The sequence below is a fragment of the Dipodomys merriami genome, unplaced genomic scaffold (genome assembly GCF_024711535.1).
Source record: "Dipodomys merriami isolate MVZ:Mamm:240054 unplaced genomic scaffold, mDipMer1.0.p SCAF_247, whole genome shotgun sequence".
Lineage (NCBI taxonomy): Eukaryota > Metazoa > Chordata > Mammalia > Rodentia > Heteromyidae > Dipodomys > Dipodomys merriami.
In genome coordinates, this window is record NW_027203904.1 from 125,414 (window position 1) to 197,502 (window position 72,089).

Here is a 72,089-nt window from a genome sequence, read left to right on the forward strand (position 1 = left end):
TTGAGATGGAAAAAGGTATGCTGGTGCAGTAGTCACCACAGACACTGAGATAGTGTGGGCAGAAGAACTCCTCCAGGGAATGTCTGCACAAAGAGAAGAACTAGTGGCACTAACAAAAGCCCTACAGATGGGAAAAGGGAAGAGACTAAACATTTACATGGACAGTCGGTATGCATTTGCCACTGTGTATGTCCATGGAGCCATTTACCAAGAGAGGGGGCTGTCGATAGCCGAGGGAAAGGCTATTAAAAATGAACAAGAAATTTTAAGGCTCATCCGGGCCTTATGGGAACCAGCAAATATTGCCATTATCTACTGTCCTGGCCATCAAAAGGTAACTGATTCAATAACCAAAGGAAATAACTTGGCCAATCAGGCAGCTAAGGAGGTGGATCTCCAGCCCAAAGCAGAAGTAGACCCAGGGCCCCAAGCTTTGCCTCCTGAGCCTCAGTACTTCCAAGAAGACCTGGAGTGGATAAAGAAAAGTTCAATGGCCTATAAACCCCCAAACAGAGAAAGAAATAAAGACTGGTGGAAAACTGGTGAGAGAAAACTTATCTTGCCACAAAGATTGGGCAAGAGGATTCTTATGAGAATCCATCTGGTCTCTCACATGGGAACCCGAAGAATGGAGGACTTGTTCCTACACACAGAAGTAAAAATCAGGCAAGGAAATCAACTCATTGAGGACATTGTTAAAAATTTTAAAGCCTGTAAGTTTACCAATGCCCCTAATCAACTGGTTACAAAAGGAGCTCGCCTCCATGAAGATAGGCCAGGTGTGTATTGGGAAGTAGACTTCACAGAAATTAAAACTGGAAAATTTGGATATAAATATTTGCTAATTTTTGTAGACACCTTTTCAGGATGGGTTAAAACCTACCCAACAAAGCATGAGACTGCACACGTCATATCTAAGAAGATCCTGGAAGAAATCCTACCCAGGTATGGCTTCCCATCCACCATCTGGTAAGACAATGAACCAGCCTTCATCTCAAAAGTAAGTCAGGGAATAGCCTCCGCACTGGGGAGGATTGGAAATTGCAGTGTACTTATAGACCCCAGAGTTCAGGGCAGGTAGAAAGAATGAATCAGACTATAAAAGTGACCTTAACTAAATTGGCCTTTGAGACTGGCGCAGACTGGGTATCACTACTTCCTTTTACCCTGTTTAGAGTAGGAAATTCACCCTATCAGCTTGGCTTTACTCCTTTTGAAATAATGTATGGACACCTTCAACCCATTATCCCTAGCCTTCAGACTGAAATGCTTGCTGATTTGGATGATATTGAATTTCTGTGTAAGCTTGTCTATTTACAGCTGGTGCATAAGAGGATGTGGCCCCAGCTTAGAGCATTATATGATTCTGCTTCTATTCCTACCCCCATTTGTTTAAACCAGGGCACTGGGTGTTTGTTCGAAGGCAAAATCTGAGATCTCTGGAGCCACAGTGGAAGGGACCTTACATGGTTCCACCCTTACATGGTGCTACTGGTGTGTAACCCTGCTGCTACTGTGGCATTGCTGCTTGGATCCACTGCTCCCACGCTAGACCGGCTGACCCGTTTGCCCTGGACAAGCATGGGGAAACATGGGAAGTCTTACCCAACCAGTCTGCATACACCTCAAGAAAAGAAAAATGAACTGATTGTTATTGGTATAGTTGTTTAATAATATGGCTAACCCGTTCAAGATCAAGAGCTGTTGGAGTTCAGTTTAAGGCTGGAGCCACAAGATTGTGTTCCAGGACCATAAGTCAAGGGGGGAATGAAGGGTTAAAGTTTTGAGGCAGTGACCACTTGTTGCTTATTTCTAGCAGAGCAACACATGGTGATAATACAAACACCTGGTTGGTTGTGTGACTTTATATATCCTGTAAATCTTTACCTTGGGGCGCTCCTCCTAGGTGCTACTGTGTAGGAGTGTAGGACAAGGCCTGAGATGCAGCACGTTTAAATAAAACGTTACAACAGCTGTAAAGTCTGACTCTCGGTGGTCTTTTTAGTGGGGGTCCTGCGACTGCGGTATAACAATGTTTCCTTTTTCTCTAGTACTCCTCGAAATTTAGACTAAGGGTTTGTGTGGAGAGGCTTCTTGGTGAATCCCTGAGGAAACCACTTGAAGCCTCCTCAGGAGAAAGCCATTCAAGCCAGCTTAGCAGGAGAGTCTCTGAGACTATTATCTCCAATAAACCACCAGAGAACCAGAAGTAGAGCAGTGGCCCAGAGGGTAGAGCTCCAGCTTTGAGAGAGAAAACTGAGCAGGAGATACAATCCAGACAGTCAGGAAAGCCTGGGAATTGCTTATGTCCAATTAACTACCAGCTGGCGGGAAGTGGAGTTGTGGTGGTGGTAGAGCCTCAGCCTTGAGCAAAGCAGCTCAGGAACACATCGGCGCCTGAGTTTAAGCCCTGGGATGGCCACAAAAATTTCAAAAAAAGAAGGCCAAGTTTATGTATCAGTGCCCTAAATACTTATGTGTGTATGTAAATTACCTCCCATAGTGCAAATTCTGCTTTTATTTACTGGTTTATTTTTCAGATATGCTAATTGTGCATACTGCATCATTCTCTTCATTTCAGACCCATTGCTTTTCTCTACCAGGGTTCTAGGCCTGTGTCTTTATATGAGACACACTGAAGCTTTCAGCAGCCTTTATTTACATTTTATCATGAGGGCAATGCAGGAACAATCACAAATCAGGCAGGGGAAGAGAAGATCAGGTCTCTTGGAAGTAACCGGTATTCAGAAAATTAAACTTGAGAAAATAAATGGTAGCATTCTTATGTAAAAACTACCATTAAGAAAAAAGTGAAGGGGCTAGGAATATGTATTAATGAGAGAGTGCTTGCCTAGCATGCAAGAAGGCCTGGGTTCGATTCTTCAGGCACCCGTACACAGACAAAACCAGAATATGTGTTGTGGCTCAAGTAGCAGAGTGCTAGAGACAGTGCCCAGGCCTTGAGTTCAACCCAACAACTGGCAAAGAGATAGCTACCTAGTCAGGAAGGTAGGTAGATAGATAGAAAGAAAAAAAGAGAAAGAGGGAGGGAGAGAGAGAGAGAGAAAGAAGGAAGGAAAGAAAGAAAGAAAAGAAAGAAAGAAAGAAAGAAGAAAGGAAGGAAGGAAGGAAAGAAGGAAGGAAGGAAGGAAGGAAGGAAGGAAGGAAGGAAGGAAGGAAGGAAGGAAGGAAGGAAAGAAGGAAGAAAAGAAGGAAGAAAGCTGATAGATGAATCTGTTTTTGACATCAGAAGGAAAGAAGGGACCACTTCCCAGTCACGAGTCTTTCTGCAGTGTTCCAGGACTCCAGCATCACCTTCACACAAACGCAGATCAGGATGACTGTCTCTGTCCCACTTCTCAGGCAGACAAGAGCCCCAGAATCCAGAGGGCAGAGCCAGGTTCTAACTCAGGTGCTTGGAGACAGAAGAGAAATTGCCCTGTTCCTCCTTGGACTGTGGATTTGCATTAATGATGTGGAGAATGTAGTAAGGAGAATGGACTAGCAGAGATAGAAGGGCCTTCAAACCTGAAAAATGGAGAGTCAAAAACCCACACCTTAAGACCAGAGAGCAGGGTTTTCTACTCTGTTCCTCTCCTCTTCCCCACTAAACTGGCTCTCTATAGGTAACCTAAAGATAGCATGAGGGTCCCTTCACCTGAGGAAGGAAATTTAATTAGTCATCCTTTGAAGAGACTGAGAGAAGCCTGACCCTTCTGTAACTCTAACAAATGTTTCAGGTTTCTCCCACTGCTGGCTGTGCCTGGAATGAATGAAGTGGTTTTGCAGCTCACTTCCCTGTTGAGTATGTACATTCTGCCTCCGAATCCTGCAGGCCTAGTTCTCTTCTCCTAGCCTGGCTTTTGAAACTCTTTTCTGTGCTTCAAATACAGTGTTACTCTGGAGTTCTTCCTGCTAACAGAGCTAGGGCTTGGATCCTGAGAAGTTCATTTGAACCCTGATTGGGTCAATAATATTTCTATCCTTCTTCTGTAGCTCAAGAACTCCAAAAACATTTAGAGTGCAAGTAACTTCTCATCACCAAGCGAAACACAGGAATTTCTTGAGCATCTGACCTTTCAGAACAGGAAGCCAGAATGTCCTAGATTTCACCCTGTGATAGAGACCTCAGCCTCCTGAGCTAGGGTGATGGGTGTAAGTTACTGGTTCTCTGCTAGGGTCAGAACTGTAATGACATTGACAATACAAGTCAACTGCTTATCACAAAGGGCTTGGGGAGCATATTAAGCCTTTCAACAATGTGCTTTTCAGAACCTTGTGGGATGCAAGTTTATAATGCTAGAATCTGAGAGGCTGGGATTATGGATGTGCTACACTTGAACCTTGAGGTCTGACTCCAATTCTGGTGTACATCAGCATTCATTTTCCAAACCATATTCTCATAAATAGCAAACAGGAAAATTACTTTGATTATCCCTCAGTCTTTTTCCAGTGTGTGTCTCAAACTGAAGCCTGGGCGCTGTCCGTGAGCCCTTCAGCTCAAGGCAAACACTCTACCACTTGACCCACAGTGACACATGGGGTTTTTTGATGGTTCATTGGAGGTAAGAGTATAACAGGCTTTCCTTCCCTAGGCTGTCTTCAAACTGTGATCTTAAGATCTCAGCCTCCTGAGAAAGTAGTTTTCTTGAGCCACTGGAATCTGGCGTATTGTTTTGGCCAGACCTGGGGCTTCAAATTAGGGCCTGGGTACTGTCTTTGAGCTTCTTTTTCTAAATGCTAGCACTCTACCACTTGAACCACACCACAGCTTCTGGCTTTTTCTGAGTACGTGGCACTGAGGATTCAAACCCTGGCATTCAAGCATGCTGAGTAAGCTCTCTACCACTAACCTACAGTTCCAGCCCCAACCTTATGATTTTATCCCTCAACTTGCCTATCCACAAGAAAAGGCTTTTGAGTATAAATCATCTAAACAAATCCCTATAGGAAGTTGTCCAAGATAAATAAGACAAAGCTCATACTAGGGACATAGTCTAACCATGTGATGACTTGACAAATGCCTCGATTTAATTATATATCATGTTTCAACACTTAATAAAGTATTAATGAAAAATGAGCATGAATCAATGTACTAAATTATTGTGTATAATTTTATAATATATGTACACAACATAATAAATATTATGTGTATAATAATACTAAATAAATAAACAATTAAATGAATAAAAAATTAAATACAAAAATAATCATAATATGAAATAAACATACATATGTACCTATATATCTTATATTACACATGTATACAAATATTTTTTTCAATTGCAGGGCCTTAATTCAGGCCCTGGGAACACTAGCTTGAAAATCTTTCCCTCAAGGACAAGGAGCTTAGCCTTCACCCAAGGTGCAAAAGAGTTACTTAGACAGTGAGCTCAAATCCCAGCAATGGCAGAAATATTGGACCCAGTTCCAAGACAGTGACTTAATTTTTGTAACAGAAACAGTTACGTTTATTCAGTTCCATACTGAACACTGAAAAAAATCAGTGTAGAATTTTGTACAGCTATTCAGACATTCATCCCTTACCCCCAAAGTGCTTCTTGAGCACTACATAATTTTTTGTATGTTTTTCATTTAAAAATGTTGTACAGGGGTGTCACAGTTACATGAGCAAAGTAATGAGTACATTTCCTATTGAGCATTGTTGCCTCCTCGTTTGTTTTTCCCCTACCATCCCTTCCCTCCCATCTTCACAACTAACTTCCCTGCTGAGGTTAGTGACTTAATTATTTATTTTTGGCTTGGCATGGGGTTTGAACTCATGTAACGGCAACTCTGAGCCTTCCGTCATATTGCTACGGATTCATCAAGACTGTGAGTTCAAATCCCAGGCTAGGAAAGAAAACTGGAAGAAATTCCAAACCAAGGAGCTTTATTATTTCAATTTAGTTAGTTAGTTGGTTAATTAATGAATTAATTAGTTAATTAATTTTGCCAACCAAGGGGCTTGAACTCAGGTCATGACAACTCTGACTCAGCTTCACTCTCCCTAGGATGGGGTGCAGCCTCGAGACCCAAAGCTGATCCTGGGACCCTAGGCACAGAGGGTTTGCAGGAAGAAAAACAAAGCACAACAGCACGAAAAGTGGGGAGCTGTAGAGGGCTCAGGGTTTTACAAGTTTTTCTTTGCATGGTGACCATCCTGGGTCTGAATGACATGGTTTCAAAGTGGACCTGGCCTGCCGTTGCTGACGGCTGGCAGGCTATCAGGGAAGCCATAAGCCAACATGTCAACATATGCTCTGGGTTCAAATCCTAATCCTTACACACTAATGGCCTGAGATCACAAGAGATTCATGCCTATGCATAAGAATACAGATTGAAAGAGTAGTTCATGCATTTGTCTAGCCTAAAATTGGATGCAATAATCCTAGGATGTTGATTGACATTAATTAATAGTTTATTAAGCATGAAAAGAATAATATTTTTTCAATGAAGATATAATAAATACCTAAAAGTTGGTAGGAACGTAGTAGATGTCATTCAGTCATAGATAAACAGCTCTGGAACTCTTTAACAATATATATTTATTTGTATACCACCTTCTGCCTATCCATGTATTGCTGTTTTGGCCAAACTTGGGGCTTGATCTCAGTGCATGGTAACCACCTGATAGCTTAATAGGCTAGAGGCTTCTGTGCTCACACTCATCCAATCATGAATTGGGCCTGCTAGGCCCTGAGTTCAGATCCCAGCACTGCCAAAAATTTAATCTTTGAGTAAGAAGCCGAGTGTGATATATGTTTTCCTTTTCTGGGAGAGTCCAGGGTGTCAGGCATGATGGAGAAAACATCTACAAATCTAGATGGTATGTGATATGATGTAAACAATGTAATAAATGGTATAGGTGTCATGAAAGTCAATGAAATAAATCGTAAATAAATGAATAAAAAAGAAATAAAATGAATGACCACACTAAACGTAATGTGGACTGAACATCTGTATAGAAGTATAAATCCTACCACACCAAACACGGTATCTACTGACCATCTGTATGGAAGTATAAATCCTATCTTTAAAATGTATATACGGAGTATGTTTTCCATGACTGAGGCTTGAATTCAGCCCACCCCCATGAGAAAGCAATGGCAGAAAATCCTGAGATACAGGAAAAGTCATGGAATGCGATTGATATCATCGAATAAGTAGTTAATGCATGATATGACTAGGAAATGATAGGCAAGACTCATGGGGTATCACTTATTTGTAAAGCAGTGTTGATTAAGCATGACAATAATCATCATAGTCATGAAATGAAGGCATCTGGAAAGATCCAAAATTCAGTAGACACATGGTAGATTGGATTCCATCACAGGTTATCATCTCTCCTACTCTATACAATTGTGTACTTATTTGCATACTACCTTCAACTTATGAATGGATGACTGCTGTGTGCCCTTCCCCCACACCCTCTCCTGGGGGTCCATCTCAGGTCCTGGGAACGGCCTTACTCCTTAATGGCTCACAGACTGCTGTGCTCACATGGACCCATTCGTCAATTGGGTCTGCTGGTCCCCGAGTTGAGATCCCAGCAGTGCCAAAAGATTCATCCTGATGTCAGAAGCAAATTGTTGCACCTGTGTTCCTTTCCTGTGCAAGTCCTGGGTCTCAGCTAGGATGGAGAATGCAGGGGCCACCCTGTGGCCACGGAAATAGGTTGTTATCATGTGAGCCCAGTTATACCTGTCATCATATACTGAAGAAAATACACAATACATCCATGAATAGCATACAGAATAGAATAACTACACTAAATGCTAAATGCACAATGCAGTCCACACATAGCTTTGAATATATATCCCATGTTTAAATGATGCATTCAGGACAATTGTGCCGCCCCCTGGTGCTCGATCTCTGTTCCTGAGAACCAACCAGCTCCTTAGTGGCTCACAGTCTGTTGTGATCACATGGACCCATTGGGCAGTTGGGCCTCCTAGGCCCAAAGTTCAAATCCCAGCACTGCCAAAATTCACCCTGATGTGAGAAGCCAGTCATTGCACCAGTTTTCCTGTGCTGTGAAAGTCCTGGGTCTCAGCTAGGATGGAGAATGTATACGAAACTCTATACTCATGGGAATAGTTTGTCATCCAGGTCACCACAGTTATATCTGTTACCCTATAGTCAAGAAAATACACAACACATCAATGAATAAGACACAAAATAAAAGAATGACTACACCGAATGCAAGATGCTGCCCATCCATGTATGGAAATATAGATCCTCTGTTTAAATGATGAATTTATGACTATATTGGCCCCAACCAGAGCTTCATCTCAGGTCCTAGGAATGGCCTCCCTCCTTAGTGCCTCACAGGCTGGTGTGTTCACCATGACCCATTCACCAATTGAGCCTGCTAGGCCTTGAGTTCAAATCCCAACACTGCCAAATGATTTACCTTGATATGAGAAGCCAATCGATCCACCTGTTTTCCTGTCCAATGAAAGTACTGGGTCTCAACGAGGATGGAGAATTCTATATAGACAACTCTATAACCATTCGAATGGGTTGTTATCCATGTCAGCATAGTTATATCTATCACCATACTCAATAAAATACACAATACATCCATGAATAAGAAACAAAATAAAAAGAATAACTACACTGAATGCAAGATGCATACCACACTTGTAGGTAAAGAGAGATCCTATGTTTTAAAAAGGCAGGCTTGTTATTTTGTCCCGTGCTGGGGCTTCAAATCAGGCCCTGGACCAGGCCTGACATTGTAGTCTTCAAGGATGGTGAGATTTTCCTTCCCCTAAAGTGCAACAGAGCTACCCAGACCTCAGTTCAAATCCAAACACTGACAAAAGATTCATTCTGTTGTCAGAAGCCAGTCGTTGAACATGTTTTCCTCTCCTGTGAAAGTCCTGAGCTTCCACTAGGATGTAGAATGTATAGGCAACCCTATAAATATGGGAACAGGTTGTCATCCATGTCCGCATAGTTATACCTGTCACCATACTCAGTAACATGCACAATAATTCCATGAATTCGACACAAATTAAGAAGTGCACTGAATGCAAGATGCTGTCCACACATGTATGTAAATATAGACGCTATGTTTAAATTATGAATTCATGACTATCTGGACCTCCCTGGGACTTGATGTCAGGTCCTGGGAAGGGCCTATCTGCTTTGTTGCTCACAAGCTGGTGTCCTCACCTTGACACTTTCCCCAATTGGGCCTGATAGGCTCTGAGTTCAAATCCCAACACTGCCAAAAGATGAATCCTGATGTGAGAAGCCCATCGATTCACCTATTTTCCTGTCCTGTGAGAGTCCTGAGTCACAGCGTGGATGGAGAATGCATAGGAAACCCTATAGCCAGGGCAATAGGTTGTCTTCCATGTAAGCACTGTTATATTTGTTACCTTACTCAGTAAAATACACAATACTTACATAAGAAAGAAAATGAGGAGAAAAAGTACTCCAAAGGCAAGATGCTGTCCAAACATATATGTAAATATTGATCCTATGTTTTAATTATTAATTTATGACTATCGTGACCCACACTGGGGATCAATGTCAGATCCTGGGAATGGCCTAACTCCTTTGTTGCTCACAGGCTGGTGTGGTCACTTTGAACAATTCACCAATTGGTCCTGCTAGGCCCTGAGTTCAGATCCCAGCACTACCAACAATTGGATCATGCAGTAAGAAACCCAGTGTGAAACTTTTTTCCTTTTCTCTGAGAGTCCTGATTGTAAGGCATGATGGAGAACACGTCTACAAATTTAGATTCCATGTGATAGGATGTCATCAATATAATAAAGGGAATGGGTGTCATCATAGTAAAATCAGTGGTAAATAAATGAATAAAACAAAAAGTACAAGGAACAACCACACCAAACGTGTATGGACTGAACATCCATAGGTAAGTACAAACCCTGCATTTTCAATGTATATAAATAGTATGTTTTCCAAGGCTGGGACTTGAATTTTGGCTTAGAGTACAGGCCTGATTTTCTTATCTTCAAGTACGGTGAGCTTGCCCTTCTAACACAGTGCTGCAGATTTACCCAGAACTTGAGTTCAAATCCAAAGCCTGGCAGAATAAATGGGGTGAATTGCAAGCCAGGGAGCTAATTTCTTTTAATTATTTTTTGCTCAGTAGGGGGTTTGAACTCAGGTTGTGGTAACTCTGCCTCAGCTTCGACACCCTATGCTGGGGTGCAGCCACTGAACATACAGTAGATCCTGAGATCCTAGACCCCCAAGCCTTGTGTGGCAAAAATGTACAGAAAAAATGCAGCGAGATGGCCTTTTTATGTTTTCTTCCTTTGCACGGTGACCCTCCTGAGTCTGAATGACACTGTTGCAAAGGGTACTTCACCTTGCATTGCTGAAGGTTGTCAGACTATTGAGGAAGTCATAGGTCCACGTGGCAATGTAGGCCTTGATTTCAATCCTAGTCCTGACACCAATCAATGGCAGGAGATACTAAGAGACTCGTTCCCATCCATGGGAATAACAAGGTAATATTATCAATGTCACAGTTGAATGAGTTGATGGTGAATGATGCTCCTATAAAATTAGACAGCATCATTTCAGAAGACTGATTTCATTTAATATTTATGAAGCATTAAAATAATACTATTACTTACAGAATGTAATAATTTCAGGATATTGATTGATTTACTTAATAGTTTGTTAAGAATGAAAACAATAACATTAATTATATGGAGGCATTATAAATACCCAAGAATTGGTAGGAATGTAGTCTATATAACCAAATAATGTATAGACATCTATGGCACTCTATAAAAATATATATTTATTAGTGTACTACCATCTGGATGTCAATCTGTTCTTATTTTGTCAACCGCTGGGACTCGATCTCAGGTACTCAGAACTGTCTGTCAGCTCAATTTGCCACAGGATGCCAGGCTGACACTCACCCATTCATGAATTGGACCTTGTAGGCTGTGAGTTCAGATTCCAGCACTCCCAAAAAATGAATCATGTAGTAAGAAGTTGATGCTGACACGTTTTCCTTTCCTGTGAAAGTCCTGGGTGTCAGGAAGGATGTGCAATACATATGCAAACCTATATCCTATGTAATCAATGTAATCACTGTTCTATGAGTCATAATAGTCAATAAAATGAGAAGTCAATACATGAATAAAACAAAAAATAAAATAAATAACTACACTGAATGCAATATAGAATCAACATATGTATATAAATATAAATCATATATTTAAAATGTACAAAAATAGGATGTTTTCTAGTGGTGGGCATCGATTTCAGGACTAAGGAAGAGACTTTGAATTTCTTGAATTCAAGGAGGCAAGTTTCTGTAGAGAGCTGCGAGAGGCCGCACCTGGAAGATGGCGCCGGTTTTCGCCCTCTGCCTTCCCGATGGCGAGTGCTCTCTGTGGTTAACAACTCCTTATATGGCTAAGGCAAAGAATCTGGCTTGCTTCCGTGCACCTGAACCTATTGGTGGTTCTCACGTGGCGTATCAGGGTTGGTTACCCAGCGGGTACTTAAGGCTGTGGGGAATTCTCCCCAGGGTTGGGGACAGAAGATTGCTCAAAGGTCCTGAATAAACTGCAGAGAGAAGAGTTCGGTGTCGTGTCTTCCTTGGTGGTCGAGGCAGTAGCAACACGTGGTGGTCCGTACGGGGACTCAGCCATAACCCCAACGAGGACTCAGAACTCTCTGCCGTCAGGGTGGTGCACCGGTAAGTTCCCAGGTAAGCAACAAGAGCAGGGGGGAGGGGGGGGGATTTTTTGCTCTTCTCTGTAGATAGAGAGTGAGATCCCGGGGCTAGTCAATAGAGTAGCCAAAAGTAAAAGTAAAAGTTTGTTTACCAGCTTTAAATGTTTAAAACATGGCTGCTTCTTCTTCGCACCCAATTTTTTTGGCTCTCAATGAGCTACTGCACTCAAAAAAGTTAAAAATAAAAAAGAGTACTTTAGAGAGATTTTTGGATGAATGTGACATCGTTGCCCCATGGTTCGCTGTCTCCGGAAGCCTCACGGTGGCCTCTTGGGAGAAACTAGGGAGGGACCTAGATTTTGCCTCTGAACAAGGAACACTTAAGAGCGGAGTGAGACCAATATGGAAACTGATAAGAGGCTGTCTTGAGGACCAGCGTTGCAGTGAGGCGGTAGAGAATGGTCAGACCACCCTAGAAATGCTTCAGGAAGAAAGATCGGAAAGGGCAGACAGCGAAAAGGAGGAGGGGGGGGGGTTATATCCCGATCTTGCTGAACTAGAGACCTCTGAGTCTACAGATTTAGAGGAACTACAATCACTCATACAACAAATAGAAAAAACAAAGATAAGAAAGAGGAGGGCACGCCTTTCATGTGCTGTGCCGCAACCTCGGCCCCTCTGCTTTATGTGGAGGACCGCGGAAGTGGCAGCCCCAGCTGTTCTTTCAGCCCAGGCATGTGGAAAGCGGTCAGAACCGAGTTACATCTAGCCTGTCCAATATTTCAGGATCCACAGGGACAGTGGTATCATGAACCCTTAGATTTTAAGGTTATAAAATCTTTAGCTGAGTCTGTGCGGACATACAGAATCATGGCCTCCTTTACTGTGGCCCAGGTGAAGGCCCTAAACAGACACTGCATGACACCCGGTGATTGGAGTGGGCTCGCACGAGCTTGTTTGAGCCCAGGTCAGTATTTAGATTGGAAGGTCTTTTTGATTGAATTTGCTAGTGAAGAGGCTGCGGCCAATCAGGCTGCGGGAAACCCAGCTTGGGACAGAGATATGCTGCTTGGACAGGGGAGATTTGCCAATCAGCAGATAGGCTACCCGGTTCAAGTTTATGAAGAAATCAATAAAATTGGCATAAAGGCATGGAAGGCCTTACCAAATAAAGGCGAGATGAGTGGCAATCTCACCATAATCCTGCAGGGCTCTATGGAGCCGTTTTCGGACTTTGTTGCCCATATGGTCGAGGCCGCTGGCAGAATTTTTGGTGACCCAGACGCAGCCATGCCATTAATTAAACAGCTTGTTTATGAGCAATGCACTAAGGAATGCAGAGCTGCCATAACCCTATATAAGAATAAGGGACTAGAAGCATGGATGAAAGTTTGCAGAGAGCTGGGCGGACCACTAACTAATGCTGGATTAGCTGCTGCTGTGGTGCAATTAACCCAGAAGGGGCTGAGAAGGTGGCTCAGTGGTAGAGCGCTTGCCTTGCCTGCCTGAGGCCCTGGGTTTGATTCCTCAGCACCACATAAGCAAAAAGAAAAAGCCAGAAGTGACGCTGTGGCTCAAGTGGTAGAGCGCTAGCCTTGAGCTGAAGAGCTGAGGGACAGTGCCAGGCCCAGAGTTCAGGCCCAGGAAAAAACCTATTCAAAAAACGCTGCAAATTTGTCTAAACAGTTGTCTAGTTATCTTTTAGGTAATTGAACTGGGGAGTTCGACAGCCTGATGGAACAGCTCAGGGTTGCCATCGTCACGGTGAACTCGACACGAGTGGATGCCGGATTGGCGGAGGGGTTATCTTCATGGATCTCCGCTGCTATGAATCATCTTAAGGAGTGGGCAGCTTTGGGAGCCCTGACAGGCCTCCTGGTGTTAGCCTCCTTGGTATGTCTGTGGTGCATTTGCCAAATTAGAGGTTCTCAGTGTCGCAGTGCAGCCATGATTATCCAAGCCTTTACAACCATTGGAGCAGGTCAGTCCCCCCAAGCGTGACTTGCCACCCTAAAACAATGAACACAGATTGCAATGCCAAAGTATTGCAGTCGAGAGGCATGAGTTTTGCCCTCGAGGAGAGCATGTTTGATTGCACACGGGTTCGAGTTGCCTTTTCCCGTCCTTGTGAAAAACGAATCAATGGACAGGCTGAATCATCCCTAGAGAAGGTGCCCTCTGGGAGAAGGCTTGTATGCAGTCCTTGCATTGCACAACAGGGATCAGACCTCTGTTCTCATCTGTGTTCTTTAAACAAAAAAGGGGGAACTGTAGAGAGCTGCGAGAGGCCGCACCTGGAAGATGGTGCTGGCTTCCGCCCTCCACCTTCCCGATGGCGAGTGCTCTCTGTGGTAAACAACTCCTTATATGGCTAAGGCAAAGAATCTGGCTTGCTTCCGTGCACCTGAACCTATTGGTGGTTCCCACGTGGTGTATCAGGGTTGGCTACCCAGCGGGTACTTAAGGCTGTGGGGAATTCTCCCCGGGGTTGGGTCAGAAGATTGGTCAAAGGTCCTGAATAAACTGCAGAGAGGAGTTCGGTGTCGCGTCTTCCTTGGTGGTCGAGGCGGTAGCGACAAGTTTCCCCTTTCTACACAGTGCAACAGCAGGGATACCTAGGCCACCAGTTCAAATTCCAGTCCTGGCAGGAGAAAAAATAGCATCTCCATGCTATGTGATGCCCAATTCATAGGTATTTCATTTGGCCTCCATTTAATGAATGTGATTGTTTAAATGCTTCATAAAGTATTAATTAATATCGACCAGTGTCCTATAATGTAATTGCGTATAGTTTTATCCTCAAATCATTCAAGTACTGCCCATTTAATCATGATATACATCACATTCCTTTGGTAGTCATATGAATAGGAATGAGTTTCATAGGATCTCCTGCCATTTGTTGGTGGTAGGACCAGGATTCAAACTGTGGGCTCCAGCTCCTACCACTTCAACCTGAGGATAGGGAACTCACAGGTCTGTCCAAGAACATCAGCAAAACCAATGATTAGCCAGGCATCAGTGGCTCTCAGGAGTCTTCCTTAAAACTTACAAGGTTGTGAAAGGAGGATCATGGTCAAAGTCACCCTAGACAGGAAAGCCCTTGAGACTCCTGTCGAACTAGTGCCAACAAAGCCAGAAGTAAAGCCATGTGGATCCAGTGGTAGAGAGCTAGCTTTGATCAAAAGCAACTCACAGATTGTGCCCAGATCCTGAGTTCAAGGTCTGGGAACAAACAGACATAGACAACAATCTGTGCAGCCATTCGGCTAAAGCAGGTCACCCTCTTGTGCCCAACTGGCATGGACAGAGTTCCCTGGGAAATGGGCTGCGTCATTTTGACTCCTCCCATTCTGCCTGCATCACACGATTCCAGCCACACCCCCATTGTTTCATGGTTCTTTCTGACCAATGGGATACAAGAATGGTGGCCACACCCACATTCCATGCCGACCAGTAGCACCATGATTCCCTCTGTTTGTTGACACCACTACCAGCAGTTGAGAAAGGTAGAGGTGGCTGAGTAAAATACTCGAGGCCTAGGAGGAAAGGGCTTCCTCAGGCCCATCATGTGCCTGCCTGAACTCTGGCCCCCTCCCCCCCTTCCCCATGGAGCAGCATTTCAAACCTGGTGCTGTGGGCTCAGACCCATGGTTTCCTCAGGCAATGGTGCAATGGTGTGCCATGAGCCAGCTTGCTGCCCTGACCTGGTCCTGGCTCCCCTGTCCTCTGCTCAGGGCCTGAGCGTGTGTCATGCCTCTGCCATTGCTGCTTGCCCCACCTGTAGCAGCTCCCAACAGCTTCTGCCAGCAACACATGTGAGTGGCTGCCACACATCCCTGCACCCTGCACCCCATATCACCTCCTCTCTGACCTGGACCCGCGCCTCCCCTGTGCCCCACAGTCTGGCCTACGCCATGCCACAAATGTGCCCCAGGGGTAGGGGTGGGTGTTGACCCGAGGATCTCACCCCCATCCCCAGAGGCTAGTGTCCCAGGAAACCAGGAGATATATGGTTGGGTGAGGAGTGGGCGCCACAGATCCCTTGGCCTGGAGTAGTGGGAGCCACACTGCCGCACATCTTCACCCCTCCTCTCTCTGGTGAAAACCTGGTGGCTTTAGTCAGAGGTAGGGAGGAGCATGTCTACACCTGCCTTCTGGGGTCTTTTTCTTTTTTTCTGGGGATTGGAGGTGTTGGATGCAGAATATAGACACCCTTCCTGTGTGAGCTCTTGTGTTCTGTGTTCGGTCAACGATTCCCCTGAAGACAGAGAAACACATAGAGAGAAACATAGAGAGACAGAGAGAGAGAGAGATAATCTTTTTCCTTGTACAGCCTGACTGTGCTCAGGTGAGTGATCAGTTGGCAAATTGCAGGTGCTGCATGGATGAGTCTTCTGTCACCAGTCTGGATGTGTGTGTGTGTGTGTGTGTGTGTGTGTGTGTGTGTGTGTGTGTGTGTGTGTGTGTAGAATTGGGTTGTAACAAGGAGGCAGAATGCTTTGGTAACTTCTACCTGCTATCTTTGAGGCAGGTATGGGCTTCACAGCTGAGGTCTGGGGGCCTGGAAAGGTGAGAGGCTTGAAGGGGACCCAGCACTGTTAAATTACAAGAACAAGGGAACTGTGTGCAATGGGGCTGGGTACTCCCTTGAGCCTGATTGGTGGCAGTGGGATATTTGGAGGACCTGGGAGTCTGGCCTGCAGGGGATGGCTTCCCAAGGGGACAGAGACCATGACCAACACTTAGTAAGGATACGAGTTCTGCTGGTATGGAGTGCAACATCATAGGTCAGACTCTGGGTCTTCTCATCATGATGTCTGATGGGCGAGGCCAACCCTATCTTAAATCTTGAGCTGTGATCTTCATATCTCAGCCTCCTGAGTATCTAGGATTATAGGCATGAGCCTCTGGCACTGGGATTCTGGTTCTTTTTGGTATTTTAGGGTTAGACCTAAAGACCTTAGGCTTGCCAGTCAGGTCTTCTACCATGCGAGTCAAGCATTTCTGTCTTGGGCATTTCTGAGATGGAGAAGTAATATATGCTCATGCTGGGCTGGATCATGGTCCTCCTATCTGTGACAGGCATGAGCCACCAGGCCCGGTCTTCTGTAGTTGGGATGGTAGACATGTAGCACCACACTCAGTCATTAGTTTAGATGGATTGTCCCAAACAAAGTCCACAGCAGCCGATTCTTGACCAGAGGTGAATCTCTGGGTTGGGCCTCAACCGTTGGACTTCAATCTCCTCATGGTACAGTTGAGGAAACAAAGGATTAATACAGAGGGATATCTGGAACAGGGACAGGCACAGAGGGAGGGGCCATCTGATCCTTTTCTTGGCAATTCTGTGACCATATGATAGGAAGATTCCCAGAAAGATCTCAGATGGTGTGTGTTATTAATGGTGAAACAGGTATAGGATTATGAAACAAAACATGGCTCTCTTTATTACCCTATCCCCATGCGTAACAGGATCCTTCATTTTGTTCACTTTTGAAGCTGGGGAAACTGAGGCACAGAGAAGCCAGGTGACCTACTAATGACTCCTAGCTGACAGGAAGCTCGGCCTGACTTCTCTGCCATGCTCCTTAGGACAATGGGCGCTATTCAGTCCACTTCTTGTGGTGGGAAGTCCACTTCTTTTCAGTCATGGGGCTTGAACTTTGGGCCTGGGGCAGCTCCCCAAGCTCCTCAGCTCAAAGCTAGTATTCTACCACTTGCGTCACAGCACCACTTCCAGGTTTCTGGTGGTTTTTGGAGATAAGAGTTTCACAGATGTTCCTGCCGGGCTGGCTATAAACCACCATCTTCATATCTCAGCCTCCATTGTACTTAGGATTATAGGCCTGAGCCACCGGCACCTGGCTTAAGTGTAATTCTGACCTACTTTCTTTCTCTTTCTCTCTCAGGAACTGATTCAATGGGTGCTGGAGGAGGTGGCCCAGCATCCCCATATGGTTGGAACCAAGGTGGCCCTCTCATTCTGGAGGTAGACTGTGGGTCAGGCTCTGTCTTGCTCACTCTGTTGTACCAGCTCCAAGAGGTAAATCCCTCTGTGCCCTGCCTACACTGTGACAGTAATCCATTGCCCAACTAGCCTTACTGGACTCAGTACTGTGTTCAATGTTCTTTTCTAGCAAAAATTTCTGGTTAAAATTATGATACATAGTTACAGAATGAAAATGTAATGCCATCTTAAGAAAGTCATTTCGGGTTCTGGGAATGTGGCTTCATGGTATGGTGATTGCCTAGCATGCATGAAACCCTGGGTTCAATTCCTCAGTACCACATAAATTGAAAAGAAAACACTGGAAGTGGTCCTGTGCCTCAAATGTTGGATGGTTAGCCTTGAGGAAAAAAAAAATCTGAGGAATAATTCCCAAGTGCTGAGTTTTAGCTCGAGGACTGCCAAAACAACAACAGCAACAACAACAACAACAGTCTAAGTGAGATTTGGAAACTCTTTTGGCAAGTCATCGCACCAAAAGGGCAGAGGCTAATTAACAGTTGTGACAGAAGAGAAGGAATAACTCCAGATGGAAAGAAAAAATGATAGTAACTAAGGTATAGCAGAAACCGTTCTAGGAAACCATTTTTGGATATTGAAGAACTAGTTATCAGCTAGGCTTATTCTTCATTGCCCTTTAACATTCAAAATCTCCTAGGCTAGTTCTTAATCTCTGTGTGATAAATGTACCTCCTTCTATGCTGTTCTTTCATACCTGATCTACTTTGCTTTCTAAAAATCTGTCTTTCTATATTTCTCTGTGAACATTTTCTGATACTAAATACACCTACAAAGATGAAAGAGGATGCTAATGTAAGAGTCCCATGGCTCATGGGTCATTAATGTAACAAAATGGGAAAGGAGGACATATTTATTGCTAACTCAATCATTCTGACAAGCTTCAATGTCACATCATTTGGTTCAGATTTACATTCTTTGTCTACATAGTGACATTAAGTGCACATAAATGCAAATATGAGCCGGGTGTTGGTGGTTCATGTCTGTAATCCTAGCTACTGAGGTGGTTGAGACCAGAGGATTGTGGTTCAAAGCCAGCCTGGTCAGGAAAGTCCATGAAACACTTACCTTCAATTAACTCCAGAAACTCGGAAGTGGTGCTGTAGCTAAAGAGGTAGAGTGCTCAATTTGTGCTGAAAAGCTGAGAGACAATGCCCAGGATCAATATTCAATAATCACAACCAACAAAAAATTACAAATATGGCTTTAAGTTTCCCTCAAAGGAATGATGAAGTCAATAGTAATCTTCCCAAATGATTTAGTAGTGCACCTACTTTTGCTGAGTTATTTGTTATGGCTTCTTTGCTAAACATATTCTCTTTTTTAAAAATTGTCAAATAGTAACTTTATAATAAACTTCATCTAATATTTCTTGGTTCAAAAGAGAAGTACATACAGTTGAGGTCACTTAGATTTCTTACTGTCTTAGTTCAAAGCCAACCCAGGCAAGAGAGTCTGTCAAACACTTATCTGTAATTAAACACCAAAAAAGCCAGAAGTGGAGGTTTGGCTCAAGCAGCGGAGTATTGGTTTGGGCCACTTTGGAAAGAAAGACAACTGTTCAGGGACAGGGGCCAGTCTCTAAGTTCAAGCCCCAGAACCAGCACAAACTAAATAAACAAGGAAACAAAACAAACCCTGGGTATTTCTTTGGGACTCTCCTTAAAATAGTGGTGGTCCGAAAATAGGCTGCTTTTGCTGATCATACTCACTGGATCCTGCTTTTTTGGAATCCTTATTGCTATGTAAAACTCAGGACTTGACTAAAGGAATTGATAACTGATTCCTGCAACAAGAGAATCATCTCAGGAGTGAAACATCCATCCATAAGACACTTCAAAACCTCCATATCTTTGCTTCTTTACAATAGAACATTTTTAAAATAAAGTGACTTCCTTTTGTTCTATACTGGCCTTCAAATGACATATTGTTTCCTTATACTCTCAACCAGAAGTTCACAGACAAGTTTTATATGAGTAAAGGACACACTCACAAAAGTCAGGGACAGAGTTTCCTTCCAGCCTAGGATCCTTTTCTTATATAGTAAAAAGGAAAGCAATAGTTAACTTGAACTTTATCATTTCACTATATTCAATTCCTCTCCTAGGATCAGTTTCCACATCCAGTAACAGTTACTTCCACTTACTTCCAGTAACAATCTATGGTGCTGCTCCAGAAATAAATGAATGTTTTCTGGCTTCATTGAAATAGCACAAGGATACTTTTGGCCATGAGGTAACATGTGTTTCAGAGACAACTTAGTAAAGAGAAATGAAATTTAAATTGCTTATAAATACATTATCCATGAGAACATTTTGTTCAAACTTCCTATGTGTTCTGTCAATTAAGGTGAATTTTAAATGGGAAGAAGGTTCTCAGATCATTTTTGTGAGTCTATGTGCTGTACATTAATTTCCCAAGTGTACATGAGTTAAGAGTAAGAGAAACAATAGCAACTATAGGAGAAAAAGAAGTTCTGTGTTTATGTACAAGTGTTCAATAAAATATAGAAGACTCAACAAATAAGAAAACATTGAAAAATAAAGCCAAATCCAATATGTAGATTTATGGGAATAATATAGAGAAAGCATTACTCCTATGTGGAACATGAAGCATGAGGCCACTGCCTTTCTAAATTATGCTTGCTAATCACGTAAATGTGCAAAAAGGAGAATGGAAGAATGATTCTGTTTCCAATGCAAGTCAGATATAGGAGAGTAGATGTAACTGGAGAAAAAGAATCCATCTTGAGAGAACAGGAATTATACCAGCAATGAACCTGGTGGCTAAGATCACATTTCTTATTCTTTCCTTTTCTTATATTCTTTTTGTTGTTGTTTTTGTTGTTTGTGGCCCTTGAAACATAGGACAGGTTGCTGTCCCTCAGCTCTTCAGCTCAAGGCTAGTGCTCTTCCACTTGAGCCACAGTGCCACTTCCAATTTTCTAGTAATTATTGGAGAAAAGAGTCTCCAGGACTTTCCTACCCGTGCTGGCTTTAAACCCCAATCCTCAGATTTCACAACAACTTGGTTTAGGATCACATTTCTAACAGTGTACACTCAGGATATGTAATGTATATGTTCATCTATCTTTATATGAATTCTTGAGTTAAAAATCTGGGCTACACGTTAGACTTTACACTCACAAAAGTGTTTGAAGTTTAAAAGTTGATACTCCTGGAAAAATAAAACCTAAGAATGTAAAGGAGTCTGGGAAGTTCAATTTGCATTTAGCTTGGACAGCATAGGCTTTGAGACACTACGTATAATTAATCAGCCAAAAGCTGGAATACCAGTCAAGAGCAACATTGCTGAATAAGAGCTTTAGGTTTTTGCATACATACATTCGAACATACACATACACACAGAGGCACTTATAGGTGCACACAAAAAGACACAAATGAAACAACTCTTAGAATATGTAGAAAAGTTAGAAAACAATAGAAAATAAGTCCTGAGTAAGATTAGAATCAAATGATAATTTTAAATATTAGAAAGCCTTCAAGTGATCTTTCCCCCAGAATTTGAGAATATTACATAGGTAGGGACAGAGATAGTAAGAGAGTTAAGTAATCATTATTATTATAAGATCCATGGTAGAATGAGTCAGGGAACCCTGCAGGTGCATCTGAAAATGTTCATATCCTGTGTCAAATGTTAAAACATCTTTGAAAATAGTACATAAACAGTCTGAGCATTCAGTCTAGTGGATAAGATCATAGGAGAAGTTCAGAATTGCTAGTCTGTTTCTAGATTAAATAAACAAACTATGGCAGGGCAAAGTGCTACAAGCTTGGAATTATAGCACTCAAACAGGAGAATAGAGAGTGGAATTACATAACGATACCTTCCCTGGACCAGGTAGAATAATTTTGTCTCAGTAAAACAAACCAAACAACAAAAATGGAATACACAGTTGGAAGTTTGGGCTAATTTTGTCATTATGATTTGAGAAGTCAAGTTTCCTATTGAATGCAACTCATATATATCCTCACTTGTGTTTTAAATGCTCTCATCATTACAGAACATTCCTAGATGAAAAATAGCTCATGATTCCCATCCAAAAATTTGCAAAAGTAAGTAAGCCTCATTCTGTTGGATTCCAAATTAATGTTGAAGTATTACAAAAGCTTAAATCTGGAGAAATAGCAAAGTTCATCTAATGTAGGACTTTGTAGACCTTGTTAAATTAGAATTTAGATTTAAAATATATTTTTTGGTTTTGTTTGTAATTTCATATTCTATAGTATACTACAAAATTATTTTTAAGTAGAGGGATTAATTGAAAAATTCACAAATGATTCTGGCATTCTATTTGTCTAGATATTCTTTCAAGAGAGTTATAATTAGAACATAGTTAATAGATAATTCCCACAGTTCATGTACACTATGTTAATGTGAATAATCTAGACAGAGTTGCCAAAAAATGGATGACATTAATTTATACATTTAGAAAAACCAATTTTTAAAGGATTTGGTTTAATATGGTATGAAGAGAGTAATTGTGTGACATCTTCTTTCTTCTACCTATATGTAACACAGGAAGTCATTTCCTTATTTACGTGCCTCTGTATACATGGAGAAAAATGCTAGGTTTGGGGTTTGTTTTCAATTTTGTTTTTTGTTTTATTGGTTCATCCTAGAGCTTGAACTCTTGGCCTGGACAGTGTCTCTGAGCCTGTTGATGCTCAAGTCTCGTGCCCTACCACTTCAACCTCAGTGCCACTTGAGTCTGGCTTTTGTGGAGAATTTTTTTGGAGATAAGATTCTAAGAAATCTTCCTGCCTGGGTGGGCTTTGAAACATATTTTTTTTTATCTTAGCATCCTGAATATCTATGATAGTTAAAAAAGTATAAATATAAAAAATATTTGCAAGTGTTCTGATCTCAAGAATACTAGCGGAGGAAAAATGATGCAGCTCAATGTATTGTAGTGTTCTTTTCAGAATAAGGAGGGCGTCACATTAGCAGAGGTGTAGTATTTTTTCAAAATAGAGATAAGGTATTCATGATGTGAATTAAGGAATTTTAAGGTGCCCCTTAAAAGTTGGAAACTGTTGGGCTAGGATGACTTTATGGCATAAATCTTGGGATTGATGGTCATAGAAATAATAGCTTAATCTGATAAACAATAGCTTACTCTTGAAGAATTAATTATTACATATGCTTCATAGTTTTATCCTCTACCAGAATGTGGCTATTTTTCTGTTGACTTCTCAGTCTGTAACACCCCATTGGAAACTACAGCTATTGCAGAATTATATAACATGCAAACAGGTACTGTTTGGAATCTCTCAGAAATGTTAAGAATTTAAAAATGAGTAGTTATTAGTCATAGGAATTTTGAAGAACACATATATTCTGTCCTCTTAACAACTTACTTACTTTTAAAAGTTATGGGTTTCCATAGCATTAAACAGTTTTCTGTTTTAGAATGAGAAAGTACTAAATTTATTCTTTTTTGAAAATTTTGGCAAGTATATTGTGAAAATATTGTCTAGTTGGATAACATTCAAGTTGATCACCCTCTGATAAATAAGGGGTAATTAATTCAAATTAGATGCCAAATAGTATTGATTTTTAAAATATTACTACATAAAGAATATTATTTCCTGTGCCAATACAGTGAAATTATATTTTATGCAGCTTATTTTTCAATTTTATTATCAAAGTGATGTACAGTGGGGTTACAGTAATTGTAAGGTATTAAATCATAACTTTTCAAATTTGTTAACCTTCTCTCATTTTCTCATAGTTTTCCTTCATCCCTTCATCCCTCACAAGTTGTAATGTACATTTCCAATATATTGTCTTGTGAGTATTGCTATTGCATTGGTTTGCCTTTTGTCCTTTGTCTCACCATTATGCTTTTCCTCTTCCCTTCGCTAATTAAGGTAAATGTTTATACAATACAAAATGATAAACCATAGGGGGAAAACCCAAAGAAAACAGAAATCACATAGTTCATCAAAAACAACAACCACAAATGAAAAAATCTGGTTCCATATCTTGGAATTAATTTTGCTTAGCATCAGCTAATATGGTTATATATATGCATAACAAAGCCACTGGAATATAATAGCTGCATGGATAATATATCATGAAAATAACATGTTAACTTTTTGATGGTAATGGTGGAATTAGGATTGGTGAATTCACGGTTCTGATAAAGGATTTTCAAGAGTTTTAAAGTTATGACAGGTAAATTTTAATTGTTCAAAATTTTAACAACTTAGCCTATTACAAAAATTTAAATTGCCTGGAAGAATAGTTTTCATGCAAAGAAATCCAATGAGACTTAGTAGAGAGGGAACAATGTGGATGAAGATGGCTCTTTTTCACACTAAACAAACAAACCTGTAAATCCTGTAGGGTCCCTTGGAATTATCCTTACCCAGGAAATATATTTTCACTGTTTGACACAAGGTTGTATTGGAATTTAAATTCAAAGTTCTTAAAAAATAAGGCATCAAAATTTGTGAATTTACCTTTAATTACCAAAGAGCAATTCTCTGAAAAAGATAATTTGAGTCAAACAATTTAGGGAGAAAGTGCCCTTCACAATGAAAGAAGGTGTTGGGATTACACATTTTTGTTTATAACACTTTCCACAATGTCTTTGGATGTGAAGCAATGAAACACAGAAAAAAATCTGATTGGATACTTCAAACCAATGATTTCACATTTCTAAATGGCTCACAAAAGTAATATCCTTATTAATATGAGATAGTGAATACTTCTGTTATTACATATGCCAAAAAGTTCAGAAAAGAATTGAGCAAATGGAAAAGTTAATAAAAAAAGTTTTGTTAGAAGACTTAGCTAAGCATATTGTATTCAGCAGTGAAGGGAGGCCAAAACTTTTTGATATAAATTGTGTTAGTATTTTTACTCCCTAAAGTGAGTTTACAGAGCCTATTTGGCTCACTACAATGCAGAACTGATTGAATGAAGACATGAAAATAAATTCCACGTCCAAATGAGGCAATTTAAAGAGTTTTAAAAGAGAAATAATGAAGATTTAACAGTGGTGGAGCCCATATAGTCCTTCAGCTTCACTAGACATGAAGCCAAGAAGCTGTGATTAATTGGAACTCCGGCAAGAGCTAAAAGGAGGACATAGAAATAGGACATAAAAGCATTGTCCTTTTGTAACAGACACTGTCTTCCAAGGTATGGGTCATTTAACTCTATTGTCCTCCAGACATCTTGGTGAACAAATTCAAGACCAAGAGAAAAATAATCTATTGAAATAATTTTGCCTAGAATAACTTCACTGTTCCTGATATGGTATCTAAGGAGAATCTTAAGAGAGAAGATAAAAGTGCAGTGTTTTTTGTTTCCTATAAGCATCTTGTTAGGAAAATATATTTTTGAGCTTAGACAATTCTGATTGAACCAACAAGTGATGGAGTACTTATTTTTGTGGGCACTTTAGACACAAGAAGTCTTTTAAGGTAAAAGAAAAAAAATAGCTGAATATTTGTGATCACAGCTTCTAGGGCTGTATTCTGGAGACAAAGTTTTACATTAGATTTCTCCTCATTAACATAAATGTTGTTTCATGGCAACCAAATGCAAGAGGGATATTTAATGGACTCATTAAATATCAATGGCCAATTAAACAGCATGAAAGAAGAAAATGGCAAATAATATTTAATGAATTACTTTGCCAGAAGAAAGAAGGAAAAATATAATTCAAAATCAATTGACTTAAAAGTATGAAGAAAGAGTAGTGAAGAGATATTAGAGAAAATATAGAGTATTGTTTTCTCTCCAGTGGAGTAATGGGTTCATGATCTTGTTTCTTCCACACTAACCTCACAAGCTACCAAATGTGTCTCAGAACTGGATTATCCAGTTCAGACAGAAAACTCGTAGAAGAAAGATACTATTTGCAGCAGATGTAGGTGATTTATAACCTTAGACAATCTATTTAATTCTGTTGAAAATTCTCCCCTATCCCAAACTTCTCTCTTTGAACAGTTTTGTTTGCTTTTCCCAAGACTGCCCTTCATTAATTGATTAAAATTTTGAGAGGTCATATTCATACTCTCTGGAGATTGCTGTTTGGTTGTGATTTTTCTGTTTTTTGTTTCTTGTGTTTTTTAACTGAATTTTAAAAGGTTGTGCAATTGTTTTACAATTAAATATATCCATCTAATTGTCCAACGCTCCTAGATCTGAGTCACTCCTTCCATCATTCTCAACCAACCCATTCTCCAAGATTTATTTCCAATTTTCCACTTCCTTTATCATGTGTGTACATTGAATATTCTAGCTGTACTTGCCCCTTGTTCATTTTTCATTCATTCTATGTCTTTACTATAATTCTTCTCTGGTTTCAACTTCCTGATAGTCATTGTGTTAAACTGTCTATTAATACTTTGAATGGTTTATATGCATTCCATGGACTTTCAATCCTGCATATTCTTGAACTGATGTCAGCTTATATTTCCATAATTGATTCATCTGCAGCAACAATTTGCTGGAGACTGGGGAGGTGAAGCACCTAAACAAGACTTTATTCTCATCCATTTGGAAGATTAATCTTTAGACAAAAAGAAAGTTAAAAAAATGGCTTAGAATGTATTCCTAACTACGAATTTTTATAAATGGCTTTGTACAATGGTGTGATTCTTTTATTTTACATGGAATAATATTTTCTACTGCCTATAAGTTTTGGAAAAAGAAGAAAATTAAAATTTATTCCAAAAGAGGAATATGATAAAAATAGAAGACAGATATTATGTTTGTCATATCTCTGATGAATACCCATATTCAAGACTTAAAGTCATATTTCTTACTATATTAGACAGAAGGAAAACATAAAATAACATATGATAAGGCAACTATTTGTGACTTTTTAAAGTGTACCTTATTAAATGATGAAATTTATTAGCTCACGTTTGGGTTTGAAATTTAGGAGGCTAACCTATTTAACACATTTCTGGAAGGCCCTTACTGAAAAACACAAATTGTGGGTGGTACTATTTCTACACTTTAATGAATGGTTGAACGTGTTTGGCATTAGTGCTGTGTAAAAAATTCAACTCTATTGTAACTTGCTCCCTACACTTAAAAAACTTGTAATGTCACTAAGTATCATCAACTTGTAAAATGTCATTTTGACGAATGTGATTTTAAAAAGTTTATTTGAAAAGGAATACACTTTCAGAAGATTAAATGTAGATTATCATTGGTTTGAGAGTGACATTTTTATACCACAGAACCATGTTGTACTGAAGTCCCAGTGTTTTGAAGCACCCCTTAGTGCTTCAAATATTTTTCTGAATTACATTTGACTTCTAAGTCAAGTTTTCCGGGCTTTGGTAGACCAATTATGGATCTATCCTTCAAGGAACTATTTTTTGGCCCACTTATGTTGGAATAAAATCTTTCATTAATCATAGGGGAGGGGTATTAAAAATAATCTTTTGACACTTTGTGAACTTGTTCACTCATATGGGCTGGTCATCTATAAGTTGCATGTTTTAATTACTGTACTTTCTCTCAAATTTTATTTCATTCTTCATTTTAAGTTGCCTTGCATTCCACAATTGCTTACTGCTAATTCCTGCATCTCAAGGAATTGGGGCCCTGAAATATAGGAAATGAGAAATTGAGATTGGTCTTCAATTACTATGTGCTGACATGTTGCATGGGCCTTGGTGAGAAGTCTTGCCCCTGTTATTTGATGATGCAGATAACTGGGACCTGGGATCCTAGGATCCATGGGGACTGCAGAAGAATAATGTTTTTTTAGACATCTTAGCAAAATTTGGGTATAATCAATAGGAATGCTTCCAAAATATGGAGAAAAACAGTTTGGGACAAGAGAGTTAAAACAATAAACAGAGCAGCAGAGTAAAATGCATTATAGATTAGAGGGAAACATTTTTTTTTTTTACCATGTGGATTCAGAAGACCAAGAAAAGTTAAAATGTATCACAAGTTTATACTAAAGACATTGCATTGATACTTTTTATATTCTAATATATATTTTAAACCTAATTATTTATATTCCAATTCTATTTACTAGAATAAATAAATATCAATTTATTTGCCAAAATATCAACTAATTCTAGTAAGTTTTACTGTGTGAAATATAAAATCAGCACATATAAATATAAAATACATAATTATATATAATATAATTAAAAGGCACAGGTTTGCATTGTTCTGTTGTAGTTACTGTATCAAAGGCAACTCTGTTTTAAAGTATTATTCCATTATTTCTACCTTAGTGTTTGATAAAGTTAGACCTAAAGCTTTATCGTTTGTAGATTTACAGCATGGAGGCAAGAGGAAACACTGTGATTAAAACAGTATCAATTTAATGCCTAATAACAAGGAGAAACATATGGACTTCTCTTGCAACTATGAAAATATTTGGTGATAAAAAGGCAGTAGTGTAAGTTCCTGCCTGGTTGGATGGTAGACAGGCCAGGACATTAAGTAATCATGCATAAGAACAATTTTTTCACCTTCTTGGCTTTAGCTACTTTTGAAATGGAAGGTATATTAAACAATTATATTTTGATAAAATACCTTCTAGTCTGAACAGTTCTGTTTGAACTGTTCATCTCTCTATGATCCCTTGTAACCAAGATTAGTTTTGTTCTAGTAAGACAATCTATGCTGTCAGGGTATGATTTTCTGGTTGGTCTGTTCCCACATGGAAGAAGGGTAAAGGCTCAGGTAGACATTTGTGCCAGTAACACCTCATTTGGGAAAATATCAGCTGAAGAAGTTTAGAAGTAGCTCTTAAGCAACGCTTACTTTGAATCCATTAGGTCCACATAGCTAACACAGTTGGATAAATAAGTACTTGAAAAAGCCATCACCTTTGGACCTATCTATAAATAATTGAGAGTATGATCAAATTCCAAATAAAAAGACTTAAGATAGTCATTGACAAAAAATTTGCAAATGTGAGCAATCGATTGATCAATATAATTATTTCTACTATTCACAGAATTTTAGGGAAATAAGATCGATAGCATTGTTAGGAACATTACTGTTTCCTTGTTACAAGTAGGCACCCAAGCCTATATAGGCTTGTATAAAGATTGCATCATTAACTACTTAAATTTAGAGGATACTACATGCTTCAGCAGCATGAATACTCAAATTACAATGCAGAGATTAACATGGCACTTGCACAAGGATAATATGAAAATTTGAGAAGTATTCCATATGTTTCATTCTTCAGATGCAAGAAATGAAAAACAGTTATTAAAAAGTTGATTATAAAATTACAACTGTAACAATACACGTAATTCATATAATTAAATTTAGGTTGACATCAGTGTATTAAATATTCACCTCAGAAAGGCGTTTACAAAGCATAAACTTTACAAAACTTTTCAAATTAGACAACATTGTCATTTTATCCCAAAGAAAAATAATATTAAGACCTAGAAAAAAAAGAATCAAACTGTTTCTATATGGAATGCAATCAGAAAGGACACATTAATGAACCTAAATATTATAAAATAATGTAGAATTCAAAGTATATCTAGGAGAAAATAAAATAAATTATGAACATTATGCAAACATAGAATATAGAATATTTTAAAATATACTTTTTCAGACAAGCACCAGAAATATTTTAGTTTCTGTACTACTCATTTCAACAGGTAAGTTAAAATTGTTTCTGATTAAAAAATCACAAACTCTGGAGAAATCATTATACATGTATACAAAAACTATTAAATACATTTTGACATCCAATGCAGGCAATTCACTTGGAAGAATTCCGCAGAATCCATGAATTTTTACAGTAAAATATTGGTGTTGCCGGCACATGTGGCTTATGCCTATAATGCTAGCTACACAAGAGGCTGAGATCTGAGGATCATGGTTCCTAGGCAGCCTGGGAAGGAAAGTCTGTGGTACTTTTATCTCCAATAAACCACTAGAAAACTGGAAGTGGAGCTGAGGCTCAAGTAGTAGAGCGCTCACCTTGAGCTGAAGAGCACAGAGATAGCTCCCAGGCCCAGAGTTCAAGCCCCATGACAGACCAAAATAAAATATATTGCTCTTATTTGGATTGTGAAAATATTTTGTAGGGACACAAAAGATCGACTTGCATTTTTGAAATTTAAGAAACTTAACCCGACCATTAGGACATAGGTGAACAATTTGTACAGCCTTCCACAACTTCATAGAGGTAGTGATACATACTTATCCTTTTGGCAATATCAAATGCAATTTTTTCTATGTTGTTCTCCAGGCCTGGTTTTATATAATGGTTCAACAGAAGGAGATTCAGCGTATCTTTGCTAGCTCAATTCTCACCAGCAATATGTAAGGGGGACAAGAGGCCTTTAGTTGGGCATTGGTATCTGCATCATGATGAAGTAATAAAGAAGTCATTCTGGTATTATTCCACGTATATGCACTGTGCAGGGGTGTCCAGTCATCTACAGTTATTACATGTGCCGCTTGAGACACCAACTCACTGACAATGTCTAATTGTCCACTGTACGCTTCTTAATGAAGAGGGTTATACTCATCGTCATCCCTACTATTCACATGAGTGGCCTTGTGGGAAAGAAGTCTCCGCACTGTAGTAAGCCGAATATTTTTGGCAGCCCAATGAAGAAATTTGCTTGGATCCTTCTCCATTTTTTTTCTTGCAATTGATATCATTCCTTATTTTTTCATTTGTTCTTCATATTCCTAAGAATTGCCTAACCAGAAACTTTGAGTGCCAGTGGGAATGAGGTGTCCATGTATTTTCCTAATAGTTCACATTGGTTGAACTGGTCAAAAATATCCAGTGAATTTTCTGCAACTGTTTATTCACCATGATTTATATTCTCTTTTTCCAATTTTACTATTCGAAATTATTCTAACTGGAGAGTAGGGAATTGATGGAGAGCAGAGGAAAGATATTCCTCCATATTCAAATGTACACACTGAAAATGAGGACCAGTGATGTCTCCATGTGCAGCTTATTCTAGGCATGAGAAACTAGGAAATAATGCCTTCCATATAAATGATTTGGGAAATGGCAGAGCAAAAAGTGAAATGATACAACAAAAAATATAAAAGCAAAATAAATTAGGATAATTATGGAGCAATCGTGTTATATATGAGAACCATGAAAGGGAGAGAGAAAGAAAGAGAAAGATGTGTAATGACGTAGCTAGCCACATAATCCATGCCTCTGATCAATTTGTAGAGCAAACAAAATTTTATTTTTTAAAAGAGATGGAAATCGAATTTATGTATTTACTTGAAGTTAGTAAATACATTTTTAGTAGCCTACATAAAGAGACATAATTTTACCAAACTACAGACAGTAAAATAAATCCTTGATAGTTCTAGTAACAGATCTGACTGAAATCAGTTGAATCATACTTTTCTTGTACAATGAAGGAATAAGAGGGTAGTAAAGCAGCTAGAGAAGGCAGGGAGATTGTATGTGTGACAAAACTTTGTGGAAATTGGTATTGAGGATTTCTTACTGGTGATCCACTTGCACTGGAAGCATGATTCTGAAGTATTGCTTGCCGATTCTGAACTATTGATTTGATTATTATATTCTCCAAGAAGAAAATGAGAATTGATAATGAAGGACTACTAATACATTTTGACCTTCTCACTAAGCACTTTCAATCATCAAAATCACATGAAGACAATAGACAGGCCTACTTTTTAGATGAAAGCAAGTGTCTTTTAAAAAAAGGAATATTTGTAGTCATGCAAAGGACTTCTATTTTACCAATGCCTCATACATTTTTCTAATGTTGGGTAACAATAAATAATGGATCTATTAGAAAGCTCTTAAAGCTCATATGTTAAATAGTGAGTTCTCTTACACTATAATATGGTATTTTTTGTGTATGGTCTTAAGAATAATTTACATTACTAACTTGAATTTCTGACAGGACAGTATCATCACTGTACATCTTGCTTCTATACTCTCAGCTTTAAATTACTATTTAAGTATGTGCATTAGATAACTATAGAGGAAAAAGTAGAAGTCACACTGATGGCTTATGTCTTTAGTAGTAGTTAATCAAAAAGATGAAATCTGAGGTTTGTGGTTTGAAAGCAGACCAAGAAAAAAAATGTCCATTAGATTCTGATTTGAACGTAACCAGCAAAAGCTAGAAATGGAGCTGTGGTACAAGCAGTAAAATGCTAGCCTTGAGAAAACTGAAATAAAAAATAAATTCTGGGACAAAGCCAGGCCCTGAGTTAAAGCCCTAGTATTAGCACCAAACGAATTAATAAGGTAATCAATTAATTAAAAATAAATTAAGTGGTCACATTTGGAGAGGCATGTAAAATGTAACAAGGGTGGTGATGGTTCATGTATTATTTTGTAATAAGGCATATTATCATTTGTCCTAATCACTAATATATTATTTGAACTTTTTTGTACAATAAACCCTGAATTTAGCATGCATGTATATGTGTGTGTACATGTGCAAACATGTGTATACATGTATATGTGTGCGTGTGCTGTTGCAATGTTGCTTGCCAATCTGGACAGGGTGAGGCTGAACAGAGCTAACTGTGTTGCAATGTTTTATTTATGAATGTTCTGTCATGTCATTTCAGTGGAACCACCCTTCTGTACATATTATTTGTCTACTAAAAAAGTCATCATAATCAAAGCATTTACAGCATTAAGTTAGATAAAGAGACCGCTTTCAGCTCTTATTGTATGTGAGGTAAGAAGATACAGACATAATTATGTAGTAAGTTATTGCTGTAAGATGATTGTCAGTACAAAATTTGACCTCTTAAATTGGTTATACTTTTAAGATACACTCATGGAGTGATTTGGACAGACTTGACCAAACAGGTATTACTCTCTGGTTATTCCTGTGAAACACAAGTTGGATAAACTCTTTCCGGATTTCGGTAGAAAATCACTTTCTTTGCAAGACCATATCTATTCGCACTAAGAGTTAATCAAACCCATATTAAGTTTGAATATCCCATCTTATTGACAAAATAAGTATTGTCGATATGCTTGTTAGATATTCCTTCCAAAAACGAACAAACAAAATGCATGTGTAATGTCCAGATTGTGTATGCATTTGAAGGTGTTTTGTACATGCACAGGGATCTTTACCAATGGCTCTTTTGTGGGAGTAACTACGGCAACTTTAACAAATAAGGCTTTTTGAATATCTTTTCCAATATACATAACATCCCAGAGGAAGTCTTGCAATTTCTGAAAGTCCTTTGAATATTTTAGTATTATTTCAGTTCATTGACTATAGAGCTAAAATTTCTGAAATAAATATTGTTAAGATCTGAAAATGTAAGTGGGCATATAGGCTTTTTTATGCATCATTTTATGAAAGCCCAGTTTTTATGAAAGTAAATGGAATAGAATAAAGAATGTAAGTGAATTGGGTAAGCTAATTATTAGTATAAGTTTGTTTTCTATTAACAGTCCATTGAATGTACATGATGCTGTTAAATTATTTCCTTTGTGTCTCTGTACTTCAGTTAGTTTTAGAATCTTTATAGTTTTGAGTGAATGTTTTGTATAAATAACGATATTTTTAAATGATTAGAATTAACCTTGTGTTTTGTGTCCTACTCCCAAGAAAATGAGTTATTTTTAAGTGTTAAGAGTTTATCATTTTCATTATTATCATAGGGAATCATTATCATTATCATTATCATTATCATTAAAAATGCAGTAGTATTGATGTCTTTTTAAAACAATTGTATTCACAAGTTGGAGAGTCTTTAATTCATACTTAGGTTTTGGTGCCTATGATTTTTAACCTCTCATTCCTAACATTAATATATCAGACTGCATTTTTGTGTATACAAAAGGTAAAATATTTATCTGGGGTGAAAAGTGATTTTTATATCAGTCTTTAATAACATTATATAGTAGTACATTTCTCTCAAAATTTTGGGTATAAAAAGCAATCAAAATACTTCTAATGGTAAACAATTTAGGTGAGCTACAATGTGGAAACGATTGCTCCAAAAGACCTGCAGTCTGTTTCCATCAGGAATTGGGCAGGTCATTCTTTCAGTAAGACTGTGTTAACCAGAGATGGGGTCCCCAGGCAGTGCAGTGTTGAGTGAAGGCATAAAATATGATTTCTAGTATTTTGAGCTAGAAATCAAGAATGTTATAGTTTAGCAGTTCCTTTCACCAGGGAGGTATAAATTGATTATGAACTTGGAGTTTTCATATTACAGTTACTTATTTTCTTTTTTTGTTGTTGTTGGTCATGGGGCTTGACCTCTGGGCTTGGGTGTTGTCCCTGGTCTCTACCACTTGGACCACAGTGCCACTTCCAGTTTGCTAGTGGTTTATTAGAGATAAGAGTCTCACAGTCTGTCCTGCCCGAACTTGCTCTGAACCACAATCAGCAGATCTCAGCCTCCTGAGTAGCTAGTATTACAGGTGTGATATACTGGTGTCCGGCTTAGTTACTTATTTTCTAACAAAGATAAAGTGAAATATTATTAGAGTGTGCACAATAGTTTTGGGAAATTTTCCTAGAATTAGTAGACTGAGTGCTGGTATTCAGTTATAAAATAGAATGAGGTTATTTGATATGGTGGGAACTGACCGCAGCCTAACACTTAACGTGTGTACAATGTTGTACTAGTAATTCCAACTCTGAAGATTTACATATCATCATCTTAGAATTAAAAATAGAAGTAGTTCTACTTTATGGGATTATTGTGAGGATTAAATTAGATACCAAAGGTAAAGTACTTGGAAAAACAATCATAGTTTGATATTTTCTACTTGTTATTTTATCATGTGATATATTGAAATATTTGTACTATGATTTTTATATTGCGTCGATTTAGGATAGGCAAAGTGATGTATTGATATACACTGCGTTGTTCACTTTTCTGTTATTATGAGGATAATACCTGCAAAGAAAATTTCTGAGAAGGAAATTATCATATTGACTCATGGATTAAGATCAGATGTCTCCATTGTTTTTCATTATATTTTTAGTAAATAAATGTACGAAGGGTTTTCCATTCAAAGAATCAGTTTTTAAGTATGATGGATTTTTACATAAATTTCTCACATCCTTCCAAACCTAACCCCACTTTCATTTTTTCCTAGTTTCATACTATCTGCATTGAATATTATGGCTTCACTCTCTACCGTAAGTCTCTTTAATCCTTCCCTTTGACTTCCCCTCACATTTTCCAAGTGATAGTTTCCTGGTATTCATTTTGTTGGATTAAAAGTTCAATTTTATAAGAAATTACTCCTCTGCAAATAGCATGCTTTGATTAATACTGTTGTTTAACTTGCATAAAATTCTGGATTCCAAATATGCGTCCTTTGTGTGTCTGGCTCTGACGTCGTTTATTTAACATAGTTTTAGATCTATCCATTTGTTTGCAAATGCTGTACCGGTCTTTATAATGGATGGGTGCAATCCAGTTGTGTATATGTGCAACACTTTCTCCAACCATCCCTCTGCTAAAGGGCGTCTGGGCTGATTCCATAAGTTCTCTATGGTGAATAGTGCAGTAGAGAACATGATTGTGAGATTGATTTTACTGTAACCTTTGGGAAGAATTCACCACTATTTTTCTAGGAGCAACCCTCTAGCCAATTTTCCAGAATAAGCACATCCCTTCCTTCATCTCCATCACAAGGTTTTTTAAGTTGTCAAAAACACACTACCCCCTACAGGTCTGAATCAGCTAAAACCACACTGTGCCCATATTCTTTGTTGTTGTTTTCTGTCCGGTCAAGGGGCCTGAACTCTGGGCCTGGGCGCTGGCCCTCAGCTTTTCTGCTCAAGGCTAGCAATCTACCATTGGAGCCACAGCGCCACTTCCAGCTTTCTTCTTTTTGCTTATGTGGTGCTGAGGAATCAACCCAGGGCCTCATGCATGCAAGGCAAGAGCTCTATCACTGAGCCACTTTCCTAGCCCCGATGTGCCCATATTCTTTTAATACATTTTTCATAATTTTACACATAATTTAGTGAGAATCATCTATGTACTTTCCTACTGTGGTAATGAGGGATATGACAATAGAGTAAAAGTAAGAGATATGGAATTTAATTAGCTACTATCATATTTAAAATAATTTTCAGCTCTCATAGCATCACTTACTATTATTTTAATCTTTATTTGATTACTTCACCTATCCCCTAAGTTATAGCATGATTTAACTACAAAGGCAAAAATGTGTGGTTTGACTTTAACACTCATGTGTGAGGATGCACAATATGGGCAAATAAAGGGATTGGAATTAATAGCCATTATCCATTTTGTTAAATGGTTTTCTCAAACTGATTCTCACAATTCATATTTCATTCAACAAGAAACGTGACTATTCCCTATGCTTTGCTCCTCATTAAACTTGTTTCCATGTTATTTTGTAATGAAGGATGATTTCGTAATTCTACTGTAGATACAAAAATACATTAAAATATTTCTATATGTATGCATTGATATAAATATACACACATATATTATAAAAGTTATAATGATAAATTTTAACTTCTGTAACTGTACAATTTACTAAATTATTAAAAACATGGACGGCTCAGGCCTGGAATCCTGGTTACTCAGGAGGCTGAGATCTGACGATCTTGGTTTGAAGCCATCTTGGGCAGGAAAGTCCATGAGCCTCTTATCTCCAAACAACCAACAGAAAATCAGAATTGGAACTGTGGCTCAAAGTAGTAGAGTGATAGCCTTGAGAGAAAAGACTCAGAGATATCACCCAGGCTCTTAGTTCAAGAACTAAAATCTACCCCAAAAAAGTATTTAATTTACACCTGTGTAAGTAGAGTATTTCTTTCACCCAATTGCACATCCATGCTCATTGCAAGGTAACTCTGTTGTATCTGGAGTAACACATAATATTATCACATAAGTAGAAAGCATTGCAACATGGGTAAACTCTATCTGTCTCATGGATTTTTCTCCACTCAATATTCAAATCTTGCATTTATTCCAATTATTTAAAGTCATAGCTTTTTTTCTTTAATACCCATAATATTAGAATTTCAATTGAGTGTCTTGTGTCTTCTCAATGGATGTTCTTACCACTTTGGCATGCCCCCAGCCCTAAATTATCCTGATTAACTTTCAGATTGAATCTCGCTTCCTACTTGTGTATGATCGAGGGGTCAGTCTATTTCGTGTTATTCTTCCTGGAATTTAGAATAACAAGTTCCTGGCATTGTGTACAGATCTTTCGGTCCAGTCTGAGCTTTAACCACTATCCTCACCACAGTAGGCTCCCATGTAGTCAGGATTTTCATAAGCTTATCATAGTTATTTTTTTTTGAGTCCAGTCGTGGGGCCTGAACTCTGGGCCTGGGCGCTGTCCCTCAGCTCTTCAGCTCAAGGCTACCACTCTACCACTTGAGCCATAGCGCCACTTCCGGCTTTTTTCTTTTTGCTTATGTGGTGCTGAGGAATCGAACCCAGGACCTCATGCATGCAAGGCAACCGCTCTACCACAGAGCCATCTTCCCAGCCCCTATCATATCTATTTTTAAAAACCTTTGAATTTCCTGCAGGTTATTGAGTACTGAGTTAATTTGGGTTTGCTTGGGTTGTTTTGTTTCTTTTGAATGTATGTGTTGAGTTGTTCCTCATTTTTCCTTTTGTTTCTTTCACTGAAGTTCTTACCTATAGTGCTGAGAAACCAAATCTTCTTTCTCAAGATAGTCAAGGTAAAAAATATTTATTCCAAAACAAATCCAGTAAAATTTAAACACCTTCAGGAATTTCGAGAAGATGGCAGAGGAGAACATGGTGGCTAAACAAGCTCTCGCAGAGAAAGCAGTTCTAATGTTCCAGTGAACAGTCCTAGGCACACCAAGTGTGCATCACAGTACAGAGAGTTTGGCCAGAGAGGGAAAATCCAGGTAAGGAGACAGATGTGAGCATTTTCCAGCAGCCATGGCTGCGGCGGCTGTGGCGGCTGTTGTGGTGTCCATAGCCACCATACCTACAACCCAGATAGTTTGGGACAAATGTGCCAGATGCAGCAAGTGAGCAGATTTTACTCAACACCAACAAGAACTGACAAATAGCAGATATCTTCATCCTGCAGATAGCAGAACATAGGCTACCCAGGAACCCACACTCCCGCTTGAGTACAAAACTGACATTCTCACTGCTTCTCAAAGGAAGCAGAGGAGGGAAGGCCACTCCTCCCCCAACAGCGGAGATATCCATCTTTGATACAAAGTCCTGGCTAAGCAGCTAGCTCCAACTCAGTCCTTTGATGAAAACAAAAAAGTCATTTAGCGAGTCACAAGTACCTACCCTGACCTGCCATTCTGAACTCCACAACCAGGCAGAGAAAGCTACACCCCCGAAGGAGTGGCTTTCTTCACTGGGTAAAAAGAGCCAGAGGCTGCTCCTCTCTACAGCAGCCCTGACAATCAATTGAAACTCAGTAAACATAAACCCTGAGAATGGCTCCAGACTGGGCTCTGTGAATGTCTCAGAAGCTAGCCCGTCAGGGAAAGCTACTGTTTTCTGAAAGGCCTCAACTTTTCCCAGAAGCCAGCCTTTTCACAGCAACTCTAAACTAGAGGAAACAGCCATCTACCTCTTTTGTGATACTCAAAGCAGATCTCCTTCCCACTGAACTAGCCTGGGAGGAAGATCACAAACTTCTGGGTAAACCAACAGAATTTTTCTGCCTGCCCAAACAAACTGACTTAAAAAAAACCAATCAAGCCACAGAAAACGAAACACCACAAGCAAACCAGAGACTCCACCAAAAGACTGGTTACTGACACAAGGGAGATACAGGATCTTCCCATCAACTCCCCAAAAACAAAATCAAAGAAGTCTTTTTTTATATCTTTTAAAATATTTACTTTTTAATTATAAAAATTGTTATTATTAATCTTTTTTTCTTCCTCTTATAACTCTTATTTTAGGTGTATATGTCTGTATATGTGCTTTTTAAAAAAAAATCTCTACTGACCTTTAGGTCTTTTTTGTTCTTTTTTCTCATTCATTTTACTTTTTCATCTTTTGTTCTTTTTGCATGAATTATTTGTTGTTCTGCTTATCCTCATATATACCTGTCATTGATTATAAGACCTTATCCCCCATTGTGTACATACTTAATTCACAAATGTATTTCTCAATTCAAAACTTCTTAGGATTAAATTCCTTAATAGCAGTATTATCTATTTATAACTATACAATATTTGAAGTATTTTTTAATTTATTTTTTATTGTGAAAATACTGTACAGAGGGGTTAAAATTACATGGGCAAGATAATTTGAACATTTCTTATCAAGCATTGTAGCCTCCTCATTTGTTTCCCCTTCCCATTCCTTCCCAGCCTCCCATTGCCCCCCATTTAATCCTCCCCCCCCACCAAAGTTGTACAGTTCGTTTTCGACATGACAACTTGTACTTCTTATTGTTGCAACAGGTCCACCTGTGTCTTATTTAAACGACTTGTTTTTCCTCTTCCCCTCCACAAATTATTTTTTTTTTAGTTTTTCAGGTCTCCTTTCTATCCCTCCCCTCCTCTCATCCTATTCCCGTTCATCTCTCAATGTCACTTCTTTAAATTTTCATTACTTTTAAGAGTTTCACTTTTTAAATTTAAATATTTGTCTTTCCGTTTTTTTTCTTGTCTCTTCTTTTAATTTTTTTCTCTCTCTCCTTTCATTCTTTCCAATCCATTTCCCTCTTGAGAGAAGGACTTGGTTAATTTCATTCTCCTTTTACATTTCCACATCCCTCTAACTCTATTTTTCCACACCTTTCTCCTAAACATAATAATTTCTGGTTTGTCAAATTCTTCTTTGCTATTCTTACCCCATTAATATAAAGTTGTTTAATGTTGAATAGACTGTATCTCTTGAAATAGATTGTATCTGCCGACTTTTGACTATGCAATTACAGGACTTTGGTTGATGCTTGCCTTAAAATGGTGTTCTAGCACAAAACTAGCATTACTTTAATCCCAAATGGGCAGAAGAAGCAAGAAAAACACAAGGAAAAATGGCAAGTCCGGGTATCTCAATTCCCACTCAAGATAATCAGGTGATAGAACAGATAATGAATAATCCAGAGGAGAGTTCCCAAAAAGCTCTACAAACATTACTGGTAAACATGGTAAATGAAATGATTGAAACCCTGCAAAGGACTCAGTGTGAGCGTGATAGGGAGAGAGAGGAGGCAAACCAAAGATCAAAACAGGAAGCTCATGGGCTTGAGGAAGATACTAAAAGGTTGATACTGGAATTGGGTGAGCAGGTTGAGAACACTCAAAGAGAAATAAAAGAATTGTGTGAGCAGGCTGAGATCAGACAAAGAGAACTACACAAGTTGCATGAACGTGAGAAATCTAATCAAAGAGTAATACAAGAAGTGCAAGAGCGGGATGAGCATAGACAAAGATCAATAGAGCCATTCATGGAATCCATAAACAGGCACCTGAAAGGAGTCAGGGAGACCACAAAGAGAATGCTGAATGGAGCCCAACAGAAGCAATGGGAGTCCAAGGAAACCATAACCAATCATCCAAGTGATTTGAGAATAAACACTGAACACAAATTAAGGAAGTAAAGAATTTCATACAAGATCTAAAACAAAGCTCCAACAAAGATTTTGAAGCAATAAAAACCGTGGTCGGCAAAAGAAATGAAAAAATGTAGTAGAAAGTCTTGACATCAGGTTAGACCATGCAGAAGATTGAATCTCCGACATTGAAGACAGCCTAGGTATTATAGAGAAAGAACATACAACTATCCAAGACAAATTCAAGAAATATGATAAATCTATTCAACACTTGGAAGACACCATCAGAAGGTCTTATCTGAGGGAAATGGGTGTAGAGGAGCACATAGAGACAGAAGTTAATTTGTTTAACAGGATCCCAGCAGAAAACTTCCCAACATGCAAAAAGATAGGCATTCAGATACAAGAAGCTTTTAGAACTCCAAATAGACCAGACAAAAACAGGACATCCCATCATCACATTATAATCCACACATGATCAATTCAGATCAAGGAAAAGATCCTTAAAGCTGCCAAGGAGAAAAGATCAGTCACCTATAAAGGAAATCCAATTAGAATCACCTCAGATTTCTCAACAGAGACAATTAAAGCAAGAAGAGCCTGGAATGATGTATGCCATGCCCTAAAGACAAACAACTATCAACCAAGAATAGTGTACCCAGGTAAACTCTCCTTCATAACTGAAGGTAAAATAAAAATCTTCCATAGCAAAGAAAAACAAACAATATATGCCCCTCAAATCAGCTCTACAAAAGATAGTTAAAGATGTCCTACACATAGAAAAAAAAGACCACAATAAAGGCCAAGAAACCACACCAAAACAGAATCAAAGAACCATAGGAAGAATGCAGTAGGCGTAGCTCCCAAGAAGGAGGATAAAATGGCAGGAACATCCAAATACCTCTCAGTCCTATCTCTCAATATTAACGGATGTAACTCCCCAATAAAGCGAACACTTTCTATGAAGCCATCATTACCCTCATACCAAAACCCTCATCAAAGAAAGAGCAGTATAGAACTATTTCTTTCATGAACATTGATGCAAAGACTCTCAACAAAATTTTGGCTAATCGATTTCAACAATTCATCCAAAAAATCATACACGATGAGCAAACAGGATTTATTTCAGCGATACAAAGCTGCTTCAATATACGCAAATCAATTAACATAATTCATCACATCAAAAAGAGCAAGGATAAGAACCACATGGTTATCTCAATAGATGCAGAAAAAGCTTTTGACAAGATCCAACACCCCTTTGTGGTGAAGGTCCTGGAAAAATTAGGAAACCATGGAACATTCCTCAATACAATAAAGGCTGTGTATGACAAGACTACAGAAAGCATTATACTCAATGGTGAAAACTAAAGCTATTTCCTCTAAACTCAGGAATGAGACAAGGATGCCCACTCTCTCTTCTGCTCTTCAATCTAGTATTAGAATGCCTATCTACACCAATAAGACAAGATGTGAACATAAAGGTGATCCCAATAGGGAAAGAAGAAGTAAAACTCCCTCTCTTTGCATATGACATGATCTTGTATTTAAAGAATCCACTCCCAAGTTACTCAAGGTGACTCAAAACTTTGGCAAGTAGCAGTGTATGAAATGAATCCTCAAAAATCAATGGCTTTTCTGTATGCCAACAATGAGAAAATTGTGGCTGAACTTAGGAAAGCAACTCCATTCCTAATAGCCCCACAAAAAATGAAATACCTAGGAATTAACTTAACCAAATGAGTGAAGGACCTCTATGATGAAAACTTTAAATACCTAAAAAAGGAAATCAAAACAGACTTAGAAAGTGGCAAAAAAACCCATGTTCTTAGATTGGAAAGATCAACACCATAAAAATGGCAATACTTCCCAATGCTATCTATAAATTGAATATGATACCTATCAATATTCCAACCTCATTCTTCAAGGAAATAGAAAAGGCAATCCAAAAATATATATGGAACAATAAAAGACCACATATAGCAAAAACGATCCTTAACAGAAAGAACAGGACTGGAAGAAAATCAATAACAAATTTCAAACTCTTCTAGAAAACCATAGTAATCAAAACAGCTTGGTACTGGCACAAGAACAGACCTCAGGACCAATGGAATAGAATTGAAAACCCAGAAATGAACCTAAAGAACTACAGCCATCTAATCTTGATAAGGCAGCTAAAAAAAATAGAATGGAAGGAAGACAGCCTCTTCAGTAAATGGTCCTCTCAAAACTGGTTAATTACTTGTAGAAAACTAAAGCTAGATCCTTATATATCACCCTGCACCAGAATCAACTCCAAATGGATCAAAGTCCTCAGAGTCAAAGCAGACACTCTGAAAACTTTACAGGATGGAATAGGAGAAACCATAGATCTCCTTGGAAAAGGCCGAAATTTTCTTAATAGATACCCAGAAACACAACAAATCAAAGAAAGGTTGGACAAATAGGATTGCATGAAGTTGCAGAGCTTCTGCATGGCAAAGACATAGCTAGCAAGATCAATAGAAAGCCTAAGGATTGGGAGAAGATCTTCACTATCCATACAACGGACAAGGGTCTCATATCAAAAATATTCTTGGAACTCCAAAAAATTACATCCCCCAACAACAAATCCTAAAAGAAACAACTGCCCAATAAATAAGTGGGCGAAAGAGATACTTCTTTGAAGAAGATAGAAGGATGGCCAATAGACACACGAAGAAATGCTCAACCTCCCTAGCCATAGTAAAATGCAAATCAAAACAACATTGAGATACCACCTCACCCCAGTTAGAATGGCTAAAATCAAGAACTCTAATAACAACAGATTCAGGAGGAGATGTGGATAGGGGAACCCTACTGCATTGTTGGTGGTAGTGTAAACTTGGTCAACCACTTTGGCAAGTGGTATGGAGGTTCCTCAAAAGACTCTACTTAGAGCTCCCCTATGACTGAGCAATCCTACTTTTGGGCATTTACCCAAATGATCACAAAGAAGACCACACTAAAGCTCTCCGCACAACTATGTTTATGGCAACATTATTTACCATAGCTAAGCTTAGAACCAACCCAAATGCCCCTCAGTAGATGAATGGATCAAGAAATTGTAGTATATATACACAATGGAACTCTTTGCCTCCATCAGAAAGAATGACAATTCCCCATTGTCAGGAAAATGAAAGTCTTGGAAAAAATTATATTAAGTGAAGTAAGCCAGGCCCAAAGGCACTTAGGCGCCATAGTTTCCCTTATTGGTAGTAAATAGTATACGTCTGAGACAAGCAGAAAAGGTAAGATTCGTTTATGTTATGTGAAATGTACCCCAACATAAGTATTCAAATATTTTTTTCTTTCATGCGATTGTTTGTAATATATTTATAAGATGAATTTTTGTTCCTTTGTATGTCCCTCCCCCATGATATAACTCCTGTTTTCACTGTATTTTATGTTGGTATAATTTGTGGAGGGGATGGGAAAAACAAATCGTTTAAAAAGGGATAGAGTTGGACCCATTGTAACAATGAGATTTACAAGAAGTTATGTCGAAAAACGAACTTTAAAACTTTCGCAAGGCGGGGAATAACGGGGAGGGGCAGAAGGGGTGAGATGGAAAGGGATAGAAAGGGGAAACAAAGGAGGAGGCAACAATGCTTGATAAGAAATGTATTCATTATCTTGACCATGTAATTGTAACTCCTCTCTATGGTATTTTCAGAATAATAAAAAAACCTTTATACCTATTAATGGTATATGAATTCTATGTGCTTAGAAGGGTCTTTTTATATTCACAGCCGTCTTTGGCATACATAGACTGATCATGGGTTATATGAAGTTAATAAATTTCCAGATGCTTGCCAGGAGGAGTAAAACCTATAGGTTTTTTTTCCCCAGAGGCTTCCCAGTTCATGAAAGAAATATGCTACTTGATGCAGGAATTCACAAAATTACATTGCTAGAAAGAACTTAAACAATCATCCAACATCACAGAGTTGAGGGAGATGAATTGATCTCCTGAATAATTTACTTTTGGGTCAAATAAAAGCAGGCTGCCATGAAGAGAGTAGACTTTAGAGAAACATGATGAGTTGTATGTAAATAGTTGCTTTGCTAATTTTGTTAATTTGTGAACTAATACAGGGAAATAAAGTACAGCAAGGTAAAAAAATAAAGAACTCTGCATTGAAATACTCATTTGTGTGTACACACACGTGCATGTTCATGTGCTCATGCATGCATTCATCATTCCTGCTCTAAGCTTCTGTGCCCCAGGATAGTGGTCTACCACTTGAGCCACTGCTGCACTTCTGGTTTTTTTGGAGATAATCACATGTTTTTTCATGATTGGACTGGCTTTGAACAGTGGTCTTCTGATCTCGGACTCCCGAGTAGCTAGCTAAGCTAATTCAACCTCTGAGTAGCTAATTAAAATTCTGTCTGTCCTCTATACTTCACTGCTTTTTTATCCTTTTCCTGAGGTAATCACAAGCCTGTCATCTATGTGTCTAATTGCTTTAAAAATACTGTTACTGCTTGGCTTCAGGGGCTCCAATCTCTACTTTTAACTACTTAGGACGCTTGAGAACAAAGAGCAGGACAAATTTTAGGGGAGTTCCTTCCCAATCTATACCTGGGTGCATTGGATCATTTCCACCATCCTGCATTATCTAGAGACTAAAATTGGAAGGACTGCAGGATCCAGGAAACTAGACAAGTTGGTGTGCAACTCGGATGCCATTGATGCATCAGGTGCATGTCCTTGTGGAAAGGGAACCCCTGTCCTAAAATTAACCACTGATATAATGCCAGCCTAGCATTATTGTTCTTGTTAGGCTGGAATTATATTAGTGGTTAATTTTAGGATAGGGGTTCCCTTTCCACAAGAACAAGTTTAAAATCTCACAATTTTCCAAAACCAAAATAAGTACATACATTAACATCCCAAAACTTAGTACAATCTGTTCTTTGCTCTAATATCATCTTTATCTAATTATCATATGATGTGACAGAATAGCTTCTTCATTAAATTTATGATATATTTTAAAAGACCTAAAAAATTCTTTCTCACTTATTAAGTGCAAACGAATGGCATATTGCCTCATTTCTTACATATGTGACTGCCATTAAAAATCCATTCAATGATTATTATAGTAATATATTCTAATTTATTACTTTATTTGTAAAAGATTTTAAACATTTTGCTTTTCTGCTGAAGTTTATGTATTTAAATAGTATCATCAAAATATATTCCTTGGTTACTTGGGGCAGTTTTTTATAAAGTTTTTAACTAATGGCTCCTAAGAATTCGTAATTGCTATATTATCTGTTTTATTTTTAATTTCAATATAATTTATTTAAAGGTAATGTACAGAGGGGTTACAGTTACATAATTAAGGTAATGAGTACATTTCTTTTGGAAGGAATATTGTTATCCCCTCCATCGATTTTTTTTTGTACACTCAATTACTGATGCTTTTGCTGTTGGTATTGTTCAAATGTACTTTTGCTTTCTTTTTCATACTTTTTTTATTATAAAATTGATATAAAAAGTGTTTACAGTTACTTAAGGCAACTAAAGGGTACACTTCATTTTATTTTCTATATTTCAACTTTTGGTCTTAATTATTTTCTTGTTTTTTAAGATAATTCTTTTTTCAGAGTTGTAGGATTAGTTCATTTAATTTTGCATGATTTTTACACATGTAAATTATTCACAAATATGTTACTTTTAAAATATTTAACATATGAATATTTAATATTATTTTCTTAATTATTATATGGTTGGTGAATTTACATAAATTGCTTTTCTTATAGTTCTAAACATATTTTTCCAGGTAACAAATAATTACTGTATTTTCAAGAATCACATACTATATTAAGAAAGGCTTCATTTCCTGGTCACTTTTTTGTAAATATTTGTACTTGAATTAAAAAAAAAGTTTGAGCTGGGCATGGTGATTTGGGTGTTCCGTTTTCTACCTATGGTAGTAACTGTGAATAGGGTTTGTAATTCGGGAGAGCCTGAAAAACTATGAGACCTTATCATAAAAATATCCAGAGTGAAATGATTTGAGATATAGCCACTCATAGCGAGATATAGAGCACCTGGTTATTGTATTCTAAATCTTGAGACTTAAATACCAGTAATATTAATCTTTTGTCAAATTTAAAGGATACATGTTTCAAAATGTTTATTATTTAAAACTTATTTACAAAGGTTCTCATGTCTTCTATTTCTTAATTTTCCATTTACTTAATCTATAAGAATCCAAGTATATTGTGATCATTTGATTTCTACTAAACGTTTAAATAATATGAGCAATATTATGATTTCATATATTAATCTTTTTATTATTTGTGATAATTTCCTCTATTTAATATTATAATATCAATATTCCAAATGTGTGTATGTGGTATGTGTGTGTATGTGTGTGTGTGTGTGTGTTTATGTGGTTTTTGTGTGTGTGTGCTTTGTGTGAACCTTTGTAATGCTTGGGAGATCACATCATTATTTCACATATGCTAAGTCAAGATTTTACCACTGAACTATACTGTGTAGTTATAATGTAAATAGTGTTTTAAATTATGGCTTTAAAATTTTCATTCCTAGTATGTTTTTTCAAAATTATATATGATTAAATGTGATCCATTTTCTATCCATGTTAGCAATTTGTATTGTTATTTAGAGTATTTCCACTGCTTTTTCACTTCCAAATTCTTGTGTTTGTTATTGATAAAGGTTTTGCTTTGCTTCTTTTCTCTCTTCATTCTTTTTGCCTTTAGAGTTTAGCTATTGTTTACTTTATTTCTTTGGAAATTAATTATCATATTGCTATTACAATTTATTTACATTGTAAGAGGTCTATATAATGCTTTATTTTCTATTTTATTTTTCCTATATTCTCTGACTCTCAGTCCACACTATTAGGTGGATTAAAAAGAACTTGATTAAGGACCCTTTGATTATTTTCCTCCTTCTCTTCTCTGAAGTCTTTCTGTTTTTGAAACACAATAACAATGACATACAGCTCCTAGGTGGCCCATCACTCTATCCCCTTTCACTCTTCTCTGTAGTCGTTATCATTCAACTTTATTATTCTATAGTGCTATCTAAATCTTAACTCATTCCTAAATTAATTTTAGTTGTTTTAAGCATTCTCTAAAGACATTTTTCACTATATAATATCTGGGGTCTTGTGTTTTCACAAGGTGCAAAATATGAGTGACTATCAAACATCTAGATATCTGTAGAATATTGGTCCACCTGCTCAATAAACTTGTATGTAAATTCAAGGAATACAGGTCAATCAGAACAATCTTGTAAAATGGTGTAGTTTGAGCACTCTAACTAGATTTGAATCTTATTACCATGTTTATTAGTGAAAGAACTGACACATAGAAGAATGTAACAGATTTATCAAAAATAAATTCTTAGTTTTATTGTCAATAGATTTTGAAAAGGATGCCATGACTTAATAAAAGAAAAATAGAATATTAAATGGGTATATTGGCACTACTGCCTCTCTAGTTTTAAAGAATGATCTTAGACTACTACCTCAAACCTTATACAAAAATTTTTAAATAAAAAATGATTATCAAAGTAAATGTGAGTTGTAAAATCCTACAAAACATACATGTAAAAATTCATGACAATGGATCAGTAACGGTTTCCAATAATTTGACATGGAAAGCATTAGTGGCTAAAGAAAAGCAAGAATGAACTAATATCAACTGATGATCTTTCTTAATTCTATGAAAGTAGTGAAAACATATCCAACAGATAGAGGGCACATATTTGTTAATGCTACAATGTTAATGCTACAGTGATCCTGAATCTTAAGTACTATTATATCTTCTAATTCTGTATAAATTTTTCCTGAACAGGATATTTCTATAAAGGACATATATAAATTAATAGTCAATAGGAGGAGCATATGAATTAAGCTCCTCTTTAGTATCTAAGAAAAAAGAAAAAGAAAATTCAGTAATATGACCAAAATATAAAAAGATGACACCAAATATAGTAATGCATTTGTGGAGTAATTGATATACTTCGCATAGTAGAATGATTTGTGTAATACTGCAGTCATTTTATTAAGCAATTTTTCAAGTCTTTAAAAGGTCAAAGAGAATTGTATATGTTCTAACTATTACACTTCTATGTATGTATTAAAGAGAAGTAAAAAACTTGAATGGATCGGGAATGTAGTTCATTGACTGTGCACTTGGACAGTATGAGTGAGAACCTGAAATAATTCCTCAAAACAAATTTTGAAAAGATACCCTATAGAAGATGTATGCAGGACAAATTCCTGTAACTCAATTTTATATCTATTTTAATATCTGTTCTAAAATTTATAGCATTTCTATTTGAAGAAATCCAAGTTTGTGAAAATTAGGCTTGGAAAACCTAAGAGTGTACAATTCACTTCCAAAGCACTAAAACGTATACAATGAAAGGAGATAATATATTGTATGTGAATTTCATGTCAGCAAAAAAATAAAACTATAGTTAAAAATACTTCCTACAAAATGCAAAATGACTAATGTTTTTGGTGTTGGCTAAAAATTCTTTGTAAACTGCAGTTTCTAAAACAAAGATGTGAGTTCTGTTTATTTTGAGTTTTTTGTCTGTTTTATACTTTATGCAGAGATAACCCAATCAAAAAATGTATGTGATAACTGGAATATCTAGGAATTATACATCACTTATACATAATTGATAACCTTTTCTGGAAGAAACTTTTAGCAAATGATAGAAAACACAAATCTATGCATCTGCATTTTTTGATAGCCATATGTTACTTGCTCAATCCAATTGCTTTTCTCTACTTTGCTAGAAAAAAGTATTCTCAGGATAAGAGCTAATAAAGTGAAAAGAAACAAAACATACAATCATCTTGATTTATTTGTGACAAAAACAAATGAAATAAAACAATTCCACTTAAGCGACTCCATTATTAGTATCTATGAAGATGATCCTGAATGCCAACATCCATTGAATTTTTGGAATTTTAATTTCTACGAACATATGAAAATTAGAATAAGAAAACAAATATAGTTTTAGAGAAAACCAGCCTTGGAATAATTTTCTTAATTGTTTTGAAATTACAAAAGAATTAATAGCATTAAAATTATACTTTCCTATGGAAATCATTTAAAAATGTATATCACTTATTATAATTCAAATACCAAGCCAGAGTAATTTTACAGAATAATTACAAATATTTTATTACTATTGTAAAATAGAATGAAAGACAGTCCCAATATATTATCATTATTCTTAATTTTAAATCATTACCTAAATATCTTAAACAATCTAAATAGTCATGTCTTTAACATAGATGTAAATATTCTATACTTTTTACCTAACATTTTCCATGGGCATGTATTCATGTTTCTAAGAAATGTTCACAGCAGGTAAAAGATGCTTCTGTGAAATTAATGTGATATATTTTGTTGTTGTTCTAGATGTTGTTTGCAAGGTTATGCATTGTCCCTAAGCCATTTTGTGTTCAAAGCCAGCAATCTACAACTTGAGGTATTGAGCTAATTCCTGGTTTTAGTGGCTAATTGGAGAATCTAACAAGTACTTTTCTGTCTGGGCTAGTTTCAAAAATAATTCTAAGACCTCATTACCCAGAATAGCTCGAATTATAGGTGTGAGTCACTGGCACTTGGTTTAATGTATTTTTTAATTTTAATTATGTTTCAAGATTTTTGTTTCATTATAATGTATATCGTTCTACACATAAATTTAGATATATGTATGTATTTCTGATGACAATCTCTAAGAATGTATGTCTTTCTACACATAATATATATATATATATATATATATATACAAATACATTTCTGAAGACAGACTCCTTCTAAAACTTCTTATGCTACTATTTTTTTACCTTTTTATTTCAAAGATATACAGTATGTTTTTCCAAAAGTTTCCTAGAATAAAATATCTAATATTTCTATAGAATGTAGCGTTTATTACTTTTAAGGGAATTTTAGATATACACATGATATTGTATTATATTACTGGAAATAATTCTGTTCAAACTCTTAAATATTTGTGTGTAGTGGTGAGGAGAGAGGAAGTTAATTCGTACTTGTTAGGAAATTGCAATACTTCAAAAATCTATTCTATAATATGTTATAAGCACATAGCCAAGCTACGTGCTATGGTTTAGTCTTTTGTTTCTTTGTTCAAAATTTTAATATAGATGCATTCACAGTGGTAACATTAAAATTATTAATCTAAAGACAAAACGAATAATTGCAAAATCATAGATACATATCAGAGTTTCAATAGTTACCACTTATGATTCTAATAATAATTTTGATGAGGATAATGATGATCACAGAGTACCCTGATAATGACAATATTGTGATTGAAAAGGAAAAAACTTTACACATTTTTGAAGCTATATTTCCCATTTTAAATATATAGTAAAAAATAGCGTTGGATTACATACAATAAGAATAACAAGAGGAGAGTTTCAATATCAAGAAATACTATCACATAAATGGGTAGAGACAGTAAAAACCCTAATGTTATTCCTGAAGTCTCTCTAATGTATACACACTTTTCTTGGTGGTATTATTTTCTTATAAATAAAATTATTTATTTCCATATTTTGATGGACTAAGGTATAGTTTTCAGCTTAGTGTGATTAGTTCAAAAACATTCTCCTATAGATACTATTCAGTAACCAATGTTTCCAATGATATATTAATGGTATGTTCTTCAATACATCTGAAAAAACATGACACTATTTATTTTTACATAGTACCACTTACATATCTGTAGTTACCTTAAAATGACATAGACCTTAGAGCCAGGAGGTAAAATTTATTTTTATTTCTGCAGGAAACAATTTGTGACTTTATACCAACAAACTGAATTTGAGTCTTTCCTTATTTGTAAGGTAAGGTGGAAAATGTAAGGACTCTTCACTTTTCTTTTTTCCTGCTCTAGAAGTCAACCCATATATTCTTCATTATTTCTGGTAGATTACATTCATTTATAGATGAGAAATGTAAGGCCAACAGTCAATGTAGTGAGTAAATAATGATACTAGAATTTGTGTCTGAGTTCTTCACTCTGTGTGCTTACAAAGAGAGTAATTTGGTGATGGAGGGGACCAATATGAAAAGACTATGGGAAAAAAGCATACTTTGGATACGGTTGTTTTAGGACTAGGTGACAGTGTTGAGTAAATGAAACAGGCTGGTGTCAGGGGCATAAAAAGTAGTATATAGAAATCATTTCAGTGGGGGCTGGGAAGGTGGCTCAGTGGTAGCACGCTTGCCTTGCATGCATGAAGCCCTGGATTCGATTTCTCAGCACCACATAAGCAGAGAAGAAAGCCGAAAGTGGTGCTGTGGCTCAAGTGGTAGAGTGCTCGTCTTGAGCTGAAGAACTGAGGGACAGCTCCCAGGCCCAGAGGTCAGGCCCAACGAATGCACCCACCCAAAAATTAGAAATCATTTGAGTGACAGAAACTGAGAAAATCTGGATCATTCATCTTATCTAATGGGAGGGAGTAGAAGGGTAAGAAGAAATCTAATGTGCTTCCACACGTTTGGCTGGCAACTCTGTTAGTTCTACTCTTAGTTATAAGGACCACAGGTGGAAATGATGGATTTAGGGGAAAAATCTGATAGTTCTAAAGTTTAGTTGCAAAGATGGGTCTGTTTAGACATCATCAAAATATCCACAACCATGAATATGAAAAAGAATAATAAAATTGGGGGCATTATTGAAAGGAAAAGGAAAAGGAAAGTTCTGACACAGGTGTGAGCAATGTGGGCACCACTGTAGACAAGATTGGAAGAAAGAGATAAATAAGGAAATAAAAAAGTAACAAACACAGATTTACAGACGTAAAGGAAGGAATTTGAAAGAAGATATTGAAAGAAATATGCTATTTGGATTTGAAAAGTAAAAGGACATAGACAAGTTCAATAAGATCATTGTTTTGGTGAAAGTCATATTGATAAAATTTTGGGATATGAATATGAAGCCATAAAATTCTGGATCCATAAATTCAACAGATCCTGTTGATTTTAAATTTTGGGAACCAATGTTTTTATCCTGAACTTAGAAAAATTATACAGATATAACTGTCATGAACTTTACTCATAGGTATTGTGTGAACATTTTTGAAGGCTTTGTTTATTCAGGAGATTGTAGATTGAACTACAGCACAGACAAGCCTAATTTGTCCTACAGTTCCAATGTGTGGCCCATGTATCCACATCAGTTTGGGATTTTATTGAAATATTTTTAGATATGTTTGGATGTCTTATGAGCCTATTTGTTATAAATGTAAGCCAAGTAACACTAAGTATTAGGTTGAACAAACAGCATTACTGATGTGACTGAAGACTCCACGAATTGATTCTTCTTTAGAATAGAAAATGCCTCAATAGTCATTGACACATCATAACTGCCATATACTCCATTTAACTCTAGTTCTTGTTAGGGATATCTCCATGGTGAAATAACCCTGTCAATCATCCTGCCACAAATTCTTATATGTAGGGAATGCTTTTATAAACTTCAAGCTTTTATTGAATTGGAGAGTTCAGACTTTACCCTCACCAGTACGACTGAATGCCTAAAAAGGTAAGATATTTTGCTGTAATGCCTTCCTTTCATTTTCTCATACCCATTGGCAAGTAGGGAAGGATTCACCTACAATGCTGACTTGTACTAACACAACATCTTGGATCTAGTGTTAATAAGGATACTTACTAAATAGCTTTAGATTTTGTGGATATTTATATTTCTCATGGGAAACCTAATGAGTCCCATGGAAATTGACCTAAGGAGATTTTCAATTCTAATATCAGTTTTTCTCAAAATGCTTTAAATTCTACATTCTCTAATGTGGGCATAGGGTTACACTGTGGAACTTTTCTCCTCAAAGAGTGAGTACTACCCTATTGCTTAATATGGACAAAGTACTTTCATACATAGACTGGTCTTGTGCAAACAAGAAGTGGTAGTTGAACAATGTTCTTAGCAGTTTGTATAGATGAAATGGAAAGAGAGAAACTATGAACTCAAAAGGAATGTGCAAAAAAGCGAAAGGCACAAAGTGGAATGTGCCAAGGAAATGCTGAAGTATAATTTCAAATTATGTGCTCAGGTGTGAGGGTGGGTTCAAAGTACAGCTTAAGAAAATGTAGTTGGGTATCTTGGGGAAAAACTGCTTTAAACTCTTCGGGGATAATTGTACAAGTAGAAGCCCCTAACTCTGACTCTAATCAGCCACATCATCAACAACTTAGGGACTATTTTCCAAGTGCAAAGTGAGAAAAAGAGGGCTCATCTCAGTTAGTGTTCAGGTTGAAGTAATGGAAATAACATAATTTTTCCTATAAGACTTCACTTATTTTGGTGGGTTAAAGTAGGAAAAACCCAAGTAAATTTTTTGCATGTACCTAAATTAAGTGGGACATAGTATATTACTCTCCTTTTAACTGGGAAGTTGTAGATTATGTCTTTTTATACTCTAACTTGGGAAAATGATCTGCTGTCAGTCGTTTTCTTTCCCCTCCCCATCTTTTGCCCTAACAATTACATAATTTTTATTTAAAGAGACATACTTGAGCTTGCATTTCTAAATCCTTCAAAATTATCTGAACTAATTCATACTTCTGGAAGCCTCCTCTATCTTTCTCAAGGGAATATTTTGTCACTACCATTTTAACCCATATGATATTGGATATCTTCCTGCCTAATTCAGTGCAAGATATACATTAGACTCATCTAGATATCTCAACACTTGTACCAACATGAAATCCTATCTTCATAAAAATCATGATTTTAGTATATCTGGGGAGGTGGCATCTGTCATTTTTGAATGACCCTAAGTGATACTTACATGCAATCATGTTTTAAGTCAATATGCCTCTCAGGAGATGAACGAATTGACAAAATGTGATAAATATATACACTGTGGAATTCTATGCTTGCAATTCATATGGAAATGGAAAAATCCTACTAAGTAAAATAAACAAGACACAAAGAAAGAGATTTCATGGTTTCCCTAATTTGCAACAAGTAGGAAATATCTAGGATAGTCCTAGCAGATGAGCAGAATGGCTCAGTAGCTATGTATAAGATGATGATGAACAAAATGAACTTCTACATATGGAAACAAAGGTTTTCTTCGTGGTTGTTGTTTTTAATGTACTCTGTGATTCTTATATCTTTTGTGTTTTCCCCTATGGCTTGTCCCTTGCTGTATTTGATTTCAGTATCATGTGTTATTGTATATATGTTTATCTTAATTAGGGAAGGGAAGAGGAACAACAACATGGCGTGACAAAGGACAAAGTATAAACCAATGTAATAGCAATGCTCACAAGACAACATAATGGAAATTTACATTACAACTAGTGAAGGGTATTGGGGTGATGGAAAACTGTTAGAAAAGTGAGGTAGTGGATAAAAAGTTCTACATGTTATGTATTCACCATCTTACAATTACGGCAACCTCTTCTATATATTACCTTGATAATAAAATTAAATAAAAAAATAACTTACATAAAATATAATTTCACTGTATTGGTATAGTAAATACCATTCTATTCCCCCTTTCTTTATCAGAGGGTCATCAACTTGAATGTTATCAAACTATACAATATCTTCACAATATATTTGCCTTTATGTTGAAAAAACCATTACCTCATACTAAAAGAGAAAAGTTTAATTCTACGGAAACTCCTAACTTTTAAAACTGAATAATTGTTACGACAACAGAATATATGTATTCTTCAAAATTCAGATGACTACTAACTAATCATTTTCAAATTCTGATCATGCCATGCCAGAGACATTTAAAACAGTATCTGTTTGCATTTTAATTAATTCTGCAATAGATGAAATTTCCAATGTGATGTTACATATGTAAAAGTGAATAGAAAAAATAGCCACATTCTGGTAGAAGATAAAACTATGACCTATCTATAATAATTAATTCCTGAAGAGTAAACATTTGTTCATCAGAATAAACTATTATTTCTATGAGAATCAATCCCAAGTTTTTATCCTAGCCCTACAGTTTACAACTTGTAAGGTGCACCTTAAAATTGCCTAAATTCACATCATGACTAGCTTATCACTATTGTGAAATAAATACTACACTTCTGCTGTGATGCCCTCCCAATTGTGCAAAGAACACTACACTAAACTTTTCTGCATCATTTTCCCTCCAGTGGTATTCTTGAGATCAGAACACTTGCAAATAGTATTATATTATTATTTCATATTAATTTTATTATGTATTATTTTTATCTATCATAGATATTCAGGAGATCAGAATATCTGAATATTAAGATCTGAAGATTATGGCTCAAACCCACCTAGGTAGCAAGATTCCTTAGATTCTTATTTCCAATAAACTCATAAGGAATAGCCAGACACAAGTGGCACTGAGGTTCAAGTGGTAGAGCAGTAGTCTTGAGCAAAAACAGGCTCAGGGACATTGCCCAGACATAGAGGTCAAGCCCTAGCATAAACTAAACAACAAAAACAAAATATAAACAAGCATTAAATGTAGCTTTTTTCCCTCATTGTATGAGTATTTAAGAGGTATGTGAGGAAATTTCTTCCTGTGTTATGTATAGGTAGAAGAAAAAGATGTCATACAATTACTCTCTTCATACAATGTTACACCAAAGCCTCAAAAAATTGCTCTTTTTGAGGGGAGATCCGGGAAGATGGCGGAGGAGAAGCTGGAATCTGAACAAGCTCTCGCATAGAAAGCAGTTTTAGAGTTCTAGTGAACAGTCCTAAGCCAGAGAATCACACCAAGTGTGCCATCACAGGACAGAGAGTTAGACAAGAGAGGGGAAGCCAAGGAAACACATCAGCTGCCGCTACGGCAGCAGGGTCGCGGCGGCGACCACCGCCGCGGGGTCATACCTGAGACACAGAGAGTCCAGGACAAAGGAGCCAGACGCAGCGGAAGAGCGGATTCTACTCAACACCAACAAGAACCGACAAGGAGCAGACATCTTCATCCTGCTGTTTGCAGACCAGAGACGACCCAGGATCCAAGACTCGGTGTGAGTACAAGCCCGACATCCTCACTCCTTCTCAGGAAGCAGAGGAGGGAAGGCTACCCCTCCCGCCCCAGCACTGGTGATCTCCATCTTGGATACCGACAAAGCTCAGAGGAGCTGCTAGCTCCAGCTCAGGCCTTGGAATAAAACGAGTCATTTAGCAGGTCACAAGAACTTAATGGCGAAGTGACCTGCCAGACTCAGCACCATCCAGGGAAAAGTCACCCAGCTCAGGCACCAGCCATTGGAGTGCCTTGCCTCACTGAGTAACCAGAGCCAGAGGCTGCCCCTCCCTCTAGCAGCCACCACAATCAATTGAAAAACAGAAACCCTGAGAATGGCTCCCAGCTGGGCGCTGTGAGCTTTATCACAAAATAGCCCCAGGGAAAAGCTACTGTTTGTTGAAAGGCCTCAACTCTACCCAGAACCTAGCCCCATCACCACATCCCCCTCTTTTGTGATTCTCAAAGCAGATCACCCTCCCAGAAAACTAACCTGGGAGGGGGATCTCAAAATCTTGGGTAAAGCAGAGCATTTTTCTGCCTCTTCCAACCAACCAACTTAAGAAACCAATCAAGCCATAGGACCTCAATCTGACCAGAGACTCCAACAAGAGACTGGTTAGAGACAAAAGGGAGATACAGGATTCTTCCCACTCCTCCCCCCCCCCAAAAAAAAATCAAAAGACTTTTTTTTCTTTTTTTGTCTTTTTTTCTTCTTCCTTTCATTTTTTGCTTGTTTTTTGTTTTTTGTTACCTTATATATATTTTTTTCCCTTCTAAAACATTTATTGATCTTTACTTTTTGCCTATTCTGAAAAAATAATTGTTTTCCAGTAACTTTTTTTTTCTCATCTTATAATTTTTATTTTAGGAATATGTGAATGAGCGTTTTCCTTTCTTTTCTTGTCTTCTTTCTCTTTTTCTTTCTTTCTTATCTTTTTGTTTTTTGTCTAGCTCTACTGAGCTTATGATCTTTTCTTCTCCCTTTCCCATCCTTAAAGTTTTTCACATCTCCTCTATGTCCCTCTCCTTCTCGGAACATATTCACATTCCTCTCTGAATAGACGGTCTTTTAACCTCTATAATAACATTAATTTTTACGTTTCTATTTTTTTTCTGGTCTCTCTCTCTCTCTACTTGCATCCTACCCAACCCATTTCCTGCATTGTGATTAGGACATAGTTAACTCTCCCTGTGCCTCCCCACACCAATCTATTCCTATTTTTTACCCACATCTCTCCCTAATCCTTACAATTTCTGGTTTTCCAAATTCTTTTCTGCGGTTCGAAGTCCTTTAACATATAGTTGTTTGATGTTGAATAGATGTATCTGTTGAACTAGATTGTATCTGTAGACTATTGACTGTACAAATGCAAACTTTGGTTGAGGGTTGCCTTAAGATAGTGTTCTAGCATAAAACTGGTGCAATCTTTATCTCAAATGGGCCGAGTAAGCCGGAAAAACACAAGAAAAATGGCAAATTCGGGTATCTCAATTCCCAATATTGATAATCAGGGATTAGAACAGATAAAGAATAATCCAGAGGAGAGTTCCCAAATAGCTCAACAAACACTTATAGCAAACATGATAAATGAGAAGTTTGACAATGTACAAAGGACTCTGTATGAGCGTGATAGGGAGAGAGAGGAGGCATCCCAGAAGTTTATACAGGAATATCATAAGCGTGAGGAAGCTACTCAAAAACTGATACAGGATTTGCGTGAACAACTTGAGAATGCTCAAAGAGAAAGGGAGGAATGGCGTGAGCAGGCAGAGAACACTCAAAGAGAACTGCAGGATTCCCACGAACAGGAAGAAAGAGAACTGCAGGAATCCCACAGATGGGAGGAAGCTAATCAAAGAGCAATTAAGGAATTGAGAGACTAGGTAGAGAATACACAAAGATCACTAAAGGCATTCATGGAATCCATTAACAAAGAGCTGAAGGAAGTCAGGGAGACCACAAAGGGAATGCTGAATGGAACCCAACAGAAGAAATGGGAGTCCAAAGAAACCATAACCAATTAACTAAGTGATTTGAGAACAAACACTGAACACCAAATTAAGGAAGTAAAGAAATTCATACAAGACCTAAAACAGAGCTTCAACAAAGAACTTGAAGCCATCAAAGCTGAACAATTAGAAGGAAAAGAGATAAAAAACAAAGTAGAGAGTCTTGACAGCAGGTTAGACCATGCAGAAGATCGAATCTCAGGGATTGAAGACAGCCTAGATATTATAGAGAAAGAACATACAACCATCCAAGACAAGTCCAAGAAATATGATAGGTCTATCCAACATCTGGAAGACACCATCAGAAGGCCCAATCTCTGGATAATGGGTGTAGAGGAGCAACTAGAAACAGAAGTTAATGGTCTAGGAAATTTGTTTAACAGGATCCTAGCAGAGAACTTCCCAAACATACAAAAAGATAGGCCTATTCAGATACAAGAAGCTTTTAGAACCCCAAATAGACCAGACCAGAATAGGACATCCCACCGTCACATTATAATCCACACAGGATCAACCCAGACCAAGGAAAAGATCCTTAAAGCTGTCAGGGACAAAAGGGTAATCACCTACAAAGGGAAACCAATTAGAATTACCTCAGATTTCTCAGCAGAGACAATCAAAGCAAGAAGAGCCTGGAATGACGTATGCCATGCCCTAAAAACAAACAATTATCAACCAAGAATACTGTACCCAGCTAAACTCTCCTTCATAACTGAAGGCCAAATAAAAACCTTCCATAGCAAAGAAAAATTGAAACAATACATCTCCACCAAACCAGCCTTACAAAAGATTCTTAAAGATGTCCTACACATAGAAAACCAACAAGACCGCAACAAAGGCCAAGAAACTGCTCCCAAACTGAGAATCCAAGAACCTTAGGAAGAACCCAGTTTTCGCAGCCCCCAAGAAGGTGGATAACATGGCAGGAACTCCCAAATACCTCTCAGTCCTATCTCTTAACGTTAACGCACTGAACTCTCCAATTAAGCGACATAGACTGTCTAGTTGGATTAAAAAACAAGACCCTTCTATCTGCTGCCTGCAGGAGTCACATCTTGCCCGTAAAAACAAACACATTTTCAATGTTAAAGGCTGGAACAAAATCTACCAAGCAAATGGCCCTCATAAACAGGCGGGAGTTGCAATCCTAATATCAGATAAAATAGACTTCAAATTAAAATTCGTGAGAAGAGATAAAGAAGGTCGCTACATACTAATTAAAGGATCTCTCCTTCAGGAGGATATTACAATTCTAAATATCTATTCGCCAAACAATGGAGCACCCAAATTTATCAAAGAAACACTACTTTCCCTCAAATCCCATATAGATCCAAAGACATTAATTGTTGGGGATTTTAACAGACCACTCTCCCCACTAGATAGATCAACTCGGCAAAAACTCAACAGAGAAACCGTAGATCTAAACAGCTGCATAGATCAACTAGACTTAACAGACATTTACCGAACATTTCACCCAGCAGCATCAGAATACTCGTTCTTCTCAGCAGCACATGGAACGTTTTCTAAAATAGACCACATTTTAGGCCACAAAGCAAACTTGTCTAAATTCAGAAACATTGAAATTATACCTTGCATTCTCTCTGACCACAAGGGAATAAAATTAGAACTCAACACCAAAAGCCACCAAAGAAAGTCCGGTATCACATGGAGGCTGAACAACACACTGCTGAATCATGAGTGCGTCATGGAAGAGATTAGAAAGGAAATTCAAATGTTCATGCTATTCAACAAAAATGAACACACAAATTACCAGCTCCTCTGGGACACAGCAAAGGCAGTACTCAGAGGCAAGTTTATAGCTCTGAGTTCCTACATCAACAAATTGGAGAGATCTGAAACTAACAATTTAATGACACATCTAAACCTCCTTGAAAAAGAGCAGCAAGATAAACCCCAATCCAGTAGACGGAAAGAAATAATCAAAATTAAATCAGAATTAAATGAATTAGAATCCAAAAAAACTATAGAAAGAATCAACAAAACAAAGAAATGGTTCTTCGAAAAACTTAACAAAATTGACAGACCCTTAGCAAACCTTATCAGAAAAAGGAGAGAACACACCCAAATTAATAAACTCAGAGATGAGAATGGAAACATCACCACGGAAACAACCAAGATTCAGAACATTATAAGGGAATACTTCTCAAAACTTTATGCTAATAAGTTTGAGAACTTGACAGAAATGGACCTTTTCCTAGCAAATATTGACATGCCAAAACTAAACCAAGATGAGTTAAACCAGCTTAACAGGCCCATATCAAGCATTGAAATAGAAACAGCAATAAGAGTCATCCCAGCTAAGAAAAGTCCAGGACCAGATGGTTTTACAGCGGAATTTTACAAGGCCTTCAAAGCAGAGCTCACACCAATACTCCTCCAACTCTTCAATGAAATTGAAAGAGAAAGCTCACTACCCAACACATTCTATGAAGCCATCATAACCCTCATCCCAAAACCAGGCAGGGACTCATCAAAGAAAGAGAACTATAGACCCATTTCTTTGAGGAACATTGATGCAAAACTTCTCAACAAAATTTTGGCCAATCGACTTCAACAATTCATCCAAAAAATCATACACCATGATCAAACAGGATTCATTTCAGGGATGTAAAGCTGGTTATCTCAATAGATGCAGAAAAAGCATTTGACAATATCCAACACCCCTTTATGATGAAGGTTCTGGAAAAATTAGGAATCCATGGAACATTCCTCAATACAATAAAGGCTGTATATGACAAACCTACAGCCAGCATTATACTCAATGGTGAAAAACTAAAGCCATTTCCTCTTAACTCAGGAACAAGATAAGGATGCCCACTCTCTCCACTTCCGTTCAATCTAGTATTAGAATGCCTAGCTACAGCAATAAGACAAGAAGCAGACATAAAGGGGATCCAAATAGGGAAAGAAGAAATAAAACTCTCCCTCTTTGCAGATGACATGGTCTTGTATTTAAAGAATCCCATAGACGCCACTCCCAAATTACTCAAGCTGATTCAAAACTTTGGCAAAGTAGCAGGTTATAAAATTAACCCCAAAAATCAATGGCTTTTCTACATGCCAACTATGAGAAAAGTGTGGCTGAAATTAGGAAAGCAACTCCATTTGTAATAGCCCCACAAAAAATAAAATACCTAGGAATTAACTTAACCAAAGAAGTGAAGGACCTCTATGATGAAAACTTTAAAATCTTGAAAAAGGAAATCAACACAGAACTTAAAAAATGGCAAAACCTCCCATGCTCCTGGATTGGCAAGATTAACATCGTGAAAATGGCAATACTTCCCAAGGCTATCTACAAGTTCACCGCGATACCTATCAAAATTCCACCCTCATTCTTCAAGGAAATAGAAGAGGCAATCCAAAAATTCATATGGAACAATAAAAGACCCCGAATAGGAAAAACGCGCCTCAACGGAAAGAACACTGCTGGAGGAATATCAATACCAATTTTCAAACATTACTATAAAGCCATAGTAATCAAAACAGCTTGGTATTGGCATAAGAACTGACCTCTGGACCAATGGAATAGAATTGAAAACCCAGAAATGAACCTACAGACCTATAGCCATCTAATCTTCGATAAGGAAGCTAAAACAATAGAATGGAAGAAAGACAGCCTCTTCAGTAAATGGTGCTGGCAAAATTGGTTAACTACATGTAGAAAACTAAAGCTAGATCCTTATATATCACCCTGCACCAGAATCAACTCCAAATGGATCAAAGACCTTGAACTCAAAGCAGACACTCTGAAAACATTACAGGATGGAATAGGAGAAACCTTAGGTCTCCTTGGCTCAGGCCGAAATTTTCTGAATAGAGACCCGGAAGCACAACAAATCAAAGAAAGGTTGGACAAATGGGATTGCATACGGTTGCAGAGCTTCTGCAGGGCAAATGACATAGCTAGCAAGATCAATAGAAAGCCCACCGATTGGGAGAAGATCTTTACTAGCCATACAACGGACAAGGGTCTCATATCTAAAATATACTTGGAACTCAAAAAATTAAACCACCCAGCAACAAATCCTCAAAGAAACAACTGCCCAATAAATAAGTGGGTGAAAGACTTAAAGAGAAGCTTCTCTGAAGAAGAAAGTAGGATGGCCAATAGACACATGAAGAAATGTTCAACATCCCTAGCCAGAAAAGAAATGCAAATCAAAACAACGTTGAGATATCACCTCACTCCAGTTAGAATGGCAAAAATCAAGAACTCTAACAACAACAGATGCTGGAGGGGATGTGGACAGAAAGGAACCTTTCTTCATTGTTGGTGGGAATGTAAACTTGTTCAACCACTTTGGAAAGCAGTATGGAGGTTCCTCAAAAGACTTCACATAGATCTCCCCTATGATCCAGCAATCCCACTTTTGGGCATTTACCCAAATGTTTACAAACAAGACCACACTAAAGCTACCAGCACAACTATGTTTATTGCAGCATTATTTACCATAGCTAAGATATGGAACCAACCCAGATGCCCCTCAGTAGATCCCAAGAAAATGTGGTATATATACACAATGGAATTCTATGCCTCCATCAGAGAGAATGGCATTTCCCCATTTGTTAGGAAATGGAAAGGCTTGGAAAAAATTATATTAAGTGAAGTAAGCCAGGCCCAAAGAAGCATAGGTCCCATGGTTTCCCTTATTTGCAATATCTAGTATAGGTATGAGTCAATCGGAAAAGGTCAGATAATGTGATGTTAGGAAAATGAACCCTTAAATATGTATTTTAATGTTTTCGTTTCTTTCATGCATGTTTCTAACGCATTTATAAGATTATTTCTTTGTTGCTTTGTATGTCCCTCCCCCACAGTGTAACCCCCGCTTTCACTATATTTGATGTCAGTATAACATGTGGAGGAGATGGGGGCAAACAAGTCGTTTAAGGATTCAGGTGGACCTGTTGCAACAATGAGAAGTACAAAATGTCATGTCAAAACCAGCTTTACAATGTCGGTGGGGGGGAGGGGGGTATAATTAGGTGGGGGGAGGGGGGAGGCTGGGAAGTGAGGTGAAGGGTAAACAAAGGAGGAGGCTGCAATGCTTGGTAAGAAATGTATGCATTATCCTGCCCATGTAATTGTAGCCCCTCTGTACACTATGTTCTCAAATAAAATAAAATAATATTAAAAAAAAATATTCACAAAAGTAAAATTTAAAAAAAATTGCTCTTTTTCTAAATTTATATATTAATAGCATCCATTTGTTGGCAACTTTGTCTAGATTATTCAGATTATCATGTTATACATGATCTGTTGGAATTATGTATTAACTAATTTCTAATTATACCTCACTTGAAAGAATATTCTAGGCAATTAGAATGCCAGAATCATTTGTGAATTTCTAAATTAAATCTTCTACTTGAAAACATTTTTGTAGTATCCTAGAGAATATGAAATTACAAACAAAAAGCAATTATTTCAAATCTAAATTCTAATTTAGGCAGGTCTCCAAAGTCCTACATTAGATGAACTTTGCTATTTCTCCAGGCTTAAGCTTTTGTAATCCTTCATCATTTCTTTAGAATCCAACAGAATGGTGCTTACTTTTTCAAATTTTTGATTGGGAATCATGAGCTATTTTGCATCTAGCAATGTTCTGTAATGAAGAGAGCATGTAAAACAGAAGTGAGGATGATATATGAGTTGCATTTCACTAGGAAACTTGACTTATCCAAACATAGTGAAAAAATTAGCCCAAACTTCCAACTGGGTATTCCTTTCTTGTTGTTTGGCTTGTTTTATTGAGACAAATTATACTACCTGGTCCAGGGAAGGTATCGCTATGTAATTCCACTCTCTAATCTCCTATCTTAGTCTGAGTGCTAGAATTCTAGGCTTGTATCACATTGCCCTGCCATTGTTTGTTGGTTTATTTAATCTAGAAACAGGCTAGCAATTCTGAACTTCTCCGATGATCTTATCCACTAGACTGACTGGTTTGACTGTTTATGTACAATTTTCAAAGATGTTCTAACATTTGACACAGGATATGAACATTTTCAGATGCATCTGCAGGGTTCTCTGATTCATTCCTCCATGGATCTGATCCCTTTAATAATGATTACTTGACTTTCTTAATATCTCTGGTCCCTATCTTTGTAATATTCTCAAGCTTTTTGGGGGAAAGTTCACTTGAGGACTTTCTAATATTTAAAATTATCACTTGTTGTAGTCTTACTCAGGACATATTTACTGTTATTTTCCAACTTTTTCTACACATTCTGAGAGTTGTTTTATATGTGTGTTTACACATATAAGTGCCTCTGTGTATGTGCATGCTTGCGTGTATTTATGCCAAAACCTCAAGCTCTTATTCAGCAGTCTTGCTCATACCTAGTATTCCATCACTTCAGCCATTCTTACAATGCAGGTTTAGGCTGATTAATTATAGGTATTGTGGCAAATACTTTTTTTCCCAGGCTGGATGCAAACTGAACTTCCCAGAATCCTTTACATTCTTAGGTTTTATCTTTCCAGGAGTATCATTTTTTAAACTTGAAACAGTTTTGTGAGTGTAAAGTCTAACCTGTAGCCCAGATTTTTAACTTAAGAATTCATATAAAAATAGATTAAAATACACATTACATACATTGAGTGTACACTGCTAGATAAGTGATCTTAAGCCAGATGACAGTGGCTCACACCTATAATCCTAGCTACTCAGGAGGCTGAGATCTGAGGATTGCAGTTCAAATCAAGCACAAGTAGGAAAGTTTCTGAAGCACTTATCCCCAATTAACAACCAGAAAACTGGAAGTGGCACTGTGGATCAAGCGGTAGACTGCTAGCCTTAAGGTGAAGAGTAGAGGAAGTGTGCCCAGGCCCAGACTTCAAGCCCCACAAATACCAAAGGAAAAGAAAAGTAAAGAAGTAAAAGATATGTGAACTTAGCCAACAGTTCATTGCTAGTATAATTCCTGCTCTCTCCACATGGCTTTCTTTTTCCAGTTAAGTTCATGCTCTTATATATGACTTGCTTTGAAACTAGAATTATTCTTCCATTCTAGTTTTTACAAACTTGCATGATTAGTTGCCATGATTTAGAGATAGAAGAAGAAACAGAGTGGCCTCATCCTTCATGTTCCACTGAGTAGTAATGCTTTCTCTACATCACTCCCATAGATATACATACTGGCCTTGGCTTTATTGTTTCAAATTTGTCCTATTTGCAGAGTCTTCTATACTGTTTTGAACAACCATACTTAAACACAGAACTTCTTTTTCTCCTATTATTCATGTTGTTTCTCCTACTGTTAACTTATGTACACTTGTGAAAAAATGTACAACACACACACATATTTCTGAGAACCTTCTTCTCACTTAAAATTGGTCTTAATTTATAGAGCACTTAGGAAATTTGAACTTAATGTACTCCAGGATAATGGTTTTTCATGTTTTTTTATTGGAAAAATGTTGTTCAGAAGGTTTAGAGTTATATCTGTAAGTTAATTAGTACATAATCTATTAAGCATTGTTACCTCTTCTTTTGTTTTTCCCATCTTCCCTTTCCTCCTCACCGCCCCAAATCCCCCCTCCCCTCCCCAAGTTATAAAGTTCATTTTCTACATAGTGTCTTGTAGAACTCATTGTTACAATGGGTCATACTCTAACCTTGTTTCAGCATTTTATTATTTCCCTTCCCCTACCCACATTAGAAAAAGGTATATGCAAGATGCAGATCACCGACATCAAATACAGTAAAAACAGAGTTTATACCATGGTGGTAGAAAATAGAAGAGAAAAAAAATCACATAGTACCTGTTAGGTAACAATAAAGAAAAATCAAGTTGTGTCCTATCTTGGAGTCCCTTTCACTTAACATCATTTTATATTGCTATATGTACATGTATAATGTTTTATAAGTGATTTAAATTCCGTATTTTCTCATGACTAAGTTGTTTCTGAAGCACTTTATCTCATGTACAAAGATGTGCTTGTGCTATTTCAATGAAGCCACAAAACGTTCATTTTACCTGGAGCAGCACCATAGATTGTTACTTGAAGTAACTGGAAGGAACTGTTACTGGAAGTGGAAACTGATTCCAAGAGAGGAATTGACCATAGAGAAATGACAAGTTCAACTTAATTTGTGCGCTCACTTTACTGTACAAGAAAAGAATTCAAAGCTTGAAGGAAACTCTGTCCCTGACTTTTTCGAGTGTGTTCTTTACTCACATAAAACTTGTCTGTAAATTTCTAGTTGAGAGTATTACAAAAGTAAACAATATGCCATTTGAAGGCCAACATAGATTAAAAGGAAATAACCTTGTTTTAAAAGTGTTCTACTGCAAAGAAACAAAGACATGTAGGTTTAAAGGTAACATGCCTAGATATTTCACTCCTGACATGATTGTCTTGTTGCAGAAGTCAGTTATCCATTACTTTAATCTGGTCCTGAGTTCACCATAGCAATAAGGATTCCAAAAAGCAGGATCCAGTGAGTATGATCAGCAAAAGGAGCCTCTTTTCAAACCAGTGCTTTAAGGATGGTCCAAAATAAATATGTGGACGTTTTTTGCTTGCTTGTTTGTTTAGTTTGTGCTGGTTCTGGGGCTTGAACTCAAGTCTGGCCCCTGTCCCTGAACAGTTGTCTTTCCTGCCCTATTGTCACCATAGCTAGTACTCTACTGCTTGAGCCAAAACTCCACTTCTGGTTTTTTGGTGTTTAATTAAAGATAAGAGTTTGACAGACTCTTCTGCCTGTTGGCTTTGAGACTGTAATAAATCCAAGTGAGATCAACTGTATGGATTTCTCTTTTGAACCAATACATGTTAGATGAAGTTTATTATAAAGCTTAGTATTCGACAAATTTTTAAAAGAAGAGAATATGTTCAGCAAAGAAATCATAACTTAACTCAGCAAAAGTAGGTGCGCTGAATTATTATGGAATTATGTTCTCTGCTTGGGAAGATTAGTATTGACTTCATCGTGCCTTTTGAGGAACTTTTTCTGTTGGTCATGGGGCTTGAACTCTGATCCTGGGCGCTGTCCCTCAGCATTTCAGCTCAAGTTGAGGGCTCTACCACTTTAGTTACAGCACCACTTCCAGATTTCTGGTGGTAATTGAAGATAAGATTTTCATGAATTTTCTTGACCAGGGTGGCTTTGAACGACCATCCTCTGGTTTCAACCTCCTGAGTAGCTAGTATTACAAGTGTGAGTCACCAGCACCCAGCTCATATTTGCATTTATGTACACCTAATGACACTATGTTGACAAAGAATGGAAATTTGAATCAAATGGTGTGACATTGCAGCTTTTCAATAAAATGGAGGTAGCAATAAATATGTCCTCTTTTTCCATGTTCTTACATTAATGACTCATGACCTATAAGGGACTCTTACATTAGCATCCTCTGTTGTCTGCATTTGTGGACTTAGTATCAGAAATTGTTCATAGAGAAATAGAGAAAGACAGATTTGTAGAAAGCAAAGGAGATCAAGTTTGAAAGAGCAGCATAGAAGTATATACAATTTATCACACAGAAATTACGAACTAGCCTAAGTTATTTGGTTATTTATAATCAAAAATGGTTCTCTAGAACAGTATATGGTATAACTTAGTTATTATTATCATTTATTCCTTCCATCTGGAGTTATTCCTTCTGTCAAAACTACCAATTAACCTCTGCCTTTTTGGTGTCTTAACTTACCAAAAAGATTTCCAAATTCCACTTATACTACCCTTCTGATTGTGATTAGCAGTGGCCACTCAAGAGCCTGGAATCTTTAAATTTTCAGGATTAATCTTCACTGATATCTAAGCACATTCTTGGTATTAATTGCCATGACCTATTAACAAAACGGTTTTTTTTTTGTTCAACACAGTATTCTAATATAGGTTAAGTACATGAATTAAGGACTATTGATAGGTATCAGTTGGAAGGAGCAATTATATATTCCAAGTATGGGTTCTTTATTTTGCATTTCCTAGCTAAATGACTCTTTTGACAGTCCTGGGGCTTGAACTCAGGGCCAGGGAACTGTCCCTGAGCTTTTTTTTTTATCGAGGCTAGCATTATACCACTTGAGGCAAAACACCACTTCCACTGTTTCTTTTTCTGTTTATGTGGTTTCATGCATGCTAAGCAATAACTCTTCCATGAAACCACATACCCAGAGCCCTAAATGACTTTCTTTTTTTATATTAATAAGTTTTTTGTGTGAAAATACAGTACAGAGGGGTTATAATTACATGAGCAAGGTAATGAGTACATTTCTTATCAAACATTTTTGCCTTCTCCTTTGTTTCCCCTTATCATCCCTGCCCTCCGATTCCCCCCCATCCACCGCCAAAGTTGTAAAGTTGTTTTTTCAACATAATGTCTTGTTGCAATAAGAATTTCTTTAGATGACATTACTTTTTTATTCGGTTAATATGTATTACAATTTTGGCCAAGTGGTAGAAAAGGAAGTGGAAAACAATACTAAGTCCAGTAAGGCTGACATTCCGATCACATCAGTAAGGAAGTAGTGTTAAGACCTTCAGGACTCTTAGGGCTGTTGTATGTGACATTATTATGTAAAACACTATTAACTGTCATCCCAGACATCCATAACATTCTGCTTCCACTTTCCAGGTCAAGAACCAAATATGTACGCCTTTTTATTGATTGGGTGTGTTTCCTAGGAAGGAAGAAAGAGGATGTAGTAAGTGATGGTGGAAAAAGATGTATATTGGGTCCCTGTCCACATTTTTTGCATTTTTAAAAAGCGCTACTGATGAACTCCCACTTACATCTAATTGACTTGCTGTTTGCACAAGATGCAGATAAATGAAGACATTTATTCTGGTGGATAGGCACATATATTAACAAAATCCATTTCTGGAAAAATAAGATACTAGGTAAGAAATTACAAATTATTGTCTATAAAATGGTTTCTTTTCTTGGAGAACAAAAGGTAGTATTGAAGTGATTACTCCAACTTTCTTTGAAATTTTATGCTGTTTCAGTATCAAAATGTTCTCTAATTTCTGTAACATCCAAACATAAACGACATGATTTGAAGATCTCAGTCGTTTTAGAAAATAAGGAACGTAATAGCATCCTTCCTGCAGAGACATGTGATGGCAAGTATGATTGTATTATGGTTCTCTTTTTTTTCCCTCTTTATCTCAAGTGTTGCATATCTTGGCATATTACTCTATGTCCTGAATCAGCTTCCTGTAGGTGAGATTTACCTCTACTCTGCAGTGTCAAGATGGGTCATGTGACTTACTTCAGCTTACAAAAGTGAACCAGAAGTCGTGAAAGGTTATTTCTAGGGGAAGATTTCTATCTCATTATCTGTGTCTTTTTCTCCTTAGCTATAAAAATAGCATATTTACAGAGGGAGTCTTCTTTCAACTTATGTGTTGGAAGAGTGTAGCATGTGAAATTGAGGCAAAACTCAAATACATCCTCATACATATAACACAGGCAGAACTAAGCTAATATTAGAATATATTAAGATGCTAGTTTCTTACCATTCTTTATATATATATATATATATATATATATATATATATATATATATATATATATGATAGCTGGCTATAGCACACCAGAATTCAACAAATCCTAAACAAGAACTAAACAAATTGATAACATTTCCTATTGGAAGATATTATTTTTTTTTCAGGTAAAGGGTAGGTTTATTCAGTAGACCTTCTGGGACCAGGCAAGGTTGGCACTCCACGTGGCTGGAAAAGGCCTGGGAAAGAGCGAGAGCTGGGAAAGAGAGGAAAGAGAGAGGAAAAAGAGATAAAAGAGCAGAGAGAGAGAGCGTGTCTGCAAAAAGTGGGAAAGAGAGAGAACTAGGAAAGAGAAGGGAGGTAGAACAAAGAGAGGAAAGAGCTAGAAAAGAGCAGAGAGAGCAGAGAGAGCAGAAAAGAGCAGAGAAAGCAGAGATTGTGCAGAGAGAGAGCAGAGAGCAGAGAGAGCTAGGAAAGAGCAGAGAGAGAGCGTCTGGGCCTGAACTAGGCCTTATGTGCGGAGAAAGGTATGGCCACATCAAATTCAGATGTGACCTCTTCCAGGTGTCCAAGTTGCCTAGGTAACGCAGGTACTACATGGAGCATTCCAGCTGGCACCAGGCCATTTTGGTACTCAATGCGATGGGGAAAGGCCAGGGAAAGAGAGCTGGGAGAGCTGGGAAAGAGAGAGAGCTGGGTAAGAGAGAGAGAAGAGCTAGAAAATAACAGAGAGACCAGAGAACAGAAAGAGCTAGAAAAGAGCATAGAGAGCAAAGAAAGCTAGAGCAGAGAGAGAGAGCAGAGAGCTAGAAAAGAGCAGAGAGCAATATTACAATTTTTATAAATAAGCATTCTCCATGTGATCACTTGTGGGGTTATCTATTTCTATAGATGTGTTTAATCACTCTAGAGCACTGGATCTAATATCCACAATCATTATCCAGATCTTGTGATTGAGATGAGGAAGAAAAAAATATCTAGATTTCTCCTTCTCTTTTCTTCTTCTCCTTTTTCTATTGTGGATTCTCATCTTTTCTCCAAATTCTCCCATTAATTAAGGAAGAATGACACATTGTGGATATGAAGCAAAAGGCTTCAAAGCCAGAATTTTATTCTTTCAGTAAATCAGAGTGGCTCAAGCAAGAATAAAAACATGATTTTTTTTCCCTTTCTGGATTTCACCATAGACTCTGAAGATGACTCTAAATAGCTAGTGAACCATTTGCCTTGGCTAACTTTTTAAAAATACTGTTTTTTTAAAAAAAAAGATAATTAAAAAAATTAAAAATAATTTTAAAATAAATAGTAATTTGTTGTTTGCTTTTGGGAGGCATGAAATAAGACTGCATTAACATTGTGTGAGTTGAGAGGCTTAATTTTATCAGAATCCAAACATAATGAAAATTAGATGATTTTAAAATAAATAGCCTGTAGATACATTTTTACCTTAACATACCCACAGAGACATATTTTTTTCTTCTTTTCCTCTCCGTGATGATTCAACTTCAATAAGCAGTTAATGTAATTCAAATGGATGTGTTTCTTCCCGAAATAGAATAGACCCAAAAAAGTTAGAAAAAGAGAACCAGTATTGGGTAATGCATTTTTAAAAATAGCAGTCAAATGAATATTAACCATAATTCCAAAATAATAACAATCAAATGCTCTTGAAAAGAGAAGATTGTAAGCAGAATATACAAAAAGTTATAGTTCCATAACTACTTCAGGAGCTGCTCTCTGGCATTTAGGATTTCTAGTACATGACAAGGTTTTAATGATGATTAGTTGCTTTCAGGGATTAATTTTTTTCTAGTTATATTTCATTGAAGAAATATGTTGTTCAAAATTAATGAAAGGATAACAGTTTATATTAGAAAGAATGCTATACACTCATTTTACATAGCAAAATACTTTTCCATAATATCTGTCTTCCCCAAATAACTAATCCCTCAAATGTACATTTGCATTATATGTATATAAGTTTGTAAAATAATCACCTTTCATAATCCAATGAACACAAATATGAAGAATTATCAGATAGGGGAAATATAATCAAATGCGTACTTTAAAGTCCCAGGTGTAGTTTGAAAGGACATGATGAGGTTTCAACCATCAGAGACATGAAAAGATGCTACATTAGAAAATAAAGAAAACAACAACAACCCAGATTCTGAATTTCTGGAAAGCAGAACAGCAAGTAAATGCTTTTTCCACTAGAATCATTTGAAAAATATTTTAGCTCTGTAGGTGGCTCGATTTTAATCTAGTGAGACTTCTTTTAAATTTCTGTCCTTTAGAACTGCAAAATGATAAATACGGATTAT

The 72,089-nt window shown here is 37.3% G+C and overlaps 1 long non-coding RNA gene and 1 pseudogene across 1 annotated transcript; both read left to right on the forward strand.

The window, feature by feature from the left end:
• The first annotated feature begins 15,395 nt into the window (after positions 1-15,395).
• On the forward strand, positions 15,396-21,797 carry LOC138836033 (uncharacterized). The gene is made up of 3 exons (XR_011374871.1): positions 15,396-15,500; positions 17,595-17,728; positions 21,735-21,797. It is a non-coding gene; the product is annotated as an uncharacterized lncRNA (long non-coding RNA).
• Positions 21,798-28,818: 7,021 nt separating this feature from the next.
• On the forward strand, positions 28,819-28,915 carry LOC138836042 (U6 spliceosomal RNA; annotated as a pseudogene).
• The last annotated feature ends 43,174 nt before the right edge of the window (positions 28,916-72,089 follow it).